Source organism: Microtus oregoni, unplaced genomic scaffold (genome assembly GCF_018167655.1).
Source record: "Microtus oregoni isolate MIOR12 unplaced genomic scaffold, Mior012 000006F_ref0000085, whole genome shotgun sequence".
NCBI classification, from domain to species: Eukaryota; Metazoa; Chordata; class Mammalia; order Rodentia; family Cricetidae; genus Microtus; species Microtus oregoni.
Window position 1 is genome coordinate 20,843,922 of NW_024543065.1, and position 72,089 is coordinate 20,916,010.

General features: G+C 37.9%; 1 protein-coding gene across 1 annotated transcript; it reads right to left on the bottom strand.

Moving 5' to 3' along the window:
* Window positions 1-11,345: 11,345 nt before the first annotated feature.
* Window positions 11,346-57,479, bottom strand: LOC121449731 (amine sulfotransferase-like). The gene is made up of 7 exons (XM_041654383.1): window positions 57,372-57,479; window positions 27,933-28,084; window positions 25,250-25,455; window positions 17,742-17,868; window positions 16,424-16,518; window positions 13,988-14,174; window positions 11,346-11,894 (listed from the first exon to the last, which is right to left on the bottom strand). The coding sequence occupies exons 2-7, from the start codon at window positions 28,072-28,074 to the stop codon at window positions 11,776-11,778; spliced, it is 876 nt and encodes a 291-aa protein (XP_041510317.1). The 5' UTR covers window positions 28,075-28,084; window positions 57,372-57,479; the 3' UTR covers window positions 11,346-11,775.
* Between the last annotated feature and the right edge of the window lie 14,610 nt (window positions 57,480-72,089).

Below are 72,089 nucleotides of genomic sequence, written 5' to 3' on the forward strand. Positions count from 1 at the left end.
GGGGGGATGTTGTGACTGGTTGCCAGAGCTACTTGTCATTCTGATATGTTCTTGTGTAACTCAGAATCTTGGGGGGCTTTCCACTTCTTGTGGTCCTTTTCTGATTCACTGCTCTCATTATCCATCCCTTCCCTCTTTCTAGTCTTTACTCATTTGTTACTATGTTAAGCCTTCCTGGACTGCACTATTTAATACTACAAGTGTGTGTGTATGTTCTAAACACACAGAAGCCCACACAGAGACTGAGAATGTATGTATACTAATAACTGTGTATAGATGTTATATTTTACCTGTTATTTATACTTCTACTAGGTCACAGTCTAATAATTATTGGAATTGAAGAGAAGAAAGGGTGGACATTATGTTTACTAATATTAGATCCCAGATGTCCTTCCCAATAAATGCAGAGACTCTTATTTATTTATTTATTGATTTAGGATTTCTGCCTCCTCCCCGCAACCGCTTCCCATTTCCCTCCCCCTCCCCCGATCAAGTCCCCCTCCCTCATCTGCTCGAAGAGCAATCAGGGTTCCCTGACCTGTGGGAAGCCCAAGGACCGCCCACCTCTATTCAGGTCTCATAAGATGAGCATCCAAACTGCCTAGGCTCCCCCAAAGCCAGTATGTGCAGTAGGATCAAACTCTTAAAGGAAGACATAGAGGCTGGTAGTCTCAGGCAGCTATGGAAATCTGTGGGGAATCTTAAACATAAGCTGTACTAGATAGTAGCAGTAGAGGGCAGTCTTTCACCAAAGGAGAATGTATCTCAGTATCTGGTCTGGTTGCTTAAAATTTATTAAAAATCAACATTCTCTGTCTTTAGCTTCTTACAACCCATTCTATTTTATGAAATGGCAAATACATTTGGCTTTGATATCACTGGATTTCTGGAATGGCCATTTTTAAATTTAGATAGTACCTAAATGTCTTTCAGTTGCTTAATTCATTTTCATAAAATATTAAAGTTTGTAGTTTTAATTTTTGATGTCAGGTAAGTGATCAGTAACAATAATGTGGTTATGAAAACAACATGTAACCTAACTCAGGGGGTCTTACTGTTTATCACACTGGATTCAGGAGCTATATGTTATCCTTTGGCCTTCTAAATATACTCAGTTCAAGAACAACCCTTGCCTTTATCATTTATAGTTAAGTGATGAGTTCCAAATTACTGAAGAATTTCTAGGCAATAGAAAACCTCCACTGAGGTTGTAAGCTGCAGTGGCGTCATAGCACACTAAGCCTGGCAATGCATGAGATCCCAGAATCTTAAGATTTTATTTTTTATTTTAATTTCTAATTGCATATATTTGTGTGTGTCTAAGTGTAGGATTGCACATGGAGTGCAACACTCATGGAAGCCAGAAGAGGGCATAGATGCCATGGAGCTTCAGTAGCAGATGATAGTGAGCTGCAGGATGTGGGTCCTGGGAAATTCATTTGGTCCTCCTGCAAGAGCACTATGTCCTCGTAACCACTGAGCACATCTGCAGTCCTGGTGTGGGAATTCTATGAGAAAACTAAAAAGAGTACTTATTGAGAACTTCATATTTGTTTCCCTCTAAAGACGAGACAGAATATTCAAGAGGGACTTGGGAAAGAACAGGTTCAAGGGAAAGGAGTCGGATTTAAAACAGAAGCTGGCTAATCTCAGCTTCTTAACTGGAGATAGAAAGACAAAGATTATTTGCCGGGTTACTCAATTTAGGTATGCTTTAAAAGATTTCTTTGCAATGTCTTTAATACCCAATCATAAACTTATTTTTAATCCTATTACTAGTTTGACCAGATAAATGTAGAGTTTATTTTAATACTTGTTATTGGTTATGATGCTTGCTTTCCCGTGCACCTTTGAGAGTATAGTGGTAATTAGGTGTTGTTGTGGGCTCCAGTTGAACAACATGTTAATTGTTTTCTTTTTTTTATTATTTTTTTCGAGTTTTGGATAGTGAGTCACTGTTTTTGTTAGAATACTAAGCATGTCTTTTCTATTTTTTACTTTTGACTTTGTTCCTTTGGGATTGGTGGGGGGCTTGTTAGTTCATAGCTATGCCTTCAAGAATTATAGCTACTAAGTGTTGCGGGAGCTCCTTCGGCTTATTCAGTCAATAGCTGCTGAGATATCAGCCCATTGGGGCGTGGTCTCTCTCTCTTTAAAGAAGCTGCCACTTCCCTCTGCTCTCTCTCTCTCTCTCTCTCTCTCTCTCTCTGTTTCTCTCTCTCTCTGTTTCTCTCTCTCTCTGTTTCTCTCTCTCTCTCTCTCTCTCTCTCTCTCTCTCTCCTCTGGCTCTACTTCCAGCAACTAGGTTCCCTTCCTGATTGCGTAGAGGGCTGTTTTCTGGGACGGTAATCTGTAAAATTTCCCCCTTAAATATATAACCATTCTATTAATCATAATTCCAAACTGGTGTGTGATTGTTTGTGACTTATGCCTTCAACTAAGGACTTGTATCAATATATGTAACATCACTGTAAGGTAAATAGTTATTCTTCCCATGTTTCAAATGAGGACACTTACAGTGAGTAGTGAAGTCAGATCTGCAGTGTAGGTAGTTCATCCAGTGCTTGGCCCTGTGTAGCCTCTTGAAGGAATCTGACCGATTCTCTCCAGCCCTAGTTCTTATACTTTTTAAGACGTTCTACTAAATCGTTTTGCTTTTTAATATTTCATACATGTATACTATGTGTTCTGATTATTCTCACTATCTCCACCTTTTCTGCTCCCCATCACACACCTATCAACCCACTTTTAGTTTTTATTTTCCTTTTGTAACTGAGACAGGTCTTCCTACAGTGCATCCCTGTCTGACCTGGAACTCATTATATAGACCAAACTGGCCTCAGAAATCACTGAGGTCAGCCTGCCTTTTCTTCCCAAAGCTGAAATTTCAGGTGTGCACCACCATATACTGCCTTATTAAAGCTTTTAAATTATGTTTATTTTTATGTAAATTTTATTTTATTTTTTGTGTGTATGTGTGTTTGGGCATTCAGAAGTTGTTTCCTTTTACCATATGAATCCCAGGGCTTAAATTTAGTTCATTGGGTTTGGCAGGAACTTCCTTTACCAACTGAGCCATTCCACGGGCCCCATTGTTATATTTTGATAATAATTTACCTATTATTCACAAGCAGAATTTGGCATTCAAAACTTCTTTTATTCTTGAAACTGTCTTATGATGCTATAAGATATTTTTGCTGTGAATATATTTTAAGTAACTTGTTTATTTAAGACCTGTCTAGATAAATCTCTTATTAGTTGAAAGAATAAATATTGTCTAATTAAGGTTAGTTTAAAAAGTATTAGATATGTACATAACAGTCTTAGTCATATCCTCAATTAAAAAGAAAAGAAAAAGTTTTAAAGAGGATCTTTTTTTTTTAATTTATTTTATTTTTCGAGACAGGGTTTCTCTGTGGTTTTGGAGCCTGTCCTGGAACTAGCTCTTGTAGACCAGGCTGGTCTCGAACTCACAGAGATCCGCCTGCCTCTGCCTCCCGAGTGCTGGGATTAAAGGCGTGTGCCACCACTGCCCGGCCAAGGATCTTATTTTTATATTTGTGTGTGTTTGTGCCTGTGGGCAAACCACATAAGTGTTATAGCAGAACATGGTATCAGAAGGCATCAGATGATGGCATTAGAGCCACCACACCTAGAGCTGTGGATGGTCATGAGCCACCCAGTGTGGGTGTTGGGAACTGAGCTTTCATCTTTTGTAAAAACCACATAACCAACCAATGAACCATTTTTTTAGAAACCTATTTTCACTTATAATTTTTTTTAAGCTTTGAGACAAGGTTTCACGTGGCCCAGGCTGGTCTTGAGTTCACTGTGTAGCCTAGGATAACTATGAACTCCTCATTCTCTTACCTCAACCTCATGGATTGCTGGCATTTAATATTGTGCCAGTTTCTTTTCACATTTTCATAATAGTTGCTAATTTATCTCACTTCATTCTTAGATTTTATTTGGTTATTCCAATACTCTGAATTCTATTTAACCTAATTTGTTTAGTTTAGCTTAGTTTAATACACTTTAGTTTGTAAACCAAATTTGGAAGCAACACAAATAATGAAAGTTTCCTTTTTACTTTTAGTATTTTATTAACTCTGTGAGAATTTTATATATGTATACAATGTATTTTGACCACGTTTTCCTCCTTTATTCCCCTTAATTTCTCCCAGATCATTTCCAACCAAGTCTTAATCATGAGCTTTATTTATTTTTCCCATAATTCATGAAGTCCAATTTTGCTCTCATATATTCCTGTGTATGAGACCAGACATTGGAGCATGGTCAAATTACCAAGGGCCACACCCATACTGACTCTTCCTATTCCCCTAGTCGATGTCAGTAACTCCTCAGCCAGGAGTGGTATGGCTGGAATATTAACTCTTAATAAATATGGGTTTTGTTATTGTTGTTGTTGTTTTTGCTTTTGAGACAGGGTTCTACTCTACAGTTTGGCTGTCCTAGAATTCACTATGTGGACCACTCTGGCCTCAAACTCACTGAGATCCACCTGCTTTTGCCTCCTCAGTGGTGGGATTATTTGCTCATAGCTCTGTCTTTCTCTTCACATCTTCTTTGGTCTCCTGTTGTTCCTCAAACCCCTTCTCATCAATATCATTGTGAGTCAGCATTTTTACATTTGACAGAGTCCATCAGATAATAACATTTTGTTTTATTCTATTTTGCCTTTATCTAGAACTTTCTTCATGACTTGACTTGTAAAATATGTATTACTAATTTAAGTTTTAGATCATAATTTCCCATTAGGACTTTTCATTGTTATATTAAAAAAAATCTAGGTTTTTTTTCTACATTGAAATAATAAAATAAAGGGCTTACACAATGACTCAGCTGTCAAAGCTACTTGCTGCCAAGCCTAACAAACTCTAATTTCAGGAACCACCTGTTATAAAGTGAACTGACCTCTATAGCATCCACACACATGCATGGATAAAGTAATAAATGTAATTTAAAAAATGATAACATAGTATATGTAATTAATATCTAGGTTATAATTTATAGCCTGTTTTCTTCTTAATTCTTTTTAAAGGCCAGGAAACAGTCTTCTCAAGTGTTTATAGTGGAGGATATTCCTTGAGTGAAATATTCCAATGATTTTATTCTTATCTGTTTTTCTGAATTGAACTCTGATACAGTTGAAGAATTTGATTTCACTTAAGTCCTTGATATAACATTTAAGTTATAAGTGACTGTGAATTTATACTGCTTAGTACTTCATTGTCTGTAATTAGTTGAATTAAGCACCTTGTTTTTTTGCATTGTTGATTTTTATTTCTTGTCCATGTCTCACAATCTTGTTTCTTACTTTACAAGCTAATGGATTGGGCCATAACTTGTATGAGTTACTCTTAGTACTTAACATCTATTAATACATTTAACTTTCAAACATTTGCTTAAGGCAAGCACTATTATTAACCCCACGAACCCGGATGCCTGAGAAATTAGTGATTAGACCAAGATTATTACAAGATGGAGCCCACAGCCAGCTCACTGTATTTTCTACTGTTGTGTCATTCGTGCCTTTATTGCTGAGACAATCACACAAGCCCATTCAAAGGAAAAAGATTTCCTTTGCTTCAAGGTTTCAGTGTTGGGTGGCCTTACTCTGTGGTGAGACAACACCATGGCTGTAGTCTGCTGTGATTCTAGAGCAGAACCACTGACTCACTGTGGCCAAAAAGCAGAGTTGAGGCAAGAAGAGGCCAGGAACAAGCTGTACCCTATATGACATAGATCTCAAATAGGGATATCACATAATCCACAAATGACTGATCCACTGACAAGGTCAGAGTCCTTCTGTTCCAATCGATTCAGTAAATCCATGTACCAGTTGAGTCCACACTTTCAACAAATGAGGTGGTGTTTTAGGAGGTAAATTTTCAAGGGGGCGGGCTGATCTTCTGTTATCATAAAATGAGTACCTCTTCAATATGTAGTGAGTGCCTTAATATGTAACAAGCTTCAAAACCAAAAATTTTCTTGTTAAATATTTCTACTAACCCTCCATCTCTGACAAAAGCCTGTGTAAAGTGGCCTGTAGGAGAAATGTTAGATACTGGTCAGACAACTCTTGTATGTGTGTGTACATGAGAATCTTCTTATTTTTCCCAATAAACAAAAGAATTGTTGAAAGACTTAGAAATTCACAGAAATTGTGAATAACTTAGAAAAATGTCTTAGAACCAAATCAATTATAGGCTACAGTATGGTGTCAATTATTAAAGCAGGAACAATCAAGTTAGAATTGTAGGATGCTGAAATTTCAGATTGCAAAGAGAACACACCTGTTTGGCATAGAACAAAAGTCCCCAAAGGGAATGGATACTGAGCAATTTTAAAAAAGGTGTTTATTTAAAAAACAAAACAAAACCCTGTGTGAAATTTTATAACATGAATTTCAGTCCTCCAGTCTCCCAATGAATCTTCCTAACTTAATCTGTATTCAACAGTGAAGCCAAATGCTCTAACCTTTACATATGTTATATGATCTAGCTTAATACTCTTTCTTGCTTGTTTGTAAAATTCACCCCTATCATATCAACCCACATAGCCCTGGCACCAGCCTTCCTCACTATTCAGCCTCTGTTTGCCTCTGCAGGTCAACAATCACCCCTCTTCCCAACATACCTCTTACTGGAAGTTGTATTCACCTTAAAATGCCTTCCAAAATGCTGCCCCTACCGCTGGGCACCCTTCTGATGTAGGAAGTCCTTCTGTCTATGTGTTGCTTTTATTGGTTAATGAATAATGAATCATCTCTAGGCCTGTGATAGAGCTGAATAGAGCAAGGCAGGGAAAGCTAAACAGAATGCTGGGAGAAAGAAGGCAGAGTCAAGTAGACAGCATGTAGCCCCAGAACCTTGCCAGTAAGCCACAGCCAATACTTTAAAGGTATCTTGTCTTCAAAATTTGTTTCTAAGGATATGTTGTTTTGGAGAAAGTTCTTTTGTTTCCACAGAGTATGAGAACCTGCGGATTCTTTCCAGGCTAATTTAGTTTGATGGACCAAAAATCCTGAAAGGTAGCCATGAACATGCCCCCAAATATGTATTTCTGCTGTTGATTATGGTATTGTGTTTATTCAGCTCATTTAAAAATGTAATGCATAACTAAGAAATAAAGGTTAATTGATAGGTATCTATCATAGTCAATGTTGTAGTGATGTTAGTTAGGTTTTCTAGATATAGAGAGATATATTTCAGTTAGATAGGTATTATTCAAATCTTTCAAAGACTAACAGAATATGGCGTTTAAACATTTTAAAAACTTAGGACTTTTTATGACAGTGAGACACATCTGCTTCTGGTAGCACCAAGTTACTTCAAGAGGATGACGGACACCAAAGAGGGTCCTTATGACATGAGTTAGCCATTTGGGTATGAAACTGTTCTTGACAAGACTGCTTAATGCTATTCTGTATGGACTCGACATGCAGGACCCCCAGGACTTGACTGCTGAACTTGTGTAAAGGTGAGATGATCCTTCGGGGTTCCTGTTTCATGAAAGAGTCTGCTAGACATTCTGCAGGACACAGAACAAAAGTGACTGAAAAACTGCCAATATGGGGGCAACCGTCTTTGAAATGTTCTGCTTCATGAAAACGTCTGCCAGATACTAGGGGCCAATACGCTGAAGATGGGTGCCACAATGTTACAAAAGAACTTTGGGTGGCTGTCCAGGCAGTGAAATATCTCTGTCAATTCTAAAGTTTTGGAAGTTGCTTACAATGCACTTTTTGTTTACCTAGGTAATATTATACCCTTCTGGGGTCTTTGATGGAACTGGAGAATAGATAGTTATAGTTTTCCTTAGTTATATAGAAAATAAAGTAAATATAAATATTATAGCTGTAATTCTTGCTTGATACCTGCTTTATTATATATAATTTTATTATGTTAAAGTTAAAACCTTCCTTTTTATTTGGACAGAAAAGGGGAGATGATGTAAGAAGTTCTTCTGTCTATGTGACATCAGGAACTTGGGTGCAACCTAGGGCAGTTAGTGTCAAAGGGTTGAGGTCTGTTGGGACCATGTAGATTTGAGCATCCTGTGCTGCCTTTCATGGCCATGGTGTCCTCTGGGCCTAGATTGTTGCCAGGGGCCTTGTCTGGTTCCATGACTCTGCCATGGCTGCCATTGTGTTGATGTCCATGATTCCTTTTACCATCAAAAGCAGAATTGTTGTTCCTTCCTTTTTGTTTAAACAGAAAAGGGAAAATGATGATGGAAGTCCTTCTCTCTATGTGTTGCTTTTATTGGTTTATGAATAAGGAAACAGCTTTAGACCTATATAGAGGAACAGAGTTAGGCAGGGAAAAATAAGCAGAATTCTGGGAGAAAGGAGGTCGAGTCAGAGAGAAGCAATGGAGGTCCACTGAGACAGATAAAAGTCAGAACTTTAGCTGGTAAGCCATAGCCACATGGTGAGACACGAATTAATGGTGATGTTAATATATAAGAGTTATCTAGTTAGAAGCTAGAGCTAATGGACCAAGCAGTGATTTGATTAATATGTTTTCTCTGTGATTATTTTAGTTCTGGGCAGCTGGGACAAATAAGCAACTTTCTCATCTAACAAATTGGTACCAATGTGAAGGACTAAATCCATGTAAAACCTGAGAAAGTTTAAAAAGTAATCCGAGACACAAAAGAACAGAGGCAAACATGGTTTGGTAGCAGCAATTTGTTGGCTGGGCTCTGTTTGCTGGAAACAAGGCACAGATCCTTTAAGAGAGGTTTTCTTGATTCAGCCATAGCAGGAAAAAAGCCACACCATTTTGAAATGCCTGCATTCTGGTCATGCTGCCAGGGCAAACTCTGACTGTTTCTAGCAGGAGTTCAGCTACAGAGTATTTGAATGGGGTTTGTGAGCAGCATGCTGCAGCTTGTTTGATGGCAACTTAGACGAATGTGTGCCTGCAAGTGGGGTGTGTATGACTCTCAGAGGCAACAAGCAGCTCTGCCATGCTGGACTGTGTAGTGCAAGCAGGAAATGCTGTATTTTCACTACCAATAGCACAGCTTAAATTTTTAAGAAGTGCTTAGCATTTTAAGTAGCATTCCTGGGCACTAAAGAATTACTGATATACAATAAGACAAAATCAGATGAAAATGAGCACAAAATATAAATAGTCTTGAGAGAGAGAGAGAAGAAAAACAGGAGAGAGAGTTATAAAATGAATAAGGACAGTTATAAAAAAAAGTAAATGGTTTAAAATAAGTTAAAGTCTTTAAAGAGACAGAGTAAAGATGGAAAATTCACAGAGACTCTGGATTATGTATATTATTGTGATTTTTTTGAATTTTTAGACTGTGAAGGAGCTAAGTTCAGGGAGAAATTTCATTATATGGGCACTAGGCTAAACCAGCATGTGTATTATAAATCTATCTTGACTATAGAATTTGGGTCTAAGGATATGCTGCTTTGGAAAAGAGGTTCTTTTGTCTCCACAGAGGATAAGAACCTGTAGATTGCTTCCAGACTAATATGGCTTGATTAACCAACACACCCTCAAAGGTCAATGTGAATACACCCCTCAAAATACTTCATCCAATAAATAGCAAGAAGCAGTTTGGAGAGTAATAACTACACCTATATTCCCAAATATTGTTTATAAAATTTTGTTTATATTTACAGGGGGATATGCTATAGAGATGGATACTTTGCATTGGTTTGGATCTTGTCTATTGATACAAATTTAGGTCAACTCTGTTATATATGTATATTTCTGCTCTTGATTAAGGTATTGTCTTTGTTCAGCTAATTTAAAAAATAAGTGTAATATATAATTAAGAAATAGAGGTTAATAGATAATCATCTATAATAGTCACACTTGTAGTCATGTTAGCTAGATTTTCTAGATGTACAGAGATGTATTTCAAAAACATATTATTCAAACCTTTCAAAGACTACAGAATATGGCATTTAAAATGTTTTAAGAACTTAGGACTTCTCATGACAGTGAGACACATCTGCTCCTGGCAGCAACAGTTACTTAAAGGAAGATGGACATTGAGGAGTCTTTTTCTCGAGTTTGATAGCCATTCGGGCAAGAAACTGTTCTTGCCTGGACTGCTCAACTGGACATGCAGGACCCACAGAGAAATGACTGCTAAACTTGCCTAAAGGTGATGCAATCCTTCAGTGTTCCTGTTTCATGAAAGAGTTTGCCAAACATTGTGCTGGACACAGAAGAAAATGACTAACAAACTGCCAATATAGGTGAAACTGTCATTGAAACTTCCCACTTCATGGAAAAGTCTATTGGATTCTATGGGCCTGTGGGCGGAAGATGGTGCCCCAATGGTATAAAAAAAACTTTGTGTGATTGTACAGGTAGCAAGATGTCTCTGTCAATTCTAGAGTTTTAAAAGTTGCTTACAATGAACTTACTGTTTACTTAGGTAATATTCTATCCTTCTGGAGTCTTTGATGGAATTGAAGAGTAGATAGTAATAATATAGTTTTTCTTAGTTATGATAAGAGTTAAAGTAGATATAAATATTGTAACTGTAATTCTTGTTTGATACCTGTTTTGTTATATTTAATTGTGCTATATTAAAGTTAAAATCTTTCTTTTTTATTTATACAGAAAAGGGGAGATGATGTGGGATTTAACTCTGTATGCTATGAATACTATTAGTTAATACTACTTTGAGCCCATAGCAGAGCATGGCTTTAAGAGCTGGGTAGGGTAGATAAAACTGGATGCTGGGAAGAAAAAGGCGGAGTCAGAGAGAAGTCATGGAGCCAGTGCCTGAGATAGACATTTTGAAACTTTGCTGGTAGGCCATGACCTTGTAGTGATACACAGATTAATGGAGATGGGTTAAATTAATATGTAAGAGTTAGCCAATAAGAAGCTAGAGCTAATGGGCCAAGCAGTGATTTAAGTAATATGGTTTCAATGTGATTATTTCAGTTCTGGGTGGCTGGGACAAACAAGTGGCTCCCTTCTTACTATACCCCTCATTGACTGTACCAGTCTGGACAGGAAGCTCTGGTTCTCCTTAGAACAACACAGGAGCTGTCCCTGCCCATGCAGGTTTGGGTGAGCAAACCCTGAAACCCTTTGCTCCTTGTTCCTCACCCATCAAAACAGAGCTTAGCTGTGATTAGACCATGGATTTAGACAGAGTTCTTTGTACCAGCCCTGGCTCAGATGTCACCACGATTCTGGTTGGCAATGCATGTCACTCAAATGCCATGGACCTAATAGAAGCACCCCCATATGTCTCCAGGTGTGAGCCCAGATCCTGGGCTTCCACACTTAAACCAACGTATTTCTAATCTTTGATCATTATGCCTTTACTGCAAAATAAAATCCGTTATATTATTTTAAAAAGCATATATGTTTTCATATGATATCTCTCTTTATTTCACATAGTACATTTGAATGAGTATATTGATTTTGAAAACAATCAATTAAAGTTAAGTATAAGAGTAATTGGATTTTTAGTGTTTATTTTATCCTAAATTAATTAAAGGTAAAGAAAATGTGAACTAACAAAGAATCTCTGAAGACTACAGCCATTTTTTATGTTTTCTGTTAAAGCATTTTTGTGAAAGATACCAATGCTAGTAGCTACCTTTGAAATCAATATTATGGCCAGCAAGCATAGCTTAAGTTAATTTTTTCATTCAAGAATTATGCTTTATATTCATAGTTAAGTGAGAGGAAGAAATTATTTTTAAAATTTAAGTACATTTTTATATGATTAATTCACATGTTAATTAAAATTCTACTCATTTATATCCCAGATGAACTTTAAGGGAATGTTTTTCATGTTCCTGTTGAATATTCTGTCAAATCTTTCATTCTGATCCACAGTCAAGTGATGCTTCCAGTCTCCAATGGTACCTAATGGGAGAAGCACAGAATAGCACCAACATAAGTAGCAGTATTGGGGCAAGTCCACCCAACTCACTCTACTATCTACAGCTCACACTGTTCATCACTCTCAGGAAGGTTAGGTTGGCCATCTCTCCTCTCTTCACAGAAGAAACTTCTGAGTAGCAACCTAATAAATAGGTATCACTAGCTACTACCACTGAATTGTAGACAATTTTTACTCACTCTACTATCTATAGCTCACACTGTTCATCACTCTCAGGAAGGTTAGGTTGGCTATCTCTCCTCTCTTCACAGAAGAAACTTCCGAGTAGCAACCTAATAAATAGGTATCACTAGCTACTACCACTGAATTGTAGACAATTTTTAGAAAGAAAAAAAATCTTAAAAGTTTAAAAAAAATTAGAATTTTAAAAGTACATTTTACTATGTGTCAATCATTATACTAAGAAAACACTTAGATTTCAAGCACAGTATATTTCAAACACAGTCTTTTGAGGTATAAGCTGTTTGGTTCTTCATTTTTAAACAGAAAAAAATGAGACCCAGAGGTTTTTAGCACATTAGGTCAAGGCTACATAGATCTTCAGAGTGGTTACTGTTGTTGTTTTACTGAGTAGGAATTTGAAATGATCACTACACTAGTTAAAATGAAAACAGCCATTTGGGGTCCTTAGTTGTCTGAGAGGATGTTATTATTGTTTGCATTTGGAACGGATGGCGGGCTATCCGTGGAAGGGTCTTTTTTTTTTTGTGATGATTTCATTGGTTAATAAAGAAACTGTCTTGGCCCATTTGATAGGCCAGTTCTTAGGTGGGTGGAGTAGACAGAACAGAATGCTGGGAGGAAGTGAGGCAGTCGCCATGCCTCTCCCCTCTGGGTCAGAGGTGATGGAACTCCAGCCCAAGATGGACATAGGCTAGAATCTTCCTGGTAAGCCAAACCTCATGGTGCCACACAGATTATTAGAAATGGGAAATGGGTTAGTCAAGATGTGAAAGTTAGTCAAGAAGAGGCTGAAACTAATGGGCTAGGCAGTGTTTAAAAGAATACAATTTGTGTGTTGTTATTTCAGGTGTAAAACTAGCCATGTGGGATCTAGGTGGGACGAAAAGCAGGCCTGCTCGTCTGCTTCTACAATCATGGGTAATACATTAAGGCTTGCTGATGAATAAGGTATGAGAATCAATGTTAAGTGGCAGAAGAGACAAAATAAAGGAGTTCTAAAAAATATAAAAACCCAGAAAAATTTAAATATATGCTAATTCTCACAGCAATGATAAGTTAAAAAAGTATCAAGAGGGAGATATTCATTCTTACCCATATCTATAAGTATATAAGGAGATCATAATAAGTTTATTGCCTGTTTACTTTATTTAATTCGTGTCAGATAAAGTTATTAAGACATCACTCTAATTTTTATGATGAAAAAAATCTCACACAAGAGGAAGCAGCATTTTAAACTTTGTTTTTAATATAAGCAGACAGTAAGTTTATTTGTTCAGTATCCTAGGAAAATAGTAAATAATATTGTTCTTGTCTAAGGAGTGCATCACCATGACTGTAATCCTAGCTTTCAGGGAGCATGTGCAGTAGAGGCAGGAGGATTATGAATTTAAGGTAGCTGTGGTTGCTCAGACTACACTGAGAAACACACATTCTCTCTCTCTTAGAAACATACACACACAAACACACACACACAGACCCAACAAAACAAAACATAAAACCAAAATAAAGCAAAAAACAAACAAACAAAAACAACATCAAGAAAACAATAGCACAATATCATTAGAATCTTAACTTCTTAAGACATCTATTGCCTAGGACAAGCCTGCTGACATCTCTTAAAAATTGAGTGTGTTGCCTAAAACGTAGGAAACTCATATTTATTTAGTATGTGAAATTGTCAGATTTTTAACTAAAACTATCACAGGCCCTTCAGGTTCTCTGTTTTCTAAAATGCTTGATGCTTCCAAATGTCATTATCACCTGGAGAAATACTTTAGAAACACATATTATTTCTCCAAAGTACATCAGGAAAACTCAACAGTTTTTTTTTTGTTTTGTTTTGTTTTTGCCTCTACAGACTAGTAAATTTTACCTTTGCGGAGGAATGTTCCCTGATCATTTCTTGTCCCAATTTCCTTTTTTATAATATCTTCATAATTTGCTCGTGGATCAGATTTCATGTTCTGAAATGTAGCTTGTCTCACAACAGCATCCATATCTTCTTTACTCAGTTCTTTCTCCAGAAAACTGCAGATTTTCAGCACTGAGCCCCTGAGGTCCTGAAGATGTCATGGGTTAAGAAGTTACTGACCTTATAATGGGGGTGTGAGTTACAGCCCAGTGTGTAACATGAACAGCTAGAATTTACTTTTGGAATGCAAAGATTGTTCAACACATGAAAACATCATAGAAACAGGGTGTATTAAAACTGAAATTATTATTTATTGTAACGGATAGAGAATAAATCGTTAATAAAACACAGCTTTTTTTGAGACTCTGTAGTCTAAGCTGGCCTGGAATTCAGTATGAAGTCTATGCTGCTCTCAAAGTTAGGCATGGTCTTCCATTAGTAGTGTCCCATGGGCTTGGATTAGGGTTTGGAGCTACTAAATCATAATGTGTGTGTATGTGTGTGTGTGTGTTTGTGTGCGTGTATGCATGTGAGCATGCAACGTGCTTGGTGCATGATGGGAGATTGTGCCACATGGGTGAAGCTCAGAAGACAAATTTAAGGAGTTATTTTTGGCCTTCCACCTTTATGGAGGCTGTGAGGATTGAATTTTGGTTGTCAGGTACACATTGGAAGCCCCTTTATCCGCTTAGCCATGTCGCCAGCCAAAGGTACACTTAGGGAGTTTTTACTTTGTGCATTTACTTTTTGCCTTCTTTTTCAATTCATAGGCTCTACAAAAAGGTCAGTCCTTGTTTACTCTTGTTTTGGAGTCTGTCACAGAGAAGCCATTCACTTAGTTTTCATTAATCAGTATTTCAATAAGTACCAGAATTTGGTGAACTTTAACTATTTTTCTTTGATTTACACAGCATTTTAAGATACTGTTTAATTGAGACCAATCAAAAAATATTCTATAGATTCATAAAAATGGAGAACTTGTCTCATCTGTCAAATAATTGTCTATAGCTGTAATTGTCCACAATTTACAGTAGTTACATGCCTCACTGCTGTTTGCTGGCCTTCAGTAGTGAGCATGGGAAACTTTAGTGAAGTGGGTTATCAAGTCAACTGTAGCCTCCCTGAGAATATAGCCAAAAGAAATGAAGTCACCATTCAAAACCTTACTGTTATCTAGTGTTATTGCTACACATCTTCAACTTCGAGATATGGACTTGGCCTAATGTCCACCAATAGATGAATCAGTAAAGAATTTATGATATATGTCATATACAATATATTATTAACAATACAATAAATATATTATGTATTTATATTATATAATAAAATATATTATTATTCAGAAATTAAAAATGAAATGAAATACTGTCATCTGCAGTAAAATGTATGAAGTTAAGTGTCAGGAGCCATTTCAGGCTTCTCCTTTCTCACTTCTCACAGGGCCTTGAGGTGGAAATCTTGAGACAGAAAACTTAAAGTTAACTAAGACATTGTGGGCTGACCTTGGAGATTCAAGCTTCAGAGGGCACCTCAGAGTGTCTCCTTTGTTTGCTGCTTATCACTAACAGCAGGTGTTCTAGCCACTGACCTTGCAACTGCCCCACTTAGCTGCCTAGCTACTGAGCCCCTCTTTTCCTTCCCCCCTTCCCTCTTCCCCAGTTCCTTCTGCCCAAGCTCCTCACTGAGGAGTATTTAAGACATAGAACTTGCTTCAATTAATGGGATGCCTTGACAAAAGAATACTGCTTGGCGTCCATCTCTCTCTGTCTCTTTTTCTTCCTCTCTCTCTCTCTCTCTCTCTCTCTTGCCCATGTCTTTCAGATAGTGCCTCTTCAGACCCTGGAATAACTTAGGACCTGCTGGGAGGGTCAAGTTAAGGATATCAGGTTAAGTTAATAAGTCAGACAATGAGACAAATTTCTTGTGTTCTCTTATATGTTGAAATTTAAAAGTCAACGTTAAAATAGAATTATTTGTAATAGTGACTGGGGAGGGTCTGAGTTGGAAAAAAGGAATGAAAATGACAGAAGTGTTGCAAAATAAGATCAATGCATATTTTATTAATGGGCAAGAATTTAACATCAAATTCCACTAACAGATGTAATTAACATATAATAATAAGTTTTTTAATTATGGAAGCCATTGGTTCTGCGAAGTTTTGAGGTTGCCTTTAACACAAGTGTTTGTATAAGAAGGGATCACAAAAGATGAGTTTAAATGGAGAAGAGAGTACAGAGAATGTCCAGTGAATGAGGCAGAGGCTGGACATTAGGAATCATCTCCAACAATAAGCCCAAAGAAGAATTAAAGTATGAAGATAGCTTGGAGAATGTTCTTTCAATCTAGAGAAGAATAGTTTAAAAGAAATCATTTAAAAACATAACTACCTCATCTTACCTTCTTCATATCTTCATAGCTCAGGAACATAATATTGAAGTCCTGTCTGTGTTCATACCAGCCTCTTATGTGGTCAAACCAATTGCTTCCTAGCACTTGGAAGAAAAGTAACAAGTGAGAATGCCAAGCTGTGTGTTGCATATCATCTTAATAGTAAGTAAAATTCTGACTCCACATGTGATATGATGTGGGATAATGCTCTTGTACTCTGTAAAGATTTGTCACTTGTATTAGTTTAATAAAATGCTGATTGGCCAGTAGCCGGACAGGAAGTATAGGTGGGTGAACAGACTAGGAGAATTCTGGGAAGAGGAAATACAGAGAAAGTCGTCATTCAGAGGAAGCAAGATGAGAATGCTGCACTGAGAAAAGGTCATGTAGTTAAACATATATAAGAATTATGGGTTAATTTAAGTTGTAAGAGCTAGTTAATAATAAGCCTGAGCTAATAGGCCAAACAGATTAAATATAATTAATATGTCTCTTTGTTTCTTTGGGACTGAGTGACTGCGTGACCAGGTGGGACAGAAGCTTCTGTCTACACTGATGAGCCTTTGGCTTTAATTAATCCACCTATATAGTAGAATGAACAGTTCCACAGCTGCAGTAAAAAGCCATACACAGGCTCATGCAAAGCACAACGACCTTCACCGTTTGTTCTGCCAGAATGGATTATTCTACTTTTGCCACTAGTTGGAAGGAATTGATAGAATATCTGTAAACTACAATATTTCCTACATGACATGTTTTTGTAATCCTGACAATCTTCAAATGGTGCAAAAAGATAAGCCAGTTGATAGTTTGTAGAGTTGACATACAATTTTCACTAGAGATAAGTTCTTTGTGTTTTTTTTTGTCTGCTATTGTTTTTTTGTTGTTCTGGTATTTTTTGTTGTTCTTTTTGTTCTTTTATTATTATTATTATTATTATTAAAAATTTCTACCTCCTCCCATTCCTCCCTCCTCCCTCTCCCTCCCTCTCCAGTCCAAAGAGCAGTCAGGGTTCCCTGCCTTGTGGGAAGTCCAAGGTCCTCCCCCCTCCATCCAGATCTAGGAAGGTGAGCATCAAAACAGACTACGCCCCCACAAAGCCAGTACCATTGTCCTTGGCTTCTCAGTCAGCCCTCACTGTCAGCCACATTCAGAGAGTCTGGTTTGATCACATTTTCCATCAGTCCCAGTTCAGCTGGCCTTGGTTGTTCTTTTTAAAAATGCCGGGTTCCATTTCTTTAAGGTATGTTCTATACGTCTGAGAATTTGGCTTTCTGGTACTTTTTGTGTAATTCATTTGAGTCTGGATCGATTAATTAATACTTACCTCTTCCATCTAGAAATGCTTGCATAAATGTTTCTATACTATCTGAGGCTTCAAATAGAATGACCAAATTTGAATAATGAAAGTAGGAGGTCAAAACATCTTTAGGATTTCTGTAGATATAAAGAATCTGTAGACAAAATTATAAAATTATTTCTTTAAGCTAATCTTGGTATGCTTATAAGTTTTTAAATAAAATTTTATAATATTTAATTATGACAATAAGCATAATTATTTCTTCTCATCTCTGATCTGTTCAAAGTCAAATGGCTATTATTTATATTTTGGTGTTACAGAGAGTAATGTAATAAACAACCTTTCTCTATGGCATTTCATGTTTTAGAATGTCACTCAAAAAGAGGTCAAGATCATGATGGGTGCACCCACTGCAACAATCTACCTGAACTAATGGGAACTTACCAACTTTGGCTGGACATGGAAGGAACAAGCATAGGTCCAAACTAGTCCCTCTTAATGAGGTTGATAGTTGTATGGCTGGGGCAGTCTGAGGGGCCAGTGGCAGTGATATCAGGATTTTTCCATACTGCTTGTACTAGCTTTTTGGGAAACTATTCACTTTGGATGGATAACTTGCTCAACCTAGATATAGTAGGGAGGGCCTTTGAACTTCTCCAAAGCATTGTGCCTTGTCCTTTCTGAGGAGTGGGTGGAGAGTGGGGAGTTGGTAAGTGGAGTGAATGAGAGGAAGGGAGGGAATGGGAACTTGTATTTGTATGTATAATGAAAAAAGGATAGCTTGTTTTCTATCTTAAAAAATAAATATTAAGTTAAATTAAAAAGAATGTAGCTCAAATCTTAAAGAGCAGTATTAATTGTAATGTTCATAAATACTGAACATTAATTTGCCTCATATGATCAAAATATATTGTATAATATTTTAAATGTAAATTAACTACCCATGAGTGTCAATAGATGAGCATTATGTGATATTAGAAAACTAAGGTAGCAGAGGAAATAAATCTGAAAACAAAATCTAATAATCATATTGATATACCTAGTAATCTACTTATAATCTTCAAAGAACAATGAGTTTTTCCTTCATATCTTTTAGAAAAATAAGGTAAACATGAACTATGTGCATAAGTAGTATAAAAACTCACATAGAAATCATAATTTGTGGGCATCTGTCTATAACATTAGCACTTGAGTGTCTATGGCAGGAGGAGGAGCCAGCTTTAGTTACACAAAGTACACTTTTAAGAAAAAAAAAGGATGGGGCTGCAGAGATAGCTCAGAGTTATAATATTTAAAAAGATAAGTTCTTTCAAATACTTAATCTGACTGATATTCCTAACATTTTGCAAACATGGCCCAGAAATATCACAATAACACATAACTACTATGGTACTCGTCAAAGAGCAAAAGTGGCTGCTACTGTTGGCAAGTGAAGCCTGAAGTGTCTTAGTAAGCATACAAAATACGATCTAAATCACACAAAAACATTTTGAGGCTCATGAATCATTTTTCTACTTTGCCCTGACCTCAAATGTCAACCCTTTATGACTATTTCCTTCTTCCTGCTGTGGGACAATAACTTACACCCTGTCAATTGTGTTTTAATAAAACGCTGTTTGGCCAGTAGCCAGGCAAAAAGTATAGGCAGAACAACCAGGCAGGAAGTAGAGATAGGGCACCAAGAACAGGAGAATTCTGGGAAGAGGAAAGCTAGGTCCACAGTTGTGATCCAGCCACAGAAGAAGTAAGGTGTGATTACCTCGCTGAATAAGGTACCGAGTATTATCTATGTGGCTAGCATAGATAAAAATAGTGGGTAATATAAGTTATAAGAGTTAATAATAAGTATGAGCTAATGGGCCAATCAATTTATAACTAAAAAAAAAAGAAATTAAAGTAAGGGAGGAAGGAAAAGAATAAGAAAGAAAAACCAAAATCCAAAGAACATAACTATAGGCTTAAAGCAAGGAAAAATTTCAAAAATGTGAATTTATTTAAAAGAAAAATAGGGCAGGCTCCACTGACCCCACGTGCATCAGCAGGAACAGGTATCTTATATCTTGTCTGGAAAGCCCTGTTCTCTAGGCCCTAAACCCAGCACCTCCCCCACCCACAGAACCCCCAGCAATCAGGCAGAAGCTCTCTCTCCCATCAACCATCTCCTGCCCCAGGACCCACTGGCCCCATCTACACATGAAGGGACAGCAACTCCTGGAGCCACAGGCTCAAACTGCACCCAGAGGAAGAAGCCCTAACTGCACCTGGATGAAGAGCAACCATGGGAGCTACAGAACCCACTTGTACCAATTAGAGGATAAGATGGGTAGATAGTAGTACATACAACAATGTAAAGAGCAACATGACATCACCAGAAATGAGTGGTTCTACAGCAACAAAATCTGAATATTCCAACACAGATGAAGGAGAAGAAAATGACCTTAAATATAACTTTATGAAAATAAAGGAGGCCCTTAAAGAGGAATTTCAAGGTTCCCTTAAAAAATGGAGGAAAGTTCTATGGTGGTATGCAACATATTCGTCAGTATTGCTATAGGATAGGGTCATTTCAGGTTGCCTATCCTCAGCTGCTCAAGGGACTAACTAGGGACATCACCATGGACTCCTGGGAGCCACTCTAGGGTCAAGTCTCTTGCCAACCCTAAAGTGGCTCCCTTAACTAAGAATTGTGGTTCCGTGCTCCCCTGTCCAACCTTCCTTTATCCCAATCCTCCAGTTTCCCCAAGTTCCCCCCCTCCTTCCCTTATAACTTTTATCTGGTGATGGATGGAGATAGAGACAGAGACCCACACTGGAACACTGGTCTGAGCTCCCAAGGTCCCAATGAGGAGCAGAAGGAGGGAGAAGATGAGCAAGGAAGTCGGGACCACGAGGGGCGCACCCACCCACTGAGACAAGGGGGCTGATCTAGTGGGAGCTCACCAAGGCCAGCTGGACTGTGACTGAAAAAGCATGGGATAAAACCGGACTCTCTGAACATGGCAAACAATGAGGGCTGATGAGAAGCCAAGGACAATGGCACGGGGTTTTGGCCCTACTTCATGTTCTGGCTTTGTGGGAGCCTAGCCAGTTTGGTTGTTCACCTTCCTAGACATGGACGGAGGGGGGCGGACCTTGGACTTTCCACAGGGCAGGGAACCCTGACTGCTCTATGGACTGGAGAGGGTGGGGGAGAGGAGTTTTGGGGGAGGGAGAGAAGGGTGGGAGGAGGGGGAGGGAAATGGGAGGCTGGGAGGAGGCGGATACTTTTTTTTCCTTTTCTCAATAAAAAAAAAGAAAAAAAAAGAAAAAACCTATACAGTACAATGTATTTGTTAACTAGCAACATTACCATCCCACAATGTATTTCAAAATCCTGTGTTCTATATGATAAGATCACATGATTATCTATACATTTAAAGCTATTCAAATAAAAAATCTTCAGAGTGTTAAAAAAATGGAGGAAAAAGCAAACAAAAAACTGGAAGAAATCAATAAATCCTTTAAAGAAAATCAAGAATACCATGAAAAAGCAATCAAACAAGCAATCAAATCAAATCAAGACTTGAAAAATCAAAAAAAGGCAATAAACAAAATACAAACTGAGGGAATTCTGGATGTGGAAAATTGGGGTTAAATGAGCAGGAACTACAGATGCAAAAATAACCAACAGAATGAAGGAGATGGAAAAGAGAATCACAGGGGTTGAAGATACAATAGATGAAATTGCTTCATTATTTAAAAAAGGGTAAATCCAACAAATTCTTAGCAGAAAACATCCATGAAATCTAGGACACTGTGAAATGACCAAACCTAAAAATAATAGGGATAGAAGAAGAAGAATACCAGCTCAAAGCATAGAAAGTATTCAACAAAATCATAGAAAAATTTCCCACCCCAAAGAAGGAAATGCCTATGAAGGTACAAGAAGCATACAGAACATCAATTACATTAGACCCCTCAAAAAGTCCCCTTGTCATATTTTAATCAAAACACTAAATATACAGAATAAAGAAAGAATACTAAGAGCTGCAAAAAAAAAAAGGCCAAGTAACATAAAACAGCAAACCTATCAGAATTACGCCAGACTTTTGTCTTTTTTCTTTTTTAAATATTTTTATTCAAAAATTTACCCTTCCTCCCCTCCTCCAATTCCCCTCCCCCTCCACCACTCTTTCTCTTCCTTCCCCCTCCCTCCTTAAGAGAGATCAGGGTACCCTGCACTGTGGGAAGTCCAAGGCCCTCCCCCACTCCATCCAGGCCTAGGAAGGTGTGCATCTAAATAGATCAGGGTCCCAAAAAGCCAGTGCATGCAGTAGAAACAGGTCCTAGTGACATTATCAATGGCTTCTCAGTCTGCCCCCATTGGCAGCCACAATCAGAGAGTCCAAACAAGATCGCTGGGCAAAAGTTACACCAGACTTTTCAATGGAAATTTTGAAAGCAAGGAGGTCCTAAGCAGATGTTCTCAAGACACTAAGAGACCACAGATGCGAGCCCAACTACTATACCCAGCAAAGTTCTCAATTGCGACAGACAGAGAAAATAAGATATTCCACAACAAAACCAGAGTTAAACAATACCTATCCACAAATCCAGCCCTACAGAAAGTACTAGAAGAAAAACTCCAACCAAAGTACTAGAAGAAAAACTCCACAAAAAACACAGGTAACAGGTAACCTTACACCAGCAAACCCCAAAAGGAAGCACACAAACACTACCACCAAAACCAAATAAAACAGCAATTAAAAATCACTAGTCATTAATATCTCTTAATATCAGTGGTCTCAATTCACTTATGAAAAGATGCAGGCTATCAAAATGGATACAAAAACAGGACCCATCCATCTGTTGCATACAAGAAACACATCTCAACCTTGAAAACACAGATTACTTCAGAGTAAATGTTGGTAAAGGATTTTCCAAGCACATGGACTGAAGAAACACGCAGGTATAACTATGCTAATATCGAATTAATAAATTTCAAAATAAAATTAATCAAAAGAGATGGAGAAAGACATTTCATATTCATCACAGGGAAAAACCATCAAGATTAAGTCTCAATTATGAACATCTTTGCCCCAATACAAGGACACCCTCATTTGTAAAGGAAACATTACTCCAGCTTAAATCACACATCAAACCACACACAATAATAGTGGGAAACTTCAACACTCCAGTTTCACCACTGCACAGGTCTACCAGACAGACACTTAACAGAGAAATAAGGGAACTAACAGATGTCATGACTCAACTGGACTTAACTGACAGCTATAGAACATTCCACCCAAACATAAAAGAATATATCTTCTTTTCAGCACCTCATGGAGCCTTCTCTAAAATTCACCACATACTCTGTTACATAGCAAACTCAGCAGATACAAAAAAAAAAAATGGAATAACCCCCTGTACTTTATCAGCTCACCATGACTTACGGTTGGAATTCAACCAAAATGGTAATTGTAGAAAGTGTACAATTACATGGAAATTGAACAATCCTCAAATGAACCATCAAAGGGTCCAGGAAGAAATAATGTAGGAAATTAAAGACTTCCCAGAATTCAACAAAAATGAAAGCACAACATACCCAAATTTAAGTGACAATATGACAACAGTACTAAGAGAAAAGTTTGTCTATCTTTGGAAATCAGTATGGTAGTTTCTCAGAAAGTTTGGAATCAATTTACCTCAACACCTGGTAATACTACTCTTGGCCATATATCCAAAGGATGCACAATCATACCACAAGGACATTTGCTCAACTATGTTCATAGAAGCATTATTCATAAGAGCTGGAACCTGGAAACAACTTAGATGCCCATCAATTGAAGAATGGCTAAAGAAAATGTGGTACATTCTCACGATGGAATATTACTCAGTGTTAAAAAAAATAATGACATCTTGAAATTTGCAGGCAAATGGACGGAACTAGATAAAAATCATCATTAGTGAGGTGTCCCGGGTCCAGAAACACAGATATGATATGTAGTAACTCTTAAGTGGATATTAGATGTGATCAAAGGATAACCAAGCTACAATCCACAATTCCAGAGAAACTAGGTAAAAGGGGGAATCCCTAAGAAAGACACACACGGAGGGATCCAGGAAGGAAAATATTAAGATCTCTTGGGTAAACTTGTAGGAGGGTAGAAGGGAGGAGTTGAGGTATAGGAACATGAGGGATCAACAAGAGTGAGTTAGGAGAGAACAATGAGGAAGATACCTTGGCAGAGGACATTATGGAGAAACCTGGTACTAGGGAAATTGTCAGGAATCCAAGAGGATGACCCCAGCTAAGACTCCTAGTAATAATGGAGAGGGTGTCTGAAAGGGCCTTCCCTTTTATTCAGATTAATGACTACCCTAATTGTCATCATAGAACCTATATCCAGTAACTGATGGGAGCAGATGCAGTGACCCACAGTCAAGCACTCAGATGAGCTTCTGGAGTTCATTTGAAGAGAGGGAGGATGGATCAAAATAACAAGGGGAGTAAAGAGCATGATTGGGAGGCCCAGAGAGACAGCTGGCCTGAGCCAGTGGGAGCTCAGAGACTATGGACTGACAGGTGAGGAACCTACAAGGGACTGAACTAGACCCTCTAAATGTGGGTGACAATTATGTGGTTTGATATGAGGTAGGGGACCCTGGCATTCACACTAGGACCCATCCCAGGTGCATAAACCTGCTTTTTGGAGTCCATTCCCTATAGTGGGATATTTTACTCAGGCTTGATATTAGGGGTAGGGGCTTGCTCCTGCCTCAAGTTAATATTCCAGACTTTGTTGATTTCTGAAAAACGGCCTTACTCCCTCTGAGGAATGGATGGAGAATGGGAAGGGGGGCTGGGGGAGACAGGGAAAGAGAAGAGGGGGAACTGGTGATGGTATAATAAGATGAAAAGTAATATTTAATAAAAATATGAAAATAACAACAAAAAGAAAAATCAGTTTTATAAAACTAAAATTAAGAATGCTGCTGATAAAAACACACATGAGAAAACAATGAGGATGAGCAAAATAGATTCATAACTAGAGGTGACAGAAAACAAACCAACAAGAAGAATGTAATAACATATTAGACTAATGATAGAACCTTTTCACATAATCAAAAATAATGATGGCCAATAAACATCAAACATGGTTACTTCCATTATAAGGATGAAGATGCAAATTAACATACATTTGAGACAACTTTTTCTAGCTGCCATGTTGAGAAACATCTAAAAGTCTGATATGTCATGTTACTGAAAAACACTAAGAATTCATCTATTGAGCATTTCTGCAAGAAATGACAAATACACTTTTTTCAGAATTACTCCATCACCTCCTAATGTGGAGAACTATGGTCACTGTGGCTCTGCAGCACTATTCATGGGTGTGGGTTCTAGGGAAGCTGCTGGGAGAGTACCAGTAGACACACTCAAGAATGTTCACAGCAGCTGCATCACAGTGGCAAAACATTAGAATAGCCTAATTATTCAGTACTTAGAGAAGGCATTTCATGGGTACAGTAAGTCACTAAGCTCTATGACATACTTTGACTTTTTTGTTCTTAAAAACTTTTGGCACCAAATAATATGGGAGGTGGGTAGAAAAGATACGAGGTGATGGCATTTTGGCAAGGTCCACATGATTACTGTACTCAAAAAATGGTGCTCTGTTTACTGTTTGGATGTTTTCAGTGTTGTTCCTGTGGCCTTCAAAATAAATCAGGCTGAGGATCTGCTGTGTCCAGACGGTACCTGTAAGAACAAATAACAATCCTGTTTTCAATCTTGAAGAAGGTTTTAATAATGAATACCAACAGTAATGTCATCCATTTTACAAATAATTTGGAGCTCTCTTTCCCTTCAGCAACCTAGGCATGCTTGGATGTGCTCCTTTTTCATTCCCCTTTGTGTTGAACACTCAAGTCAGTAAGGCTAAATTCTACAACTCTGTTCCTTTCTCACTTACAAATATGTGCTGATTGGTAGTGATAATCCAAATGATTCTCATAGTGTCTGTGTGTTCTATGCTTCATGCCAAGTCCTTTCGTTAATATTTAACTGCTATTGACATATAACATTTGCAGACATTAACCTGTAAAGTGCAGTATTACTACATGTGGATACATACAGTATGGTCAGATCACACCAGGGATAGCAGCACTTCTGTCTTGCTGACAGTTTTTTCCTTTTTGGAACCTTCTACTTTATTTCTTAATTTTCATAAGATATATAGCAGGATACTGAATGCTACTTTATTGCTGTTCATGGGCAATTCTGACTCATTTCTGAAACTACTTTATTATTTACTTATCTTTTAGAACGGTGAGAAAACTAATAGAATTAAATATTTCCAGTTTCAATTTCTTATCTTGCTTTGTACCTCAAATACTGCCATATTCCCAGTGACTGATCATAATACACACGTAGAAAGAGGAAACCAAAGATTTCAGTGTTATTGATATTTGGTCTCTGGACTATTAGATCAAGTCACACAGTGGAAGTATTTTGGAAATACATGCAAAATTCCAATTCTATTCCCTTTAAGAATGGATCCCATGTGATCAAATACCGTCATGCTAAGATTTAGCTTTAATTATTAATGGCTACTCCAGATAATTTATTAGTGGCAGTGTAGATTTGATTAACTCTTAATTATGAATGACTATTTCAGATAATTCATTGGTGACAGTGTAGATCAGATTAACTCTTAATTATTAATGGCTATTCCAGATAATTTGCTGGTAGTTGTATATATTGGATCAACCAGTCACTATTTCCAGTGAGGAGTGATGATGCACCATATGAAGCAGATCCTGAAATTTTGAAAGAGCTAATCATGCCAAGACATCCCCGACTCCAGGGCTTCTGACAGTGAATATGTCAGTATCCTGTGTAGCACAATATCAACACTTATAGCCCATTACATTCTTTCTGAGGACCTCCAGAAGCACCCAGCATCTCTTCAGCAGCTGAGTTATTTAGTTATTATCTACAGTGAACCAGTGACTGACTCTCTGTCTCCTTCAAGTTCTGTACCACATTAAACATCACAAAGACAGAAAGCAAAGTATGATTTAATATGAACAAAAATATTTTTGCAAAGCATCTTTATTTACTGAAATGGTCAAATACAAACATATAATCTTGGTGTTGTTGTACAAGGACAATTGGGGTGGGGTGCGAATGTGAATCTTAACACCTATAGCTTTACTATTTAGTCTGTGTTAACCACTGCGAAAACTTACACCAAGACTTGTAAGTTTCACCATCTGCTGAGGTAGAAGGAACTTCAGTTCATATTCATGTCCAACAGAAAACAGGAGTCAAATGGAAGTGCTTGTGCTTTCTTGTCCTGATTAGCTTCGCAAACCTCAAGGCTTCCAGGCTTCCAGGAAGTCTCACTGTTTTGATATTTTTTTTTTGAAAATTTTAAGTACATTACAGCTGTCTTGGAAATCTTGTCAACAAAATTGCATGTGTTGGAAATTTAATCATTGTCTGAGATTAAAGTCTCTACATAATAAAGCATGTATCTTTTAGAGAAAAGATTTTTTGATTATCTCAGATTTGTTCAATAGGGTAAGGAATGTTGCCATCCTTTACCAATAGGCTTTTGTTGGCTCCATATTTGATTCCTACCCCCCAGCATTTTTCCACAATAAATTACAATTTATGTATGGCAGGTGTTCTTAACCTTAGACACTTGAGTTTTATTTGTGTTTTTATCATACATTGTTCTAAATTTTAGGTTGCTGTGATTACAGATACTGTTGTCTGATGGGATTTAGCATATTGATGGAGACAAATCATTGGACATGTATGAGGGGTTATCTATATTAGGTTCATCAAGTTGTACTGCAGGTGTAAGTTGACAAGGTAGCTTCAGCTGCCATTGTGGCTTCTCCAACATGACGATGTATTCTGTTGCAACAGTGAGAAAAGTCACTGATATTGTTGAAATGACAGTGTGTGGAAAGGAGAATATTTACGCACTTATTATCAAACCCAAATACTGAGAGTTGGTGAAGCACATTTTTAATTCAGGCAATTGGGAGGCAGAAGCAGATGGATCTCTACAAGTTCAAGGCTAGCCTGGTCTACAATCACTAGTTTCAGGAAAGACTCCAAAGAGACAGAGAAACCCTATCTCAAATAAACTAAGCAAAATAAAGAAACAAACAAGAAATAAAACAAAATCGAATGCTATTCGGACTATTTGTGCCACTCACCAGATTTTGGATATGTGACTATGAAGACATCATCATCTCTAATTTCCTGATCGTCCATGTTTTCCACTATGTTCATGTTAACCAAAGATCTTTGAAAGTTATAGCCTCTGAAGTTAAATAAATATTCATCTTGATTGTCCATAGTGATTTACCTAGAAGAAAAATTATAAAGTTTTCTTCACTATCATAGTATTTTCCAATAGTGAGCAATGCTTCTTGAGTGCTCTACATGTACCAAGTACCACTGAAATGTCCCTCACGTATTAATATTTACTACAATAATCAATTACATATGCTAGATTACTAAAATTTAAAAAAATCTTATGTAGCTACATTTTATTATCACTCTATAAAATATGAAGAAACAAACATAGTAGGAAGTTAGAAAGAGTTTTCTGTAATTCCAGATGAGAATGGTGATCTTAATTCTAAACATTCAGATGAGGAAATTAGGGTACAGAGAATACAACCAAGTTATTCAAGGTCGTCCATCAGGTCAAATTAAAAAGAAGAAAACAAACAATTGGGTCAGAACATGTTTGTAACTGAAAAGTTTCTTTGTATAATATGTTTTTATTCCTTATAGAGAAGCCATATTATAAAGGCCCTTATTTCTACATTGTATGACAGCCATAATTCTGAGCGACCTTCAGGGTACAATTTGTACCTGGTCACCTAGCCTTTTGAGACAACTTGATGCCATCCTAAACAAAGAGTTAGGATATGCTAATGTTGCTGTGCTCCTTCTATTGTAATTAGGTGGTTGCCCAGGGAAGTGGTGTTAATTCAGTCTAATTGAGAGAGCAGCCATAATTCCATATGTGAGCTAACTCATTCTCTCCTTCTACCCAGGAAACAGAATGCTAATGAGCTTCTCCCTCACTTTATCTTTTGATATGAAAGCTGTTTTGATAATAAAAGTGGGTGATCTTAGGATTTAAATGAACCCTAAGACTCCCTCCTAGTATTGCCCTGTGAACTGTGCCTCAATTATTCCTATGCCTCAACTCTGGTTCAAGAAATAATATATGTTGTGGCTGAACCCTGAAATAGGGGCTTTCTATGTGGAGGTGATCAGTTAACCCTAATAAACACTGAAGAAATGGCCAGACATACAAAGGAGAATGTGAAAAAATCCATGAGAAAATGGTACCACAGTTGGATACCTGAGTAATGAGTGATCAGAAATAAAGAATAGAATTTGAAGAAGCATAGAATAAAGCAGAACACTAAAATTGAGAGTTAAAAATTTGTAAATATATTGAACTAAGGGGGAAGATAGAAACAATCAAATAGCTATACAGTTGATTGGAGCTATATTAAAAGATAGAGGAACAAGAGTACAGCAATATCAGATAGAGAAATTTTTAGAATTTATAGAGCAGCCATGCTTTTGGTTTTCTGAGTGCAGGACTTTAGATGCTGTGACATGGAAAAAAGTTGGGATAAAGATTCAATAACATTATTGTAAGTATGAATCAGGAAGTATCTCTGTTGATATGACTCATTTCTGGATCCTAATATAGGAAATGTTGGACTTAAATACTGTATGCAGGAGATACTTCCCTCTGAGTCAGTTAGAAGGGAGACAATACCCTCTGCACCACCAGAAGAGTTGCTAGATACTTTAGCGGCGTAAACGAATGAAGACAGAGTGTAAAAATATATATATAGCTTTAATGTAGAAATAGACTTACAGAACCACCGTTCCCGCGGAGACCAGGAAAGCAGAAGCGAGAAGCTCGGAGCTTGCTTGCCAAATTTATAGGCAGACATTAGCCCGAGGCGAACACGCCCCTTAAGGGGCGGGACTTATCCCTACATCTCCCCTTTTTGTCTAAATAAGACAGAACTAAACCAAATACAACTACATACAATAACAACAAATAATAAATACAACAAACAATATTGAGAACAAAAGCTTTGCTAAACATTCTATCTCAAGAAGTCCAAATAATGTAAAGAGTAACTACAATTATATAATCTTCAACTCAGTCAAAGATCTGAGAAGGGAATAAACACTACTCAACAAACGAGATATATCCAAAATGTGCAACAATTGACAGAGACAACTGACTACCTGGGCAATCACCCAAAGTCTCGTTTGCAACGTTGAGTCAACCAATTTTGGCTAAGGCCTAACATAACTGACATACCATTTTCAAAGGCAAGCAACTTTTCAAAACTATCTTACCCTGTCTTGGCAGGATATGACAGTCCTGTTTTATCCATTGCTGCACGCTCTGTGTCTGTGTCAGTGGTTGAGGTATGGGCATTTCTTTGCCCAAAGGCCAGTTCTGCCAAATAGAAAGGCTCCAGGTGGAGTGTTTTTGGTGCCCAACATTTTCTCGGGAATAGAGCAGTGTTGCCAGGAGCAATTGTGTCTCACTATCACGAAACTCTGAGTTAGATTAAAGGCCATTTTCTACAGCTCTTTGAAGAGGTTGAAGATTATCTATCTATACTGAGTATCAACTCTATATATCTAAAGAACCTGATTAGTCTAATTATAAATGACAAACTTAGATGACAATTAGTCTATATAATTCTCAATATCTATCTAACTTAAAGAATAAGACAATAAACGACTGTGAAACAAATGAGGACAATGACCTCCAAATATAAACAATGTACAAATATACATTGCAGTAGGTAAATATATATCAATACACAAATATTATATAAGTATCTTAATCAGAGGTAGAAATGTACACTGCAATATGGTAAATATATACAATATATATATCAATACAATATATGTCAATACATAAAAATGTTTTAAACAGAGGTAGAAACATGCATGCGTACAATAGTCAATATAATTTAACTTTGTATCAATATACAAGAATCTATACCAATATATTTGTCTATTATCCCATCATCCCTCTTTTTTTTTTCAAAATGATCCCTGAGCTTATAAAATTCCTCTCCCAACCCTCAATCATATACTAATTATAATCAACCCCTAAATGATGTCCCTAAACCCAAGGGCAAACTTTACTGGGAGAGGGGACGTCGTTCTCTAGAATTACTTCCAGCTGTCATAGGGGTGACGTTCTTTCTGGGGGATCCTGTGAAAGTAAAATGATGGTTAAATTTCAAGATAATGTCTTTTAAAATTGCAAATAGTCTCTGAGTATTTTCGTGCAGGTCTGGCCAAAATGTTGTATAAGATGTGCACCATTTCAGCTAACCAAGTTGGAACTGTCTTGTGCAGCTGGTACCCAAAGCAGGTCTTGTAGTAGCGCTATCAGTATCATGACGTCATATCAACCAGGTGGAGTTGTTGTTATGGGGCCCCATCTTCTTCCTGGAAACTTCAAATGTCACTTCAGGAAAAACTCATTGTTCATTATGAAAAACTTAAACATTAATCATATAGACATATATAGACATATACATATATATATATATTCAATGAAAGACATGATAGATATATTCAATGAAAAGTATGATAGATACGAAGAAAAGCAAAGATGTTTTCTAAACTCATATTTCTTTCTGTCCCATATCATGGCTCTTGACATGAGACAGAAACTCCAGAAACTCTGGGTTTTTCTCTTACTAACAGGCTTGGAATTGGAGAGGGACTGAGCCAGAGTCCAACTTCAAAACCAGCTTTATAAATTTAGAAATATGGTTTAATATTACTTACACAACCCATTCAGTTGTCTTGATATTTCCTATTGGGCAGGTATTTTTCCATCTGTCAGTATCCAAACATCCAGGGTCCCTTGAATTTCTCAAAGATGAGTGTTTTCCTGTGGAGATAAGAACAGAACCCTGCCCCCATTCTATATGTTTTTCTTACCACCTGTATGAATATCATCGTTGTGGATGAGTTGTCATTTCTCCTTTCCAAGAGGTTTCTCCTCTTCAAATCGAAACTTTATTAATTTTGATGGTATCCACAATTTTTCTTCTCCTGTGGAAACAAGAGCAAAACCCCTTCCCCAACGTAGAACATCTCCTGGCTTCCACTGAGAGGTCAGCACATCTTTGAAATAAATCGGTTGGTTTAGTTCAGCAGACTTTTCCATTATCCAATGTCTTTCTGCTGCTGTCGTTCCTTTCTCATAAGCGTTAAGAAAATTCAAGGTTAATAAAGCATTATGTAATCTATTTCTGGGGGTATTTTCAGTCCCTTTCTGTTTGTTCAGCATATCCTTTATAGTACGATTTGATCTTTCTATAACTGCCTGACCTGTAGGATTATTTGGTATACCTGTAATGTGTTTTATATTATAATAATCAAAAAAGCGTTTCATTTTCTTAGATACATATGCTGGACCATTCTCTGTCTTTATTTGCGCAGGTATACCCATGATGGCCATAACTTCCAATAAATGTGTGATTACTGAATCAGCCTTTTCTGAGCTCAGGGCAGTAGCCCATTGAAAACCTGAATACGTGTCTATGGTGTGGTGTACATATTTTAATTTGCCAAATTCTGCAAAGTGGAACACATCCATCTGCCAGATTTCATTCCTTTGGGTGCCCTTTGGATTAGCCCCTGCAGGCAGTGGCGTTTGGTTATAGAAAGAGCAAGTAGGGCATTTCTTTACAATCTCCTTAGCTTGTTGCCATGTAATTGAAAACTCTTTCTTCAAACCTTTGCTATTAACATGATGTTTTTTATGAAATTCAGAGGCTTGTAGCACACTACCAATCAATAATTGATCAATTTCTGCATTACCTTGTGCTAGAGGACCTGGCAGACCCGTATGGGATCGGATGTGTGTTATGTACATAGGGCAAAGCCTGTTCCTGATCAAATCTTGAACCTGGAGGAACAATGAGGTTAGTTCAGTATCATCAGGTATAAATTCAGCAGTTTCAATATGTAAAATAACTCTTTCTGCGTATTGTGAATCTGTAACTATATTAATAGGTTCTTTAAAATCCCTTAGCACCATAAGAATGGCATATAATTCCGCCTTCTGGACAGAAGTATATGGACTTTGTTCCACCTTATCCAAGTCTTCTGATTTGTAACCTGCCTTCCCTGATTTATTGGCATCAGTATAGAATGTACGGGCTCCAGTTATTGGAGCATCACGGACGATTCGAGGAAGAATCCAAGAAGTTCTCTTTATGAAGTTAAGCCGCTTGCTTTTTGGATAGTTGTTATTAATGTCTCCCAAAAAATTAGCACAAGCTCTTTGCCATGGTTCATTATCTTCCCATAATTTCTTTAGTTCATCAGCAGTGAAAGGCACTATAATTTCTGCTGGGTCTATGCCTGCTAGTTGACGAAGTCTCAGCTTGCCTTTTATAATTAACTCAGAGACTTTTTCCACATAAGTTTTCAGTTTCTTACTTGGTTTATGTGGTAAAAAGATCCATTCCAAAATAATATCATCTCTCTGCATTAAAATTCCTGTAGGAGAAATTTTTGATGGTAGTATGACGAGAATACAATCAAGCTCTGGATTCACCCTGTCCACATGTGCCTGTTGTAATTTTTCCTCAATCATTGTCAGTTCCTTTTCTGCTTCAGCTGTTAATTCTCTGGGACTGTTTAAATCCTTACCACCATCCAAGGTTTTGTTCAAATGAATTATTAGATCAGGTGTTATTCCAATAGCTGGTCGTAGACTGGAAATGTCTCCTAACAGTCTTTGAAAGTCATTAAGAGTCCGTAGGTGATCTCTCCTAATTTGTGCTTTTTGTGTCTTAATTTTTTGCAAACCTATTTTATAACCTAAATAATTAACAGAATCTCCCTTCTGAATCTTTTCAGGAGCTATTTGCAATCCCCATTTAGGTAAAAGTATCTTTATTTCTTCAAACAGTCTGTTCAAGGTATCCATGTTTGAATCAGATAACAAGATGTCGTCCATGTAATGGTATACTATAGATCTGGGAAATTTCTTGCGTATTATTTGCAATGGTTGGTTCACAAAATATTGGCATAGGGAGGGGCTATTTAACATACCCTGGGGGAGAACGGTCCAGTGGAACCTCCTCGAAGGTTGAGAATTGTTATAAGTAGGCACTGTGAAGGCAAATTTTTCTCTATCTTCTTTTTGCAAAGGTATAGTGAAAAAACAATCCTTTAAATCAATAACTACGAGAGGCCATCCTTTTGGTAATAAAGAGGGCAAAGGAATTCCAGATTGCAGAGGGCCCATAGGTTGAATAACCTTGTTGATGGCCCTGAGATCTGTCACCATTCTCCATTTACCTGATTTTTTCTTAACCACAAATACAGGAGAATTCCAAGGGCTGGTAGATTCTTCTATATGTCCAGCATCTAATTGTTCTTGTACCAGCTGTTCTAAAGCCTGTAACTTTTCCTCAGCTAAAGGCCATTGCTTTGTCCATATTGGTTTCTCAGTCAACCATTTTAGAGGCAAGGCTGTTGGTATCTCTGAAGGGACATCAATTGCTTGTTCTTGTACAGCCCGAATGGCCGGTTTTCTCCGTTTGTAATATCTTTTAATATTATTCTCAGAAATATAGGCTCTAGATTTAGCAGGAATGTTAATTTCGGTATTCCATTGTTGTAATAGGTCACGACCCCATAAATTCATTGCAATATTGGCTACATATGGCTTTAATTTTCCTATTTGTCCCTCTGGCCCTATACATTCAACCCATCTCGTGCTCTGCCTTACTCGAGATAGGGTTCCAATTCCCAGGAGCTGAACATTTACATTCTGAAGAGGCCAATACGGATGCCAAGATTCTGGGGTAATGATACTTACATCAGCACCTGTGTCCAGCAGGCCAGTAATAAAAATGCCATTTACACACACTCTCAGTTTAGGTGTTTGATCATTTATAGAAGTTTGCCAAAACACACGTAACTTATCTTTCTGATCATTATTGCTTGTAACAGTAGGCATGGGGCTTCCTAATTGTCCTGATGAGGCACGTTCTCTGCAGAAACTGGATATGACTGAACCATGTTTGCCATGGGGGCCTGTGAGGCCCCCCCTCTCACGTTTCCCGGCTGTATCAGGTTGCCTTGTCTATCTCTTGTAGACCTGCATTCATTCGTCCAATGTCTGCCCTTTCCACATCTTCTACATAAACCTGAAGGTTGAGTCCTCCTATTTCTGTTATTTCTAGAAGATGCATTATTATTATTATGTCTGAAAGATGCATTATTATTATTATTATTATTATTATTTCTGAAAATCCGTTGTCTCCAATTCCTTTTAATATGACCCATTTTTCCACAATTAAAACATTTGGTATTCTGGTGTCTCCTTTTACCATTGGAAATTGCTTCTTCTACCCATGCTTCAGTGCCATAATCAAATGTATCAACATTGAGTGTATGCAAGACCCATTCTTCCAACGGCGCTGATCTGAGCTTTAAAGGACCCAAAATCCTTTTGCATTCCACATTTGCATTTTCATAAGCCAAAGACTCAATCATTATACGTCTTGCTTCTGGGTCAGATATTCCTATTTGTACAGCCTTAGTTAATCTTTGTAAAAAGTCACTAAAGGGTTCTCTCTGACCCTGTTTAACTCTGACAAATGATTCCATTCTCTGTCCTGGGTCTTGTACCCTGTCCCAAGCCCTTAAGGCTGCTGTAGTACACATGGAGAGTGTGTTTTCATCCAAATTAGCTTGTTCCTGAGGATCAGAAAAGAGCCCTTCACCTAGAATTTGATCTAGGGAAATGTCAATTCCCTTCGCTTTTTCCTGCTGTTCTAAGAGTCTAGCCTCTTGCCTGAATAAGCATTTCCATTTCAATTGCGGTCCACTCTCGAGTACCGCAGAGCTCAGCTGGAGCCAGTCTGAGGGGGTTGCTCTGCTTGTCGTGGCCCAAGATCTTAGCATCTCTTTAACAAAAGAGGCTTGCATCCCAAAAGTCATGACAGCCTGTTTTATTTCCTTGAGATCATTCATACGCACAGGCTCCCATGTATCCTCCTTGATGACCCTAGGGTTTTTGGAACCAATCACCTTCTCTGTTGTTATTACTGGAAAGGCAGGTAGAGCTGTAGGTAGAGCTTTGTGGAAATTGTCCCGGAGAGACTTATCCACAGATGTAGTTAAAATTTGCCTTTCTACCCTTTGCTCTTCCTCATCAGAATTTAGAAATTCCTCAATCTTTTCAATTCTATTCACCATTGCCTTCTGCAATGTCTGAATCTCCTGTCCAGAATTATGTTCCAAAGCCTTCATTGAGGATTCTAAAGTATGAAGTTTGTCCGTTAGAGATAACATCTCATCTTTGGACATAATTTTTATGGCATAAACCGTGCCTTCTTTTATTGACAATCTTTCCGTCAATCTGTCATAAGCTTTAGACAAAATCCGATTGTCACATTCAGCAGTTTTGATTCTCTCAGTTAATGTTTCATTTCCTACAGAAAGGGACTGAATCTTATGGTCCAGATCAGCTGTTCCCTCTTCCATAGTAATGAATTTCTCCTTAACATCAGCCTGAAGAACTTCAACCTGATTCTTGAGAAGATTGTTATCAGCCTGGAGAACTTCAAACTGATTCTTGAAAAGATTGTTATCAGTCTGGAGAACTTCAAACTGATTCTTGAAAAGATTGTTATCAGCCTGGAGAACTTCAAACTGATTCTTGAGAAGATTGTTATCAGCCTGGAGAACTTCAAACTGATTCTTGAAAAGATTGTTATCAGCCTGGAGAACTTCAAACTGATTCTTGAGAAGATTGTTATCAGCCTGGAGAACTTCAAACTGATTCTTGAGAAGATTGTTGTCATTCTCAATTGTTTTTAAGCGTTCAATCTCTACCTTAAGAATCCTGGATTCGTCTCGTAAAGACTTTATCATATTTCTATTATCAAACCATTTGGTGCCAATGAAAACTACGAATCCCAGAAGGATCCATATATGTGGGGTGATAGACACCTCTCGTAAAATCTCCCACATGGTACAATTAAAAAAATCATTAAATTCTTGAACAGTAATGTGTTCAGACATTTTATTTATAAAAGAAAATTTTTTTTACCTGCAATGATCGGTTCCTGCCAGTGGTGGTCTCTGTGTTTTTGGAGCCTGTCCTAGAACTAGCTCTTGTAGACCATGCTGGCCTTGAACTCACAGAGATCCACCTGTCTCTGCCTCCCAAGTGCTGGGATTGAAGGCGTGCACTACCACTGCCTGGCCGGCCTCAAACTTGTGATCCTCCTGCCTCTGCCTCCTTCAGCAAATCCTACCTGCGTGGGCCACCACAACCGGCCAAGTAACTTTGTAACAGACCAAATCTGACGCTGTGGCAGCTTTTGTTGCAAAACCGCAAGTACTTGAGCTTCTGCTAATTCAGGCAGTGGGGTTCCGCTGCAAAACTTAGCCAAGGCAGGCAGAATGGGCCTGTGTCGCCGAGTGGGTCTCGGACTCCAGTGCCGGAGTCACGAACTGTGTTAGGTAGCGGGCTACCCGCTTGAGTCGGGGGCAAAATAGCCCGACGTTGGACGCCAAAATGTAGTGGCGTAAACGAATGCAGACAGAGTGTAAAAATATATATATAGCTTTAATGTAGAAATAGACTTACAGAACCACCGTTCCCACGGAGACCAGGAAAGCAGAAGCGAGAAGCTCGGATCTTGCTCGCCAAATTTATAGGCAGACATTAGCCCGAGGCGAACATGCCCCTTAAGGGGCGGGACTTATCCCTACAAGATACTTTTATAGAACTGAGTGGTTACAATCAGTCAGAGCCTAAAGAATTAGTGAATGATGAAGAGGAGTCTTCATCTCACTTGTTTATAATCAGTAATGCTGAAGACAGGGAAATGATAAAGAGGTTTAGAAGGAGCAAAAAGGTTTGAAAAAGTTGGTAACTGTGGTGGGAGGTCCTTCTGTCGATGTGTTGCTTTTATTGGTTAATGAATAAAGAAACTGCCTTAGCCCATTGATAGGGCAGAACTTAGGTAGACAGAGAAAATTAATGGCATGCTGGGAGAAAGGAGGCCAGGTTGGAGAGATGCCATGAGCTGCTGCCAGAGTCAGACATGCCAAAACTTTGCCAGTAATCCACTGCCACATGGCTATACACAGATTAATGGAGATGGATTAAATTAATATGTAAGAGTTAGCCAATAAGAAGTTAGAGCTAATGGGCCATGGAGTGTTTTAAATGAAATCGTGTTTTCTGTATTTATTTCGGGGCTAAAGAGCTGGGAACCCACAAGTGGCTCTCTCCTCCGACAGATTGACATGACAGTATGGGTAACTACATCCTCATAAAAACCTGAGAATAATTAAAAAGGAATCCTAGACACAAAAGAACAGAGTTAAGCATGGTTTGACAATGGCATTTTCTTGGATGGGCTTTGGTTGCAAGAAGCAGGCAGAGGCATGGCCCTTTAAAGAGTTTTCCTGACTCAGCGATAGCAGAAAAGCTGCACCATATTGAAATGCCAGCTTTCTGGATCTTGTTGCCAACGTGTCCTCTGGCTCTTTCGGGAGATGATGCATTTGGTTGGGGTCTGTGAGCAGACTGCTTCAGTTTGCTTAATGGCAACATGGACTGGCTGTGTGCCTGAGAATGGGATTGTGTGCATGGCTCTCAGTGGCCTGAGTGGCTCTACCATGATGGACTAGGTAGGCAAGTAGGAAGTATCATATATACCGTAGTAATGATGCAACTTAAGTTTTAATAATTGCTTAGCATTTTAAATTGTGCTCCTGAACAGTAACAAATTAGAGATATGCAATAAAGACAAATCCAGATAAGTCATAGTGTTGGACAAATGTGTGTAGACTTGGAAGAGAGAAGAAAAAGTGTATAGAGAGTCATAAAAGAAAGTTAATGCTTTAAAAAAAGGGTAAAGTCTTTAAAGAGACAGAGTACAGATAGTCATAGATTAAAAGGAGTAAAGAAAAATACGCCACATAAAAATGGAAAATTCACAGAGAGTCTGTATTATGTATATTATTATGTTATCTTTAAATTTTTTGACTGTGAATGAGCTAAGTATGGAACAGTATGAAGAAAACTATGCCCATATTCCCAAATATTGTCTATAATGTTTGTTTACATTTAAATGGGGGTATGATATAGAATGAGACATTTTATTATATGGGCTGCTAAGCTAAACCAGATGCATATCATAAAGGTATCATGACTCCAAAATTGGGTTTAAGGATATGTTGCTTTGGATTGAGGATCTTCTCTTGCTTCACAGAGGACGAGAACCTATAGGTTATATTCAGACTGTTGTAGTTTGATGGAACAAAGACCCCCAAAGTTCACTGTACATACCCCCAAAATTACTATGCCCAACAATCAGCAGAAAGCAGTATGGAGGAAACTTTGCCCATATTCACAAATATTGTCTATAAATATTCGTTTACATTTAAATGGTAGTATGATATTGATATGAACAATTTGCATTGGTATAGATCTTGGTTTATGGATACAAATTTATGGTCAATCTTAATATATATATATATATATATATATATATATATATATATATATATATATATAATTTCTGCTCTTGATTAAGGTGTTGTGATTTTATAGTTCATTTAAAATTGTAATGTATAATTAAGAAATACAAGTTAATAGATACTCATATAAAATAGTCAAGCTTGTAGTCATGTTGGTGTTAGTTAGATTTTCTAGATGTATAGAGATATATTTCAGTTAGATAGGTATCTTCAAATCTTTCAGAGACCTTCAGAATATGGCTTTTAAAATGTTTTAATAACTTAGGACTTTTCATGACAATGAGACACATCTGCTTCTGGCAGTACCAATCTACTTCAGGAGGAAGATAGGCATCGAAGAAGCTCCTTATGACATTTGTTAGATGAACTAGACATGCAGGATCCACAGAAAAATGAGCACTGAACTTGCCTAAAAAAGAGACAATCCTGTGGGGTTACTGCTTCATTAAAGAGTCTGAAAGACATTCTGTAGGATACAGAAGAAAGTGACTGACAAACTGCCAATATATGTGGAACAATCTTTGAATTTTCTTGCTTCAAAGAAAAGTCTGCTGGATACTATGGGCCAATAGACTGAAGATGGATGCCCCAATGGTACAGATGAACTTTGGATGACTATCCATGTAGTGATAAGTCTCTGTCAATTCTAGAATTTTGAAAGTTGCTTGCAATGCTCTTTCTGTTTACTTAAGTAATATTATATCCTTCTGGAGTCTTTGATTTAGTTGAAAAATTGATATGGTTTTCTTTAATTATGATAAAAGATAAAGTAGATATAAATATTGTAACTGTAATTCTTGACTGATATATGTTTTGTTATGTATAATTTTACTATATTAAAATTTAAGCCTTCCTTTCTGTTTAAACAGAAAAGGGGAAAATGGTGTGGGAGCTCCTTCTATGTGTTACTTTTATTGATTAATGAATAAAGAAAATTCCTTGGCCTGTTGATAGGGCAGAAGATACATAGGTGGTGAAAACTAAATGGAATGCTGAAAGAAAGGAACAGAGTTAGGGAGATTCCATGGAGCCACCATCAGAGTCAGACATGGCAAAACTTTGCCAGTAAGCCACTGGCACAGATTAATGGAGATGGGTTAAATTAATATGTAAGAGTTAACCAATAAGAAGCTAGAGCTAATGTGCCAAGCAGTGTTTTAGATCATATAGTTTCTGTGTGATTATTTCAGGGTTAAGCAACCGGGAACCAACAAGCAGCCCCTCCTCCAACAGGTGACCTCACTATAGTGGAGACTAGAAATTGCGGATCCAGGAGTCATGTCAGAAGAGCAATTCTCTTCTTGGTGTAGAAGGTCCTTCTGTTTATGTGTTGCTGTCATTGGTTGAATAAACTGCTTTGGTCTTTAATAGGGCAGAACTTAGGTAGGCAGAGTAGACAGAACTGAATGCTGGAAAGAAGGGCAGAGTGGCAAACATCATGGTTCTCCTGCCAGAGATGGATGCTGGTTAGAATTTCGACAGTAAGCCACATTCATGTGGTAATACACATTAGTGGAAATGGGTTAAACTAATATGTTTATAGTTAGCTAATAAGAAGTTAGAACTACTGGGCCAGGCAGTGTTTAAATGAATACAGTTTCTGTGTGTATTTATTTCGGGTGTAAGCTAGTTGGGTAGCCAGGACAAACAAAGGACCCGCTCTCCTTACAACGTCTTCCTACTGTAATAACTGGTTTAGATTTACCTACAGTACAGAGAGCTTCAAAGTAGAGCCAAACACCTAACAATAGTAATGAATCTCCTTTACAAGCATGTACCAGAGAAGCCAATAACAGAGGAAAATAGATGAATGGATTTCATGTTTTCCTCAATAGAACAAAAGGATGCTCAAGGAAATTTGCTTAGGATACATACTTGCATAATCAATTAAGTTACTCAAAGAATTAAAAACTAACTGAGCTCAGTATCTAATGGCCCCATTTATCCAGAAGGTATTAGAAAATATAGCAAAAGATGTTCTCCCTCCAGGGAATTAGAAGCAGATAGCCAAAGCTTGCTTGTCAAGAGGAGACTATCTATTGTTGAAAATCAAATTTGAGAACAGTGTCAGCTCACAGCTGAGAGAAACAGAGCTCAGCAGGTTCCTATTTCATATGAAATGCTTGCAGGTGAGGGACTTTATACAGGGGCAGATCAGTAGTTAGACTTTGATATGGCAGCATATGTCAAAATTAGCGGTGCCAAGAAGGCCTGGAAAAGATTTCCGTTGTGAAAAGATCAGACTGAGGAGCTATCTAGTATAAAACAGGAACCAGATGAATTATTTCCGAGCTTTGTTTCCAGACTAACACAGGCATCTAATGAGTTTATTGGAGACTCAGAAGCAGGGAGGTTACTATTAAACATCTAGCCTTTGAGAATGCTAATGCTGTATGTAAGGTGGCTCAAAACCTTTTATAAAGCAGGATATCATTAGAGACTATATCTGAATTAGCACAGATATTGGCCAATCGGGAATGGTCACAGCTGCTGTCTTCCAGGGAAAGACAATTAATGACATCCTGTTCCAGCAGAGAGATTTAGGCTCAGAAAGAATCCAAGCTACAGAACTTCCTGGACGATGTTTTGAATGGGGCATCAGGTCAGACTATATCCTGATAGGAAAGTAAGCCTAAGGACAAGAAGAGAACCAGGATAATGGAGGAGATGCAGTAGAAGAAAACATTGGACTAGTGAGTGCAGTTCAAAAAGAGATAACCTAGGAAATCCCTTTGTGTGGAACAGGTGCAGGGTTCAGCGTTAGGCCCTGAGACAAAATTATGGGGCAATTCAGCAACCTGTTCTCCAACAAGGAAATCCATTCAGGACCTTTTGCGAGGAACCCCAGGAAGTGCAGGGCTTGACATCAATTCTTTCATATACACAGTTTTGATACCCAAAGTGGGATGCAAACTTTTCCACTGGGGTTTATGGGCCCTTACCAAAAAGCACTGTAGGGCTGTTACTAGGAAGAAGTTGCACCATTATATAAGGAATTATTGTTGCTCCTGGAGTCATTGATGCTGATTTTGAGGAAGAGATTAAGATGATGACTCACTCACAAAGTGGAGTTTCTGTAGGAAAAACAGGTCAGAGGCTTGCACAATTAATTTTACTTCCTGCTGTGCAAACCAAAAATAAGATTAAAAAAGACAAGAGATGAAAGGATAGATTTGTTTTATCTGACACCTATTGGCTACAAGCCACAGGTCCCCACAGATAAGAACTCACATTGTTTATAAATGGAAAAGATTTTCAAGTCTTCTATATACTGGTGTGAATATTTTGGTTATAACTGTTAGCTAATGGCCTTCTAAGTGGCCAAAGACAGAGATATCACACAACTACAGTAGACCTCCTAGTGTATTTTTTGGAGAGGTCACTAAAAAATCTGCACTCCATGCAGACCCAGTATCCTGGGAAATGACGAGCCTGTATAAGTAAATCAGTGGCCTCTAACAAAAGAAAAATTACAAGCTGCCCAACAGTTAGTGCAGAAACAGATGAATAATGGGCATGTTATACCATATAATTCACCATGGAATTCTCCAATTTTTGTTATTAAAAAGAAATCAGGATAGTGGAGATTAAATTAGAAGTTATTGAAGGTTAATGCAGCCATGCAGCCTATGGGAGCATTACAACCAGGGCTTTCTTCTCCTTTTGGTATCTGCTCCCTGTCCGTGAGTTCTGGGTGTCTTGCTCCATGTATGGAATTGATTTAATTGCTTTTAATTTGTCAGGCAAAGCATATTTCTCAGTATTTAACCAGTACCAAGGCAGGAAACTAAAATGGCTCAGAAACTAACACATTAGTTTGACAGAACCATTCCTGTTGCCACCAGTTGCATTGCTTCTAGCTGCAACTCTGCCACCACAGCATTTGCTGGACAATAAAGATTGCAGTTTACTGGTTCACATAACAGGTAATTACTAAATTTATATGGCACACTACATTAATATTGCATCTTTTAGTAACTTTTTTGCTAATACTATAGATTGTATTATGTGAGGCTTATATGGTTATATTGACACTTCAATTTATTGGGTACTGGGATTCAGTTTTCTTCTTCATATTCTATCATTAAGAAAAATAATGGCATCTTTAGGAATGATACAATCTTTACAGACTAATAATGAACAGTTAGTTGACAGGATTAATACCATCGAAAATCAAAAGTTGCCTAAAAAATAAGACTATTAAAAAGGATAACATTAATTTGATAGACAAAATTGAATTCATATCTAAGGGTACTAAGAAGTTATCTGAGAGAATTCATACTGTTTGATTTGACAATCAAAATTTGTTAGAAAATTGTGATAAGTAAGCAGATAGACTGTCTCTCCAGGATAGCAAAGTGTACGCTATTCATGTAATGTTCAAGGATGAGATGTTATCTTTAAAGGAGAAACTTTAGACCTTGGAATAATATGTGCAGAATGAGATCAAATTCTTGGTGAAGGCCCTTATGCTGACCTTCTGACTCACAGGTTCAAGCTCTTTATAATGAATAAATTTTGTCCCTATGCCACACAGCAGCCTTTAATGCTTGAGACAGGATTCAAGAACTGAATCATATACCAGGGTTAAGCAGGGTCACAGAGAACTCTTTATTGACTTTTTACAAAGCTTAACTAAGGCTGTACAAATAGGAGCAACAGACCCAGATGCTAGATGAGTACTTATTAAATCTCTGGCTTTTAAAAATGCCAGCTTAGAATGCAAAAAGGTACTTGGGCCTTAAAAGTTTAGATCAGCTCCTATGAATGAATAAATCCTGCATACAATGAACATTGAGACATGGGCTATAATAATGAATCTTTGGAAGGAGAAGCATTTTCCTAGAGAATGAGGAAACATCAAAAGGTCAAATGTTTTTATTGTGGTAGAATAGTGCATCTGTGAAGGGATTGTAGACAATAAATTCCTAGGAGTAATATCTCCTCTGAGAATGTCAAGAATAGGAGGACTCAGCCTTCAGGTATATGTAGAAGGTATGGCAAAGGCCGACATTGGACCAGTGACTATAGATCAACAAAAGACAGACAAGGCAACCCAAATCCATTGGGAAACTCCTTGAGGGGCCTCTTGCAGGCCCCCAAGTCAAAAGTGGCCCAGTCATTCCCAGTCACTGTGGAGTACATATCTCACAAGGAAAATTTAAAAAATTCAGAGAATTCTGTAAAAGACCATACTGTTCTATATGATGACATAAACAGGGAAGATAAGTCAAAAATTCCAATAGGAAAGAGGAAACGTATATTCTGGCAGACTTCTACAAATGATCAAAGACCAAAGCTAAGAGTGTGTACAAATGGCATTGTAATTTTTGGTTTGATAGACACAGGTGTGAATGTGAGTATCATTATTCCAGAATCTTGGCATACAAATTGTCCTCTTCAAGAGGCAGATGTTCAATTACTAGGAATTAGAACCATATCACAAGTTAAACAAAGCACAAGATGTGTTGACCTCATTGGGCCAAAACATCAAAAAAGGAAGCTGAAGCCATATGGGGCTAATATTGCAGTAAGTTTATGTGGTCGTGATCTGCTGCAGCAATGAAATATCCAGATTAACATTCCAAATTGGCTTCTTCAAGAGGCAGATGTTCAATTATGAGGAATTGGAATCATATCTCAAACAAATCAAGAGATGGATTGATTATATTGGGCCAGAAGGTCAAAGTGGGAAGCCACATGTTGCTAATATTGCAATAAATTCATGGGTAATGACCTGCTGCAGTAATGGAATACCCAGATTAACATCCTTGCAGCTCCAGGAACTCATGCTTCTGGGAAGGATATTATAAGGTGCTATACACAAAGGTCACCAGCCATTCAGGCTGTACAAGAACATAAAGTAACTAGCAAACCTTTAGAGGTAACAGCAGCCCTACCTTTAAAATGGTGAACTGAGATACCAATATGGGTTAAGCAGTGGCCTCTAGCTGAAGATAAATGGCAGGCTTTGAAACAGCTGGTAGAAGAGCAAGTAGATGCTCACCATATTGAAGAATCCACCAGCCCTTAGATTTCTCCTTTATTTGTTGTGAAAAAACAAATCTGGCAAATGGAGAATGGTGACAGATCTAAGAGCTGTCAATAAGATAATTGAAACTATGGGCCCTCTACAATCTGTAATTCCTCTGTCTTCTCTATTATCAAAATGATGGCCTCTAGGTTATAAAAGAGGTTTGCAGAAAATTAGGCACAAATTTGGAGAGACTGGTTGCTGACTCTTAATGACCTCCAAAGATTGTTAGGAGACACTTCCAGCATACAGCTGGCTGTTGGGACAAAACCTGGTCTAATAATTCATTTAAAGAAAACCTTAGATGGTGATAAAGACTTGACTAGTCACAGAGAATTCACAGCTGAAGCAGAAAATGAATTGAAAATTGTTGAAGAGAAATTACAGGAGGCACATGTCGATACAGTGAATCCAACTCTTAATTGTATACCAGTCATATTGCCTTCCATAATTTCTCCTACAGGAAATTTAATGCAGAGGGATGATATCATAGAATGGATCTTTTTACCACATACATCCAGTAAAAAAATTAAAAGCTATGTGGAAAAAGTCTCTGAATTAACAATAAAAGGTAAATTGAGATTTTGTCAACTTGAAAGTAAGACCCAGCAGAGATTATAGTGCCTTTCATTACTGATGAAATAAAAAAGTATGGGAAGGGAATGAACCATGGGAAAGAGCTTGTGCTATTTTTTTGAGAGAAATTAATAGCAATTATCCCCAAAATGATAGACTTAAACTTATAAAGAGAACTTCTTGGATCCTTCACTGAATTGTACATGATGCTCCAATTACTGGAGCATGTACATTTTATACTGATGTAAACAAATCAGGGAAGGCAGGATACAAATCAGAAGAATTAAATAAGGTATAATAAAGCCCTTAAAATTCTGTCCAGAAGGCAGAATTATATGGTATTCTCATGGTGCTAAGAAATTTTAAAGAACCTCTTAATATAGTTACTGATTCACAATGTGCATAAAGAGTTATCTTGCATACTGAAACTGCTGAATTTTCACAAGACGATTGCATAATTGACTTCATTATTTATCGAGATGTAAGACATGATTAGGAATAGGCTTTGTCCTACATACATATCACACATCTGATCCCAAATGGGTCTGCCAGATTCTCTAGCACAAGGTAATGCAGTAATTGATCAATTATTGAGTGGAAGCATTTGTAGGCCTCAGAATATCATAAAAATTATCATGTCAATAGCAAAGGTTTAAAGAAAAATTTCTTTATTAAATGGGAACAAGCTAAGGAGATTATAAAGAGCTGCCCTACTTTCTCTTTCTATAACCAAACAATGCTACCTGCAGGGACTAACCCAGAGGGTACTCAAAGGAATGATTTCTGGCAGATGGATGTGATCCACTTTGCAGAATTTGGAAAATTAAAGTATGTACAAGACATCATTGGCACTTATTCAGGTTTTCAGTGGGCAACGGCTTTACGCTCAGAAATGATTGATTCAGTAATCACACATTTATTAGAGTTCTGGCCATCATGGATATACCTGCTTATATAAAGACAGATAATTGTCCAGAATATGTCTTTAGGAAAATGGAACAGTTTTTTCTTATTATAATATTAAGCATATTACAGGTATACCACACAATCCTCAGGTCAGACAATTATAGAAAGATCAAATTGAACTATAAAAGATATGTTAAACAAGCAGAAAGGGGTGGATAATGCTTCCAGAAATAGATTGCATAATGCTTTATTAACCTTGAATTTTCTTAATGCTAATGAGAAAGGGACAACAGCAGCAAAGATACATTGGATAATAGAAAAGTCTTCTGAATTAAATCAGCCAGTTTATTTAAAGGATGTGCTGACCTCACAATGGAAGCCAGGAGATGTGCTGCGTTGGAGAAGGGGTTTTGCTCTTGTTTCCACAGAAGAAAACTATGGATACCATCAAATTTAATAAAGATTCAGTTTGAAAAGGAGAAACTCTTGAAAAAGAGAAATGACAGCTCGTCCATAACAATGACACCCATACATGTGGTAAGGAAAGCATATAGGGTTGGGGCAGGGTTCTGTTCTTTGCAGGAAAATACTCATCTTCAAAAATTCAAGAGACCCTGGATGTTTGGATTCTTACAGAAGGAAAAATAACTATCCAATAAGGGTCATCAAGAAAAACAAATATGACTCATAAGTAGAGGTGGTAAAACATATACATATATGTATATATATTTATGAATACATAGAGATGGCTTTGGAGTTGTACACTGGCTCTGTCCTTCTCTAAATCCAAGAATGTTGTTAAAATAAAACTTCAGAATTTCTGTCTCATGTCAGGAGCCATGATATGGGACAGAAAGTAAAGATAATTTAGAAAAAATTAGTTTTCTTCTTATCTATTTTTTCTATTGTACCTTTTATTGAATATATATGACTGTATATGTCTATATAAATAATGTTTAAGTTTTCCACAATGAACAATGAAATTTCATGCAGTAATATTTGAAGTTTCCAGGAAAAAGAAGGGGTCCCACAATAACAACTACACCTGGTTGATATGAAGTCATGATGCTAATAGTGCTACTACAAGACCTGTTTTGGGTACCATTTGCTCAAGATGGTTCCTATCGGTTAGTGGAAATGGTGCACTTTTTAAATAATGTTCTTGCCAGACCTCCAAATAGGAAGATAAGAAAAATCCCACCAAATACTCAGAGAATATTTGCAATTATACCAGACAGTGATCTTGGAACTTAACCATCATTTTACTTTCAGAGGATCCCATAAAAAGAACATTGCCTCCATGATAGCTGGAAGTAATTCTAGAAGATAACATTCCCTCTTCCGACAAAGTTTGTCCTCAGGGTTAGGAACATCATTTAGGGGTTGATTATAATTGGTATAGGGTTGCCGGTTGTAGGCTCAGGGATATCTTTGAAAAAAGGGAAAATTGGATGGGATAATAGATTAGTATGTGTCTAATCACACTAATAATAATAGTGAGTAATAGAGTGAATACTTGTGAGTTATTATTTGTAGGCAATTACATTGGTATAGATTCTAATATATTGATGCAAAGTTAAATTATATTGAATATTGTGTGCACACATGTTCTACCTCTGCTTAAAACTTTTTTTATATTGATATATAGTTATCATATTGCAATGTAAAGTTCTACCTCTGATCAAGATACTTATACATTGTTTACATTTGGAAGTCATTTTCCTCACTTGTTGCACATTTGCTTATTATATAATATTCAATTATGAAGTCTTAGTCTTTAAGTTATATAGGAATCACGAATTATAGATCAATAGTCATATAGATTTGTCTTACTTATAGTTAGAATAGTCAGGTTCTTTAGATACATAGAGATTATACTCTGCATAGATAGGTATTCTTCAACCACTTCAAAGAGCTGTAGAGTATGTAATTTATATAACTTGGGGTTGCTATTTTAGTGAGACACGATTGCTCCTGGCATCTCCAATTTGTTCCTAAGAGAATGTTGAGCACTGAAGTCACTCCATTTGGAGCTTGTTTCCTTCTTGGCAAAACTGGCCTTTGGGCAGAGAAATGCCCATGCCTCAACCACTGAGAAGATACATAGTATCTGGAAATGGATAAGCAGGACTGTCAAATCATGCCAAGACAGAGTAAGATGGTTTGGGAAAGTTTTCTGCCTCTGAAAATGGTCTGTCAGTTATTCTAGGCTTTAGCTAAAGTTGGTTGCTTCAACGTTGCAAATGAGACTTTGGGTTATTGCCCAGGTAGCCAGTTGTCTCTGTCATTTATTGTACAAATTGGAAGTTGCTTGATTGTACTTCCTGCTTACTCAAGTAATATTATTTCTCTTCTCAGATCTAATATGGGGTTGAAGACTAGATAGTCATAGTTAATTTGCTTTCATGACTTAGCCAAATTATTTATTTATACAAGACTTAAACTAGTTAAGATAGGATAATTATTGAATATATTTGTTCTTATTGTATATAATTTTGTATTAGGCTTAGAACTCTCTTATTTTAACAAAAGTGGGGGGTGCTATAGAAAGTCTTACTGCCAGTGATTACCTGCCCACTGGGGCGTGGCCTCTTACTATATAAGCTGATGTAGAACATGCACCCACTCTCTTTCTGGTTGCTGGATTTGTCTAATGTTCTCCATTCATGCAGAGGAGTCTGACTTGTGGTTTACCCCTAAATAAATATCAACTTCTCAATTCTGAGCTAGTGTGTTATTTCTTTTAAGTGTCCTTTCACACAGCTCCTTGAAAACAGAACTTCAAACGATAAAAATGGGAGAATTATATCCTCAAATGCCACACAATGCTTTAAATCATGCACTGTTTACGCTAAATTTCTTGAATATGGATGCCCATGCGTGATCAGCAGTGGACAGATTGTGGCAAAATAATACAAAGACCACCTTTGCTAAAGAAAGATGGAAAGATCCTTGTACTGGAAAATGGAGAGAACCAGACCCTATATTAATACGGGGTCGAAGGCATTTATGTGTTTTTTTTTTCCTGAGGATGAAGATCATGCAAGATGTCTTCTATAACAACTGGTTTGATGAGTCCAACAGAAGACCACCAGAAGTGATGACATAGTAACTGATAATGCTCTTCAGGAGAGTCAGAGTGAAAGGAGATTGAGAAACAAACCGTGGTCCAGCCTTCCCCACCACCAGAGAGAGGAGTGACTAATCCACTGTGCTTGGCTTGTTGCCACCACTCCACACTGTAGGGTGCCATTCTGTTCTACAGGACGCTGAGCTGCTTCCAGACACTCAGAACACAGACCAAGAAGCTTTGCTGCAATGACCTGACCACAATGACTACAACTTGCTTACAGTCTGAATCTTGTTTGCTTTGGAGTTGAAATGTAGACTGAATATTTCACTGTTATAATCTTGGGGACACACAACTCATTTAAAATATTGGATCTGAAAAATAGAACTAAACTTTCCCTTGGGGAAAGAAAGACACAAAATATATAATGACTGAAATCCTTCTTCATTTAAGACAGGTGCATCCTAAGGGTTTAACTACTGCCCAGAGACAGGAACTGGTATTGCTAACATCAATGTCATTGTAGTCATTGTGCTCTCACCCATCAGAAAAACTTTCCTTGTCTTTTGATTAATATGGATTTAAGAAGATTATGATATGTTAAATTGTGGATTTATTGTTAATTCCCAGTCTAGAATTATGGCATTGACCTAATAATGTTTTTAACTGCTTATACGATGTTGAGAAAAGTTTGACACACCCTGTAAATGTTTGGGTGTAATGCATATGTTAAGAATTTTGTATTTTGATATAATGTAAAAAAATTAAGAGGTGCTTTAGACCAGCTGAAGAAACATTTTCAACTCAGGTGACCCTCCTCCCCTTTAAATAAGAGACTATGTAGGCTTTAGGAGCATGATTATTCATAAAACATTATGATCTATCCTGACTAGAACGTATGGCTTCAAGATACAGAGCCCAAAAGTGCTTTTGTCCCTTAATCTTTTTTCTTCACAGAGGTCAGCAGTCAGAGACATTTGAAGCTTCTTTTACTCAGAATCCTAAGACAGGAGCTCACATAATTAGGATGACTGTTTCCAAAGACAGGTAAATTTAGCTAAATGAAGAAGTCTTTGCCTACGGCAGACATGATAATTGTCCTGTTGCAGAAGTGATGTGGGAGTGTCATATATCAATCTGTTGATTTCATTGGTTAAGCAATAAAAAGAAACTGCTTGGCCCTCATAGGTTAAAACATAGGTAGGAGGAGTAAACAGAACAGAATGCTGGGAGGAAGAGGAAGTGAGCTCAGAGAGACGCCATGCTCCTTTCTACCGGGTAGACGTGATAGCTCTGCTCTCTGAGACACACGCGATGAAGCTCCGACCCAGGATGGACGTAGGCTAGAATCTTCCCGGTAAGACGGGTGCTCACTAAGATCGGTGCTCACAGATTATTAGAGATGGGTTGATCGGGATATTAGAATTAGCCAGTAAGGGCTTGAGCAGTGTTTAAATGAATACAATTTGTGTGTTGTTATTTCGGGGCATAAGCTATCAGGCGGCCGGGGTGCTGGGGACACAGCCCCGCCGCTCCTATTTCAACACAGAAGTGCAGGTTTTATTAAAATTAATAAGATAGAGAGGATTATAGGGGCAGTATTGTACCAGCCCATATTTCCACATTGTATGTTGGCCAGAATTCTGAGTGACCTTCAGGACACAATTTGTATTTACCACACAGAAGGTGGTCACCTAGGCTTTTGAGACAACCTGATGCCATCCTAAATGAAGGGACAGGATATGCTGATATCCCTCTGCTCCTTCTATTATAACTTAGGAGATTGGATGGTGATGAGATGTTAATTCAGTCTACTTGACAGAGCAGCCATAGTTGCAGACTTGACCTAACTCATTCTCCCCTGCTACCCAGGACATAGAATGCTAATGAACTTCCCCCTTAGTTTACCTTTTGATATAAAAATGTTTGGATAATAAACATAGGCATTCTTTAGTATTTGAATGAACTATGAGACTCCCTCCCGTTATTACCATGTGAACTCTGTCTCAATTATTCCCATATTCCCACTCTGGTTTTTGAAATAATTTATGTCTGGGCCAGACCCTGACACCATTATACTTTTGTTATGAAAATAATAAATTTCTTAAGGATTATACTTTAAGTGTCCTCTTCCTAAGGAAAGGATAACCTGCTGTCTCTGTGTAGTATTTCTGAGACTTGACATCTGAGAGAACATTTCTAATAAATTTTTTCTACCCGAATAAGACCATGAGACTTAAAAATATTGTTCTTATATAGTCACAAATATCATGTGAAAATATGATTATGATATACCTTTCAACAGAAGAAATTACAATAAGAATATAGTATAAATACATTTAAAATTATAATAATGTGTCATATTTCCATATGCCATTTTTGTACATACATTTTGGGGTGATTCTCCCACACTCCTCCAGATCTCTCCACCCCCTGTCACTGCACATGTCCCCTTTCATTATTTTTCTTAACTGTCATAAATGTTATATTATTCCAATGTTTTCCTTTTATAACACCTTTTCCCTCTTACTATCTCTTTACTATTTGCATGACTTATATTTATATTATATTCATATACCTACACATGTATAAAAGCTGGAAACTAGAATCTGTGTATGATAGGGAACATGTGATAATTTTTCTTAGTGAGCCTGAGTTACTTCACTTAATATAATCTTTTACAGCTTCATTCATTTTCCTTCGAATTCTATAATTTCATTGTCTTTACAACTGAATAAAATTCCACTTTCATTATCCATTCATTAGTAGGTAAATATTGAGGTTGTGTCCATTTCTTTGTTATTGTAAGTAGAACATCAATAATAATAATAATAATAATAATAATAATAATAATAATATCCATAAAGCCCCATTAAGAGAACTATTTTCCTTTTGGTCAGGAGAATGAAATCTCTGAATTTTACAGTTGGGCATTACAATGACCTGGCTATGGTACCCCTGTAGGGAGGCAGGCTTATTTTAATGCATGCTAAAGAGATAAGAGGAACATTTATCCCTTTATTGAAAAAATACACTTTTTCTTCCCAGAATTCCAGCTTTCTAGACTAGTCACTATAAGTTACCATGAGTTTCTGTTGGGTCTGCCCAACTCTCCTTCTTCTTCTTTTTCTTCTTCTTCTTCTTCTTCTTCTTCTTCTTCTTCTTCTTCTTCTTCTTCTTTTGTCTTTTACTTTCAGAAGCTAAGCAAAAGTAAATATGCTTTCTCTAGTACTTTGGACCTTTTCACTCATGTCTCAATCTCCCACTGTGCCATGTGACTGCTTGTCCACCAAGTGACTGACCTCTGTCTTGTCCCAACTCATAAGGCATGCCCCCTTCCTCTTCTCTGCCTCCTTCCTCCAAGCAGCTTCTGAGGTTTATAGCTTGCCTGCTGTGGAGTTTTACTTTAAAACTCTTTTAATGAAATTATCCTTTGGTCTGTGCTTAAATTCTTATATTACTGGGACAAAGAATTCAGAGAGGGGACTGTGAGATTTTGGTAGACTCCCCAAAATATCTAGTAATACATGAGTGTGTTATACACTGAACAAATCTATATCTCTGTGATAGTATGTTGACTCCCTTGGGTATGTGTGCAAGAGAAGTAGAACTGTCAGATTTTAGCCCTATTATTAGAATTTTTGAGAACACTCCATCCTGATTTCCACATAGTAACTTCAACAGCTTACACTCCCACTCATAGTGAATAAAGGTTCCTCTTGCCTCACATTCTAACCAGTGCATGTAGTAAAAATGTACAGTAAAACAGGGAAGAGAGTGGGACATTGGGACATGGTGAGCAGCACATGAATGGACTTATGAGCTCTCCACAGACTAACCCAGGGGCAGCTGGAGAGCATCCATATGTGGTTTAGGTCTTGGCAGAAAAATATTACTTTCAGCAGCAAGGGGAAAAACAAATTTCAGATAGCGGAGGAGAAGTAGATGCCAGAGTCTGTTCTAGAGGCTCAGCTTCAATGAAAGATTTTGTCCTTCTAGTATGAGAGTCAATGTTGGGGACTGGAACTTCAGCTCAAAATAGATAACGTTTCAGAATATTTGTTCTGTGCTCTTAATACCAGTGCATCTTAAGGAGAGGTGGAGAAGGACACACACACACACACACACACACACACACACACACACACAGAGAGAGAGAGAGAGAGAGAGAGAGAGAGAGAGAGAGAGAGAGAGAGAGAGATGAGGCAGTGCTGAACTTTCAACAGAGGATAAAGTTGTTTTAACAAGAATCTTGTTGAGTTGGAAGCTAAGGATTCTAGAGGCAAAGATCCCTCCCTACATGACTGCATGGAAGTTAAGAGGAAGAGCCATGGACTGTACTCATCAGTTAACCTGCAGAATATTTCTAGCTATAGAGGAAAAACTTCAAGCAGATGTAGCAATGTTCTGTAATAAGGATATCTGGTTTGAGCCATAGAGTGTGATGGACTAGAGACAGGCCTGAAAATGTAAGAGACCTGTGAAGAATGGAGGATCATAGGGGCTGGTGTATGTTTGGACAACACAGCCCAGATACTGATAAAGTACAGCCAAGATAGATAGTGCTGAATCTTAGCAAGTGAGCACAAAATCAGTGACACCAGGAACCTATAAACAGTTATATAAATTGTTATACAGCCATTTATTCCAAAAGTAACACCTTTATAGTATTCTGTATAAATGTGTCCTTAAGGAAAGAGGCCTGAGATTTCATCTTCTCCCTATTCTTGACTGTCACCTGTGTGTATACCTCCAAACAGCCTGAGTGCTGGTGAATGAAGCATGTCACATGTACCCATGTCTTCTTACATTTTCTTCCACATGCAGGCCTCCCATGACGGGTCTCCTTTCCTGGTATGGAAACTTGAAACTTACAGGACTATGTACAGAGTTCTTCCCCTAACACACAATTTAGTAGATCAGTTTTGTTCTCTCTCTCCCCTCTCTCTCTTCCTCTCTCTTCTCCCTCCTTCCTGTCTAACAGGTTCAAGTGTGTCTTCAGAGGTTCAGAGTTTCTAATTTCTTTTACCTTTTACCCGAAAGCAATAGCCTTTTGCTATGACATCAAAATGTAAATCTGTTCCAGTTATCTTACAGATTCCTGGGAAACTACTACTATATCAAAATCAGGTCTTGTAAAAAAAAGTAACTGTCTCCAGAGCCTTTCACTAACTCCAGCCAGTTTCAAGCATATTTTATAGGTCACTCTTGCTGCTCAGGCCAAGACCAATCTAAAAAGCACTCCCTAGACAGTGTCAAAAGACCTGCAGCAGCTCCTGGGACTTCACCATTAGTACAAAATCTGGATTAAAAACACCTGCCAACTAAAATCTGGTTTTTAAAACCCAGGGTTATCTGTGGTTGTGTCTTTTCCCATGGCTAGCCCCATTGAACAGGGCCAATAATTACAATAATTTTTTCTCTTAACCACCTGCCTTCTCAAACTCCAGGATGACAGCATACCAGATGCTGCTCCAGCCACACTTCTCGCTGAGTGTGAGGCACGAACTTCCATCAGTCCCCTCTTCCACATTGCTCCATGCCTGCAGGAAGTAGCCAGACTTGAGCCAATCCCCCTATATACATGAACTCTGGGATGTTTGGTCAAAAGTGAGATCCCAATCCTCTAACACCCGTATAGCCAAAGAGTCTGGAATGTAATATTGAACTGGACTCTAATTCCCAGCTGTTTAGACTCTAACTTCCAGCCTGCCAGTGCTGACCCCACTTTGGGGAGGGACAGGACCACTCCCACAGGGTATTTAGTCTCACTCTAGAAAAAGAAACATGTGATTTTGAGATTGCTTGGTCTCCTCTCCCCACCATGCTGTCTTGGTCCACCCAAGAGTGTCACATTTATTAAACACGGGCATTTTAATTTAGTCTTATCTGGATTGATTGGAGTTCTTTGCATTGGTGGACCATCTTTTTCTTAAGATTAAACTAAACAGTACATTTTTCTGAAAAGGACTCAACAGCTAAGAAAATAATACAACTAACAAATGGAAGTTAAAATTTTTCTACACACAAAAGGAGCAATTAATCAGTAAACATACAGCCTAGAGAATAAAGTTGTTGCTTGGTATATCTGTTATATCTAGAATTCACAAAAAACTAAAAAAAAATCCATAAATATAAAAAAGCAAAGGCCCAATCTAGAAATAGACTAATGAAATGAAACTACTGTGTATTTATGTTTTATCACATACCTAGGCCCTAGATCTTCTGATATATAAAAACCACATATAATGAGGTTCTGACAGAAGAAAGAATTTGGCAGTAGGGGTAGGGAAAAGGAAAATAAAGGTGGCAAGAAGGTAGACATGTTCAAAATACATGGTAAATTAATGCTTGAATGATATTTTCTTTATGAAACTTGGTAAAATGAAGATATGCCACTAAACACAAGTAATAGCCAGTTGTATATGCACTTCTCAGTTATGTGATGTATCATCATAAGGGGTATGAATAGATACAGACTAGTAATAAACACAAGAAAAATAAATGATTAACTTAATCATCATTAAATGATTTACTTAATATGTAAACATATTATTTGATATACTAAAATAGATAAATCTTACCTATTAGTAATTACTAGTGAAATTTCAATGAATATAATCTCAGATAACAATAAGTTCTCAACATTAGTTAGATTTTTGATTAATTATTACTTTTTACCTGAAATTAAACTCAAGAAAGAAATATCTAAAATAAAATAGAACTAGCTATGCTAATTCCATAAGTTTATTTTTATTCAGAGAGAGAGAAAGAGAGAGGGGAGAGTGAGAGAGAGAGAGAGGAGAGAACTTAAAAAAAGATTACACCTTTGCTCAATTCAGTTCTGGCAAATATCTACATAGGGTTTGCCAGATAAATCTCTACTTAATGTTTAAATAGGTAAGAGGACATTACAGGTTTTAAACATTAGAATGTTTTATTTCAGTTGTCTATTCTCAAGGAATTTTGGTGTACATTAAGAAAATAAATGTGTTAAATCTAAAAACACAGTTCCATCTAAATTGCATGCCAGCAAACAGCATTTAATTTCTTTTAAACTACAGGGTTTCGATTTCTGCAGAGAAGAAATAGTAAATCTTTTACTTTAGATTCACCTGTGTACAATCGAAAAATGCAATCTGGGTCTTAGCCTCTATTGATTATATTTCTGTGAGGCAAAGTCCAGGCAACCTGACTAATGAGTAATGGGAGCAGAATACCTCGGGTCTGTTAACAAAAGGTGGTATCAAGATGGTAAGTGAAGCAATATGTTGACACTGGCACCATAAATTTTCTACCAACTGACTTATCTACTCCCTGCATTATCATTATGATTTCCAAAAAGTCTGGTCAACGAGCAGTGTGTTAGGCTGATGATGGAAATTACAAAATAATCTCACACTAGTTTAGAATTATAAATATTAAAAGGGCTATTTATTTAAGGGAAAAACTTACAGATCACTGTCCTAGATAACAGTCCTCTGCATGAACAGGAACAGAGTCCAGGATCCAGAAGCGGGAGCCAGAAGCAAGTGAGCAGGCACACATTTCACAACTGCTTTTAGAGTATCAGAGACCACGCCCAAGTGGGCTGGTATCTTAAAGGCCATTGGCTGAAGGAGTGGAATCTGTTCTCACAGCACCTCCCCCTTTTGTTAAAATAAGAGAGTTCCAAATCTGAGCCAAAACTATATACACTAGGAACAGATATCAAGTATAATTAGAATTACAACCAGCACAAACAATATTAAGAAAGGAACATATGATACATGTTTTAATAAACATTCTACCCTAAGAAGTCTAAGTCTTGTATAGGAAATGGATTGACTAGATTATAAGAGTACAGTAACTATGGCTACCTAATCTTGAACCCTGTGGAAGGCCTGAGAAGGGAGATAATATGACTTGAGGAGGCAAGAACAATCCAGCAGCTTCCAAAGCAAATAAAATATGATGGAGACAATTACCTATCTGAGCAATCACCCAAAATCTCATTTTCCATTATTGAAGCAACCAACTTTGGCTAAGGCCTAGCATAACTGACAGACCATTTTCAGAGGCAAGACATTTTTTTTTCAGAACCATCTTACCCTGTCTTGACAAGATTTGACAGAATTTTTCCTTGTGTCCTGCTCATCCTTTTCAGATACCATATACTTTATCAGTTGTTGAGACATGGGCAGTTCCTTGCCCAAAGGCCAATTGTTCCAAGAAGAAAAAAAAAACTCTGAATGGAGTGTCTTTGCTGCTCAACATTCTCATGGAATAGATTAGTCTGACAAATTCTTCTATATGTTGAGCATGTAGTTGCTCTTGTACCAGCTATTCTAAAGCCTGCAACCTTTCCTCAGCTAGAGGCCACTGCTTAAACCATATTGGTTTCTCAGTTAACCATTTTAAAGGTAGGGCTGTAGGCACCTCTGAATGGTTATCAAATGCTTTGTGTTCTTGTACAGCCTAAATGGCTTTTGTCTGTTGAATATAATATCTTCTAATATTTTCCTCAGAAATGTAAGTTTTTGGGGCTGTAGGAATGTTAATCTGGGTATTCCATTGTTGCATTAGGTCAAGACCCCACAAATTTACTGTAATATAGGCTATATATTGCCTCAGTCTTCCTTTTCTCCCTTCTGGCCCTATGTATACATTCAACCCATCTCTTGCTTTGTTTTACCCAAGATAGGGTTCCAGTTTCCAGGAACTAAACCTATGCACGTTGAAGAGCCCAGTTCAGATGACAAGATTCTGGAGTAATGATACTTACAGTAGCACCTGTGTCTAATAAGCCTTCAATAAAAATGCCATTTTTTTTAATCCACTTTTAGCTTTGGTCTCTGATCATTTATAGAAATTTGCAGGAGGGAGACCTGATCTCTCTGCGCCAGGAGAGCCAACATTGGGGTGAGTTTCTGACCCTGTGGCGCCAGCCTGGGTCAGGGAACTCAGAGGTTCCTCAACCCCCTATCCTTCTTGGGCTTTCTGCAGGGTGTCTACTCCCTCCATACTACCTCTTTCTTCCTATCCCACCCAGCTTGCATCCAGAACCCTCCCCACTTCAGCCCCACTGCCCTCTTTCGACACATAACATCACCCAGCCCAGCCTGTCTGGGCACTGGGTCCGAGTCCTTGGGGCACCCAAGCAGGTGGGAGTTCCTTGGTATCTATAGCCTGCCTGCACCAAACAAGGTAGGCGCTTTGTTTGCGAGCTACCCAACCAGCACGGAGACCTAATCTGGGTGCCAGGAGAGCCAGATTGGGGAGACCATCATTGGGCACAGAGATCTGATCTCGGCACCAGGAGAGCCATCACTGGGGAGAGCCATCATTGGGAAGGTACATCAGTAGGCAAGGAGACCTGGTCCAGTAAAAGAAGATCCATAAGGGAGCATTAGGAAGAAGAGATGGGCAGATGCCAATGCAGGAATTCACCCAACAAGCTGAAAAGCAACATGAAGCCACAAGAAACCAGCGACCTCACAACAGGAGGACATGAACACCTTAATCAAGAAGAAGTAGAAAAGATTGACTTCATGAAAGTGATTGATGCCCTTAAACAGCATGTAAAAAACGCCCTTATAGAAATGGATGAGAAATATAACAGAAAGTTTGAAGAATTGAATAATCAGTGAATTATACCATAGAAAACCAAGGAAAAACAATCAAACAGATAATGGGAGCAGTTCAAGACTTGAAAACTGAAATGGAGGCAAAGAAAAAAACACAAACAGAGGGCAGGCTGGACATGGAAAATTTAAGTAAACAAACAGAGTCTACAGGAACAAGCATAACCAACAGAATACATGAGTTAGAAGAAAGAATCTCAGATTCTGAAGATACCATAGAGAAAATAAACACACTGATCAAAGAAAACAGCAAGTCCAACAAACTCTTATCACAAAACATTCAGGAAATATGGGACACAATAAAAAGACCAAACCTAAGAATAATAGGAGTAGAAGAAGGAAAAAAAGTGCAGCTCAATGGTCCAGAAAATATATTTAATAAAATTATAGAAGAAAACTTTCCCAACCTAAAGAAAGATACACCTATGAAGGTTCAAGAAACATACAGAACACCAAATAGGCTGGATCAAAAAAAAAAAAACATCCCCTCGCCATATAATAATCAAACCACAAAGCATACAGAATAAGGAAAGAATTTTACGAGCTGCAAAGGAAGAAGGCCAAGTCACTTATAAAGGTAAACCTATCAGACATACACTTGACTTCTCCATGGAAACCATGAAAGCCAGAAGGTCCTGGACAGATGTACTGCAGAAACTGAGAGACCATGGATGTAAGCCCAGACTACTATACCCAGCCAAGCTTTCGTTCACTATAAATGGAGAAAATTTTCCAGGATAAAAACAAATTTAAACAATACGCAGCCACAAATCCAGCCTTACAGAAAGTAATAGAAGGAAAATCACTAACCAACGAGTCCAACAATGACCACAATAACTCAGACATCTAGAGACCCTTCACCAACACAACTCAAAGAAGGGAAACACACAAACTCTATGACGAAAAAAGTGACCGGAGTTAAAAACCACTGGTCATTAATATCACTTAATGTCAATGGAATCAACTCACCTATTAAAAGGCACAGGCTAAGAGATTGGATACGAAAACAGGATCCAATATTCTGCTGTTTACAAGAAACACACCTCAACCACAAAGACAGGCACCTACTCAGAGTAAAGGGCTGGGAAAAGGCTTATCAAGCAAATGGACCTAAGAAACAAGCAGGTGTGGCAATACTAATTTCTAACAATGTTGACTTCAAACTTAAATCAATCAGAAGAGATGGAGAGGGGTATTTTATACTCATAACAGGAACAGTTCATCAGGATGAAGTCTCAATCCTGAACATCTATGACCCTAATATAAAAGCACCCACGTACATAAAAGAAACATTGCTAAAACTCAAGGCAGCCATCAAACTGCACACACTAATATTAGGAGACTTCAACACTCCTCTCTCACCAATGGACAGGTCAATCAGACAGAAACCTAACAGGGAAATAAGAGAATTAATGGAGGTAATGAATCAAATGGACTTAACAGACATCTATAGAACATTCGACCCAAATAGGAAAGAATATACCTTCTTCTCTGCAGCTCATGGAACCTTCTCAAAAATCGACCACATAGTCGGTAACAAAGCAAACTTCCAGTGCTACAAAAAAATATTAGTAACCACCTGTGTCTTATCAGATCACCATGGATTAAAGTTAGAATTCAACAACAATGCTACCCCCAGAAAGCCTACAAACACATGGAAACTGAACAGTCAACTACTGAACCACACCTGGATCAAGGAAGAAATAAAGAAAGAAATTAAAGTCTTCCTCGAATTCAATGAAAATAAAGTAACAACATACTCGAACTTATGGGACACTATGAAAACAGTGCTAAGAGAAAAGTTCATATCAATAGGTGCCCACTTAAAGAAAACAGAGAAAGCTCACATTGGAGACTTAACAGCCCACCTGAAAGCTCTAGAAAAAAAAGAAGCAGACTCACCTAGGAGGAGTAGAAGACTGGAAATAATCAAACTGAGGGCTGAAATCAACAAAATAGAAACACAGAAAACAATACAAAGAATCAATGAAACAAAAAGCTGGTTCCTGGAGAAAATCAACAAGATTGACAAACCCCTATCCAAACTAATCAAATGGCAGAGAGAGAATTTGCAAATTAATAAGATCAGAAATGAAAAGGGGGACATAACCACAGACATAGAGGAAAATCAGAAAATCATTAGATCTTACTACAAAAGTCTGTATGCCACAAAACTGGAAAATGTAAAAGAAATGGACCCTTTTTTTAGATAAATACCATATACCAAAGCTAAACCAGGACCACGTGAACAATCTAAATAGACCTGTTAATCGTGAAGAATTAGAAGCTGTTATCAAAAACCTCCCTACCAAAAAAAGCCCAGGACCAGATGGCTTCAATGCGGAATTCTACCAGAACTTCCAAGAAGAACTAATACCTATACTCCTTAATGTATTTCACAATATAGAAACAGAAGAGGGATTGCCAAATTCCTTTTATGAAGCTACAGTTACTCTAATACCAAAACCGCACAAAGACTCAACCAAGAAGGAGAATTATAGGCCAATCTCACTCATGTACATCTACGCAAAAATCCTCCACAAAATACTGGCAAACCGAATCCAAGAACACATTAGAAAAATTATCCATTATGATCAAGTAGGCTTCATCCCAGAGATGCAGGGCTGGTTCAACATACGAAAATCTATCAATGTAATCCATCATATAAATAAGCTGAAAGAAAAAAACCATATGATTGTTTCATTAGATGCTGAAAAAGCATTTGACATAATTCAACATCCCTTTATGCTAAACGTATTGGAGAGATTAGGGATACAAGGGTCATACCTAAATATAATAAAAGCTATTTACAGCAAGCCGACAGCTAACATCAAATTAAACTGAGAGAAACTCAAAGCCATCCCAATAAACTCAGGAACACGACAAGGCTGTCCACTCTCACCATACCTCTTCAATATAGTGCTTGAAGTTCTAGCAATAGCAATAGGAAAAAATAGGGGGATCAAGGGGATTCGAATTGGAAAGGAAGAAGTGAAACTTTCGTTATTTGCAGATGATATGATAGTGTACATAAGCGACCCCCAAAACTCAACTAAAGAACTTTTACAGCTGATAAACAGCTTTAATAATTTGGCAAGATACAAGATCAACTCCAAAAAATTAGTCGCCCTCTTATACACAAAGGATAGGGAAGCAGAGAGGGAACTCAGAGAAGCTTCACCTTTCACGATAGCCACAAACAGCATAAAATATCTTGGGGTAACTCTAACCAAGGAAGTGAAAGATCTATTTGACAAGAACTTTAAGGCATTGAAGAAAGAAACTGAGGAGTATACCAGAAAATGGAAGGACCTCCCTTGCTCTTGGATTGGGAGGATCAACATAGTAAAAATGGCAATTCTACCAAAGGCAATTTATAGATTCAATGCAATCCCCATCAAGGTCCCATCAAAATTCTTCACAGACCTTGAGAGGACAATAATCACCTTTACATGGAAAAACAAAAAACCCAGGATAGCCAAAACAATCCTATACAATTAAGTAACTTCAGGAGGCATTACCATTTCTGACTTCAAACTCTATTACAGAGCTACAGAGATGAAAACAGTGTGGTACTGGCATAAAAACAGAGAAGTCGACCAATGGAATCATATAGAAGACCCGAATTTTAACCCACAAATCTATGAACACCTCATTTTCGATAAAGTAGCTAAAAGTATACAATGGAGGAAAGAAAGTATCTTCAACAAATGGTTCTGGCATAACTGGATGTCAACCTGTAGAAGAAAGAAAATAGACCCATATATATCACCATGCACAAACTCAAGTCCAAAGGGATTAAAGACCTCAATATCAGTCAGAACACATTGAACCTGATAGAAGAGAAAGTTGGAAGTACCCTAAAACAGATGGGCACAGGAGATCGCTTCCTATGTGTAACACCAGCAGCACAGACACTAAGGGCAACATTGAATAAATGAGACCTACTAAAACTGAGAAGCTTCTGTAAAGCAAAGGACACTGTCACTAAGACAAAAAGGCAACCTACTGACTGGGAGAAGATCTTCACCAACCCCGCAACAGACATAGGTCTGATCTCCAAAATATGTAGAGAACTCAGGAAACTAGACTTTAAAATGCTAATTAACCCAATTAAAAAGTGGGGCACGGAACTGAACAGAGAATTCTCAACAGAAGAAGATCAAATGGCCAAAAGACACTTAAGATCATGCTCAACCTCCTTAGCAATCAGGGAAATGCAAATCAAAACAACTTTGAGATATCATCTTCCACCTGTCAGAATGCCTAAAATAAAAAACTCCAATGATAGACTTTCCTGGAGAGGCTGTGAAGGAAGGGGTACACTCATCCTTTGCTGGTGGGAATGCAATCTTGTGCCACCACTTTGGAAATCAGTGTTTTGGTTTCTTAGGATATTTGGGATCAACCTACCCCTGGACCCAGCAATACCACTCCTGGGAATATACCCAAGAGATGCCCGATCATATGACAAGAGCATTTGTTCAACTATGTTCATAGCAGTATTATTTGTAATAGCCAGAACTTGGAAACAACCTAGATGCCCTTCAATGGAAGAATGGATGAAGAAAGTGTGGAATATATACCCATTAGTGTACTACGCTGCGGTAAAAAACAATGACTTCTCGAATTTTGCATGCAAATGGATGGAAATAGAAAACACTATCCTGAGTGAGGTAACCCAAACCCAAAAAGATGAATATGGGATGTACTCACTCATAATTGGTATCTAGCCATAAACAAGGGTCACGGAGTCTACAATTGGTGATCCCAAAGAAGCTAAGTAAGAAGGTGAACCAAAGGAAAAACATATAGTTGTCCTCTTGGCTATGGGAAGTAGACAAAATGGCCGGGGATAAAATTGGGATCTTGGGGGTGGGATGGGATGGGGGTAAGGGGAGATGGGGAGAGAAAAGGGAGAAGGGGAGGATGGGGGGAACTTGGGGAAACAGGATGATTGGGATAAAGGAAGGTTGGATATGGGAACACTGAACCTCAATTCTTAGTTAAGGGAGCCACCTTAGATTTGGCAAGAGACTTGAACCTAGAGTGGCTCCCACGAGCCCAAGGCGATGTCCCCTTTTAGTTCCTTGGGCAGCTGAGGATAGAGAACCTGAAATGACCCTATTCTATAGCAATACTGGCGAATATCTTGCATATCACCATAGAACCTTCGTCTGGCGATGGATGGAGATAGAGACAGAGACCCACACTGGAGCACTGGACTCAGCTCCCAAGGTCCCAATGAGGAGCAGAAGGAGGGAGAACATGAGTAGTGAAGTCAGAACCACGAGGGGTGCACCCACCCACAGAGACAGTGGAGCTGATCTATTGGGAGCTCACCAAGGCCAGCTGGACTGTGACTGAAAAAGCATGGGATAAAACCGGACTCTCTGAATATGGCGAACAATGAGGGCTGATGAGAAACCAAGGACAATGGCACGGGGTTTTGATCCTAGGTAATGTGCTGGCTTTGTGGGAGCCTAGCCAGTTTGGATGCTCACTTTCCTGGATATGGACGGAGTGGGGAGGACCTAGGACTTACCACAGGGCAGGGAACCCTGATTGCTCTTTTGACTGGAGAGGGATGGGGAGAGGAGTGGGGGGAGGGGGAGAAGGGTGGGAGGAGGGGGAGAAGGGTGGGAGGAGGGGGAGAAGGGTGGGAGGAAGGGGAGAAGGGTGGGAGGAGGTGGAGGGAAATGGGAGGCTGGGAGGAGGCGGAAACTTGTTTTTTTTCCTTTTCTCAATAAAAAAAAGAAATGTGCAGGAATATATGTTTCTGTGTCCTACTAGGTTTTTGACTCATCTTCCACATTTAATCCATCATTCAGACCAGTATTGCTAACAGCACACATTGGATTTTTTAATTTTCTTTGTGAGGCATGTTCTCCACAGTAACTGGGAATGACTAGACCACATTTGTCATTAGGGCCTGAAAGAGGCCCCCCCACAGCATTTCCTGATTATATTTTTTTTTTGTCTGTCTTTCATTGGCTCACATTCATTGGTCCAATGTCTGCCCTTGCCACACCTCCTGCATATATGTGAAGGCTGTGTCCTCCTATTTCTGCTATTCCCAGAAGAGACATTATTCCTAGAAATCCTTTGTCTATAATACATTCTCAGATGTCCATTCTACCACAATTAAAACATTTGGTATTTTGATATGTTCTCTTACCATTGGAAATTGCTTCTCCTACCCAAGCTTCAGTACCATAGTCAAGTGTCTCTATATTCATTGTATGCAAGACCCATTCACCCATGTGTGCTGATCTGATCTCCAAGGGGCCAAGGATCCTTTCGAATTCTATGTTGGCATTCTCATAAGCCAAAGATTCAATTATTATTCATCTGTCTTCTGGGTCAGTTACCCCTATTTGTACAGCCCAAGTTAGTGTTTGTAAAAAGCCACTAAAAGTTCTCACTGATCAAGTTTATGACTAAGATACGATTCAACTCTCTTTCCTAGATCCTGAATCCTGTCCTAAGACTTTAAAGGTGCTGTGCTACATAGTGACAAAGTGTGGTCATCATAAAGAGCTTGATCCTGAGGATCAGAGTGAAGTCATTTTGTGATTCATTTTATATATCTTTAAATTATTAAATATTAATCAACCCAATAGAACATATGATTGAATTCATGAATAAGTAACAATACAAAAGTAATCTGAACAGAGTATTAGATATACACTAACTTTCCATTTTGGCCATATATTGGATATAACTTAAAATATTTCACAGAAATGAAGTCATCATATTAATGCTTTACTCTAAGCTATCCAATTTTATAGTCTTGCTTAGAAAGGTCTATTACAGGAATATTATATAGCAGTATAGATGACTTTGTACCCCTTATGGGAATTTTATTCCCTTTGGATGTTTTCATTTGTCAGAAATATTGGTTTCATTGTTGACAGGTATGTGAACTAATCTATATGCACTCACACTGACTTTGCAACAACTTTATGAATAATGGCTCTGTGATTTGAAATTACATATTTAGCTATATGCACAATGGTTTCCAATTTACCATGGCTCAAATGAAATTTATTCCTTTTGGCAATTTTATTTAACTTTTATTATTCTTTTGCAGAATTTGTTGTTTATTTATCTGTTTAATTATTTATTTTGGTTTTTCAAGACAGGGTTTCTCTGTAGCTTTGGAGCCTGTCCTGGAACTAGCTCTTATAGACAAAATGGCCTCAAACTCACAGAATTCGGCCTTCCTCCTGAGTGCTGGGATTAAACGCATGTGCCACCAATGTTCAGCTTCTTTTGGAGAACTTTATATAATGTGTTGAGATTATCTTCACCCATCATCCCACAACTCTCTCCATTCCCTTCTCACCCAACTTTGTGGTTTTTTTCTTTTTATTTCTTTTATCATCCAAGGCCAAAGTATACTGCCTAAATATTCTTGGCTGTGTGGTCTTCTACTGGAGCATAATTGATTTACCAGGGCCTATACTTTTAAAGAAAACTGACCCTTTCTCTCCCAGCATCTTACAGTAGTATCCAAGGTGAAAGATGGAACATCCTGCCCAGTGCCTCCATGTTGGGATGCAGTCTTCCTTAGACTTGCACAGATCTTGTGTATGGTATCACAACCAATGTGAGTTCACATGCACAACTGCACGGCTGTTTCCATTTATTGCCATCCACTGCCACTGGCTCTGATACACTTTCTGCCTCCTCTTATGCTATGTTGCCTGAGAATTTGCAGGAGGGTCCACAGTATATATTCTCCACTGAGGGTTGGGCATTCTGTTGTCCCTTATGCTCTACACCTTGGTGTATGTTGCCTGTATAGTGAACCAAAGCAAGCCTCATGCATATGAGGCACATGCTGTCCAAATGAGGAATATTTCTAAGTCCCAACATGCAATTCTTTTGATTCCCAGTATCCAGAATAAAATATACTCACAGAAAACCCTAGAATTGCACAGTGAACTGTGTCATTGAGCTCTGTTGTCCAAAAAGTAAGTGTGTCAGATACACTGTCAGTCTAGCACGCTTGAGAGTAGCTACAGGCTACTCAGTCCTCTCATACACTGAGGAAAATCTAGACTGGCTTTCATTCCTACCCATTCTTCTTTTACCCTCCTGCCATCCCGTACTGATTGTAGCACTTCTTCTTACAATGCCTTAATATGTGCAGGAAGTCTTCTCTCTCCATTATCCCAAGGAACGTGTAAACAAGGTTAGGGGATGACTCAGTGGGTAATGGCACTTGCTGCACAAGCATAAGGGGTTAAGATTGTGATACTCAGTATTTTGTAAAAGAAAAAAATCGGGTATGGCTGGGCACATTAATTCTAGTGCTATGAAGAACAGAGACAGGAGAGTTTCAGGGTTTGCTGGCCAGCAGTCTAGCTGAAAGACAAAATTCAGTGAGCTCCAGTTTAAATGGGAGGTCCTGTATTAAAGGAATAAGGCTAAAGGTAATAAAGTAGGATTTGTGACACCCTTCTCTGCTTTTGGAGCAAAAAAATTATATTGTATGGGAAAGGAGATGAAAAAAGAGTAGAATTGAAAGCTAGTACAGACTTCTCAAACTTTGATAGGGTTGACACCTAATAAACTGACAGCAAGTTTAAAGTACATAGCTTATAATAATCGTACTATAACTATGTTTCTGCACAGCCGTGCTCAGCTGCATGAAATACTGTGGAGTGCTAGTATTTCCCCCTCCAACTCACTGGCCAACTGGGATTATAGCTTCCTGCTGAATTGTGGCTTCCCACCACATACCATATATCTAGACTGAGAACAGATCAAAGTTTTAAATCCACAGTATAGCTACTACAGGATATATTTTGCTTCTGAACTCTCATAAATTGTGTTTTGGGAACTAGGGTTGTAGCTCAGTGGTACAACACTGTATGTAAGGGGTCTGGGGATTGATATCAAAAATAATTTTTGAAATACAAAAAAATTGTAGTAATAGGAGTGGCAGGGCTGTGTCCTCAGCACCCCGGCCACCTGCTAGCTTATGCCTCCAAATAATTACACGGACACTGTATTCTTTTAAACACTGCTTGGCCTATTAACTCTAGCCCTTACAGGCTAATTCTCATATCCCAATCAACCCATCTCTAATAATCTGTGTAGGATCAGTCTTACCGGGAAAGATTCTAGCCTACATCCATCCTGGGTCTGAGCTTCATGCGTCTGCCTGGGACAGGGGAGCATGGCGTCTCTGAGCTCACTTCCCCTTCCTCCCAGCATTCTGTTCTGTTTAATCCTCCCACCTATGTTTTAACCTATCAGGGCCAAGCAGTTTCTTTATTGCTTAACCAATGAAATCAACAGATTGATATATGCCACTCCCACATCACTTCCCCTTTTTCTGTTTAAACAAAAAAAAGAAGGCTTTAACTTTAACATAGCAGAATTACATATAACAAAACAGTTATCAAGTAAAAGTTACAATATTTACATCTATTTTATCTTTTTCCGTAACTAAGGAAAACTATAACTATCTATATATCTTTAGCTCCATCAAAGACTCCAGAAAGATATAATACTACCCAAGCAAACAAGAAATCCAAAACTCTAGAAATGACAGAGACATCTCGCTGCCTGGACAGTCACCCAAAGTTTCTCTGTACCATTGGGGCATCCTTCTTCGGCCTACAGGCCCATAGTATCCAGCAGGCATTTCCATGAAGCAGGAAAATTCAAAGTCAGTTCAGTCACTATGAAGAATGAAGATGTATGTATGTACATCTAGAAAATCTTAACAAACATGACTACAAGCTTGACTATTACGATTAACTATTAACAACCTATATACATTACATTTTTGGTAGGGAGGTTTTTGATAACAGCTTCTAATTCTTTGCGACTAACAGGTCTATTTAGATTGTTCACCTGGTCCTGGTTTAACTTTGGTATATGGTATTTATCTAAAAAAGTGTCCATTTCTTTTACATTTTCCAGTTTTGTGGCATACAGGCTTTTGTAGTAAGATCTAATGATTCTCTGAATTTCCTCTGTTTCTGTGGTTATGTTCGCCTTTTCATTTCTGATCTTATTAATTTGCATATTCTCTCTCTGCCATTTGATTAGTTTGGATAGGGGTTTATCAATCTTGATTATTTTCTCCAGGGACCAGCTTTTTGTTTCATTGATTCTTTGGATTGTTTTCTGTGATTCTATTTTGTTGATTTCAGTCCTCAGTTTAATTATTTCCAGTCTTCTACTTCTCCTAGGTGAGTCTGCTTCTTTTTTTTTCTAGAGCTTTCAGGTGGGCTGTTAAGTCTCCAACGTGTGCTTTCTCTGTTATCTTTAAATGGGCACGTAGTGCTATGGACTTTTCTCTTAGCAATGCTTTCATAGTGTCCCATAAGTTTGAGTATGTTGTTTCTTTATTTTCATTGAATTCGAGGAAGACTTTAATTTCTTTCTTTATTTCTTCCTTGATCCAGGTGTGGTTCAGCAGTTGACTGTTCAGTTTCCATGTGTTTGTAGGCTTTCTGGGGGTAGCATTGTTGTTGAATTCTAACTTTAATCCATGGTGATCTGATAAGACACAGGTGGTTACTAATATTTTTTGTAACTCTGAAAGTTTGCTTTATTACCGAGTATGTGGTCAATTTTCAAAAAGATTCCATGAGCTGCAGAGAAGAAGGTATATTCTTTCCTATTTGGGTGGAATGTTCTATAGATGTCTGTTAAGTCCATTTGATTCATTACCTCCATTAATTCTCTTATTTCTCTGTTAGGTTTCTGTCTTATTGACCTGTCCATTGGTGAGAGAGGAGTGTTGAAGTCTCCTAATATTAGTGTGTGCGGTTTGATGGCTGCCTTGAGTTTTAGCAATGTTTCTTTTATGTACGTGGGTGCTTTTATATTAGGGTCATAGATGTTCAGGATTGAGACTTCATCCTGATGAACTGTTCCTGTTATGAGTATAAAATACCCCTCTCCATCTCTTCTGATTGATTTAAGTTTGAAGTCAACATTGTTAGAAATTAGTATTGCCACACCTGCTTGTTTCTTAGGTCCATTTGCTTGATAAGCCTTTTCCCAGCCCTTTACTCTGAGTAGGTGCCTGTCTTTGTGGCTTAGGTGTGTTTCTTGTAAACAGCAGAATGTTGGATCCTGTTTTCGTATCCAATCTCTTAACCTGTGCCTTTTTATAGGTGAGTTGAGTCCATTGACATTAAGTGATATTAATGACCAGTGGTTGTTAACACCAGTCACTTTTTTGGTAGTAGAGTTTGTGTGTTTTCCTTCTTTGGGTTGTGTTGGTGAATGGTCTCTAGATGTCTGAGTTATTGTGGTCATTGTTGGACTTCTGGGTTAGTGATTTTCCTTCTATTACTTTTGTAAGGCTGGATTTGTGGCTACGTATTGTTTAAATTTGTTTTTATCCTGGAAAATTTTGTTTTCTACTCCTGTCAGAATGGCTAAAATAAAAAACACCAATGATAGCCTTTGCTGGAGAGGCTTGGAGGAAGTGGTACCCTCATCCATTGCTGGTGGGAATGCAATCTTGTGCAACCACTTTGGAAATCAGTGTTTCGGTTTCTCAGGAAATTCGGGATCAACCTACCCCTGGACCCAGCAATACCACTCTCTGGAATATACCCAAGAGATGCCCTATCATATGACAAAAGCATTTGTTCAACAATGTTCATATCAATACTATTTGTCATAGCCAGAACCTGGAAACAACCTAGATGCCCTTCAATGGAAGAATGGATGAAGAAAGTGTGGAATATATACACATTAGAGTACTAATCAGCAGTAAATAACAATGACTTCTGGAACTTTGCATGGAAATGGATGGAAATAGAAAACACTATCCTGAGTGAGGTAACCCAGACCCAAAAAGATGAACATGGGATGTACTCACTCATAATTGGTTTCTAGCCATAAATAAGGGTCACGGAGTCTAGTATTTGTGAACCTAAAGAAGCTAAATAAGAAGGTGAACCCATGAAAAAACATATAGTTATCCTCCTGGCTATGGGAAGTAGACAAAATTGCCGGGGATAAAATTGGGATCTTGGGGGTGGGATGGGATGGGGGTAAGGGGAGTTGGGGAGAGAAATGTTTTCTCCATTTATAGTGAATGAAAGCTTGGCTGGGTATAGTAGTCTGGCTTGCTTATTTTCTGGAGAACCTCTATCCACGACCTTCTGGCTTTCATGGTTTCCATAGAGAAGTCAGTTGTAAGTCTGATAGGTTTACCTTTATAAGTAACTTGGCCTTTTTCCTTTGCAGCTCTTAATATTCTTTCTTTATTCTGTATGCTTTTTGTTTTGATTATTATATGGCAAGGGGATTTTTTATTTGATCCAGTCTATTCGGTGTTCTGTATGCTTCTTGAACCTTCATAGGTATATTTTTCTTTAGGTTGGGAAAGTTTTCTTTTATAATTTCATTAAATACATTTTCTGGACCTTTGAGCTGCATTTCTTCTCCTTCTTCTACTCCTATTATTCTTAGGTTTGGTCTTATTTTTGTGTACCAGATTTCCTGAATGTTTTGGGATGAGACTTTGTTGGATTTGCTGTTTTCTTTGATGAGTGCGTTTATT

Excerpts from the sequence above, each read along its gene's own strand:
- LOC121449731 (XM_041654383.1), bottom strand. The coding sequence starts at position 28,074 with ATGGACAATCAAGATGAATATTTATTTAACTTCAGAGGCTATAACTTT. Across the intron at positions 25,456-27,932 it reads AGTCACATATCCAAAATCTG|GTACCGTCTGGACACAGCAG; the intron begins GTGAGTGGCACA and ends TTGTTCTTACAG. Across the intron at positions 11,895-13,987 it reads GGGAACATTCCTCCGCAAAG|GTACCATTGGAGACTGGAAG; the intron begins GTAAAATTTACT and ends TTCTCCCATTAG.